Here is a 72,089-nt window from a genome sequence, read left to right on the forward strand (position 1 = left end):
GTCTTTGGGAACGAGGAGACACTCACTACCTTGGTGATTCTCACCCCCTCGCCCCCACTCCTCTCTGCACCCCCCACCCGCCAGTTCTTCCCCCTCTCCCCCTTCTCCAATCGCCCTTTCTTAACCTCACTGTGGGGGTTTCTTTTTCCCTCCCTTTGGTGGCCCTGCTGTTTGCTTGCTTGCTAAGTGATTGATACATTCCAGGCTGGATCCAAGACTGTGTGGGATGGAAATCCACTAGAAAGAAAGGCCAGAATAAACACAAACTTAATGACCTCCAACTAACAGCTTCCAAGGCTGTGCTCCCATGAGCTGTCCTCACCAAGGACATGCAGGGACCTGGGGAGAAAGTCTCTTTGCATTTCCTCTTGACCATGTGAAGGTCAATGCGATCTCAGGGCTTGACCTAGGAGCTTCCGCTGGACCAGCATTCCCTCTGCCTTTGAAGTCGCCTGCTCTTCCCTCCCCCACCTCCTCTGCGGGGGTCCTCCTGCCACTGCAGCAGCCCCATTTCCTAGCAGCTCTGTTCCTGCACACTTGGCCTCAGAGCCTCAGTTTTTGAAGACTTTGGGAAGCTATGACTCCCACCTGCACTGGGAGGGTGTGTCTGGTCCACACCAGCTCAGGCACTGTGGGAAGTTCCATGGGTTAATCAGTGTGAACTCATTCCGACTTTCTTCCTGTCTTCCTGGGACCCACAGCTCAGGGGATTGTATTAACATTCACTGCTTCCTCTTAGTCAGGCTTTATGGAGTCACCAGCCTGGGTTCAAATCCCCACTGTGTCACTAATATCATTTTGTAATTCTGGGAAGGCTCCCCTCTGGGTCCCCATTTCTTCAACAATTTGATAAATATTCATGTAGCAGCCTCTGTTCTAGGCACTGAGAATATAGAGGCAGACATGATTGATAAGATGGCTTAGAATTTAGTCTCGCCATGGAGATCATCAATAAGTGAGCTTAAAATACTGGCAGTGGGTGGGGGGACCCTTAGGAGAACAATTTATAATACCTAGTTGAAATATGAATGCCCTTTGACCCACTAATTCTATGCCTAGGTATCTACCTTAGGGAAAATCTCAAACATTTGCCCAACCAGAAAGAATGAACATGAAAGAATTTAAATGCCAATGCACAGGGTAATGAATAATGTGTGATGTATCCACAGTTGTGTATAGCGTGAAAACGAACAACGTGGCGATCTCACAAACAACACTGGTTTGAAGAAGTAGTTGCAGAAAAACATGTAAAATATGCCATCTATGCATCTATGCAACGTTAAGTGGTAATAGTATATTTTTAAATTTATGAGAATGAATAACTCCAAATTCAGGTTGGTGCTTTTCTTCCAAACGAGGGAAACTGCTGGCTTCGTGGGTGTCAGCAGAAGACACGAGACACCAGGGTCAGACCACAGATTTTATTATTCATGGCGGCAGGCAGTGTGAGCTCTGTGTTTACACTGGATCTCCCTGCTCCTTTCCCAAGGGCTCTGTTCAGAGGTGGAGTCCGCAAGTCATGCTGATGGATTTGGATGTACGGTATAAGAGAATAGTGGGAATTTAGGATGATTTCTAGATTTGGGGCTCCACCCAAAGGAGATAAACTGAGGGTCCAGGCAAGCAGGGATAAGGTTGTGTAAGTGCTACTTGGAGTGTGTAAACGTTGAGATGCTTAGTAGACAACCTAAGGAGAGGTGCATGGAAACCAGCTGGGGAAAAGCATTTAGGGTATAGGTCACGGCTGGAGGTGTAGACTGAGAGGCTACAGCAGATGGCAAGGACTTATAGCCCTGAGATAGAAGAGCCTGTGAGAGAATGTTCTCCATATTTACCTGACTCACTTGGTCAGCAGAATCATCTGGAGAGCTTGTTAAAAACACAAGTTCCCAGGTCCTGTTCAGATCTCATATTCTGAAATTGTATGATATATAGTTTCTATCATATATAAATTATATATATTGCATATATTCTGTTTCACTAATATCTACTGAGTGTCTATTTTGTTGCAAGCACTGTGCTGGTTGAGATGGGTAAAACTGTAACAGCATTACATGGTCATGGAGAAAGACCTGGAGAACCACCGGGATTTCACTGAACTGATGAGACTGCATCCAAACTTGTCATTATGAGAGAACAATAACCCCGCTTTATTTAAGCCACTCTAGTTGGGGTTTTGGCCCCAAACACCAAGTTAACATACTCCTTTTATTATTATATTTATAGATCTAGCAAGTGTAAATAAAACAAAACTAATCACTTTTGAAAGAGAGGCTTTGATTGATGTTTGATTCATTCAAGTTGAATAAACCAAACTCCCTTAAGCCATCAGTCTCATTTACAAGGAACATTTTGTTAAAATCTCTTAAGCATTTTAAATTCCTTGGATAGTCTTATCATACTTGATTATCTGTTTTAGCACTTCAAATCATTGACCTGGTAAGTTGACTACCAATTAAGTCAAATGTTCTCATATATTTAAGCATCTTTTCTTAATGTAATAATCTTATATATATGGCAAATTTGTTCTTTTAATGTATAGATAATTTTTAGAACGTTTTTATTAAAGTATAATTAACATACAGTGTTATGTTAGTTTCAGGTGTACAGTAGAGTGATTCAACAGTTCTATACATTTCTCAGTGCTCACCAGGGTAAATGTCCTCTTAATCTCCTCTATCGATTTCACCTGTCCCACCCAACTCCCCTCTGACAACCACCAGTTTGTTCTCTGTAGCTAGGAGTCTGGGTTTTTGTCTTTTTTTTTCCCCCCTTAAGATTTATTTATTTATTTGAAAGGGAGAGGGAGAAAGTACAAGTGGGAGAGGCAGAGAGAGATGGAGAGAGAATCTCAAGCAGACTCCATTCTGAGCTTAAAGCCTAACATGGGGTTCAAGTTCATGACCATGAGCTCATGATCTGAGCCAAAACCAAGAGTCAATGCTTAACTGACTGAGCTACCAGGCACTTCAAGAGTCTGGGTTTTTTGTTTTGTTTTGTTTTGTTTTTTGGTCTTTTTTCTTTGCTTATCTGTTTTTGTTTCTTAAATTCCACATATGAGTGAAATCATACAGACTTTGTCTTTCTCTGGATGATTTTTTTTTTTCACTCAGCATTATACCCTATAGGTCTATCCCTGTTTTTGCAAATGGTAAGATCATTCTTTTTTATGACTGAGTAATATTCCATTGTGTCTATTCACCACATCATCTTTATCTGTTCATCTGTTGATGGACACTTAGCTTGCTTCTGTATCTTGGCTATTGTAAATAATGTTGCAATAAACAAAGGGGTGCGTATATCTTTTTGAATTATCTTTTTGAATTTGAAAAACACTTTTTGAATTAGTGTTTTTGTTTGTTTTCTTTGAGTAAATACCCACTTGGGGAATTACTAGATCATATGGTAATTCTATTTTTAATTTTTGAGGGAATTCTGCTATTGTTTTATAGCAAATCTATGCTGGGGCACCTTGGGTGGCTCAGTTGATTAAGCATCCAACTCTTGATTTTGTCTCAGGTTATGATAGCAGGGTCATGAGATCAAGCCCCACATTGGGCTCCAAGCTCAGCAAAGTGTCTGCTTGAGATTCTCTCCCTCCCACCGCCCCTCCCCCTACTTGAACTCTCTCTCTCAAAATAAATAAATAAAATCTTAAAAAAATAATTTATAGTGAACCTGTGCTAATATTGCTAATGAGCAGTCAAATTTTCTTATACCTTTCAAAAGCACAAGTCTTAAATCAATTTCACATCATAAACTGGCATGGTGAATTCTGCAAACATTTAAATCACTTAAATAAGAAACATATACAAAATTATTTCTGAACTTAACATGAAAGTATCACTGTTTTGGGTTAGATTTATTTCATCATTTCCATATTTAATTCTAAACAGTCCCAGATGTGAAAAGTCACTTATTCAAGAAGAGAACAGAATTTCTACCTCAAGGGAGTCAAAGTTCCTGGGTCAAAACCTCATGACAACAGCACAGCGGATGTCTCAGAGAAGCTAAGTTATGTAGGAGCCAGAGTCAGAAGGAAAATGAGCATCTTGACCCTTTCTGTGGTCCCCATGACAACAAGGGATGCCCTTTAAGGGGTTAGAATTTAGAGCCTTCATTCCAGTTTCCTCGTAATTATTCTTTATTTTTAATCATTAGAGAAGAAGGAAGTTGGCAACTCTACCCTACTTGAGTTAGTGAACTTCCTATATCACTTCATTGGCTTCTCGGTTTATGCAGACATTGCTGGCATATTTTCATGTTGCTCTAAGGACATTTGAATGCTGTTGAGTTTAATCCTGAACCCTGGCTCTGTGCCATGACTTTAAAGTCATGATAATAACACAAACCATTCCCCTTCCTTGTGACTTTTTAGGAATTCCCGAAATGAGATTACAGCATCTCACATCGCACGGGATCTCTGCTTCGAGTTCTGTTCTCCCTGAAGTCTGTCGCTGAACATTCTCTAAATTAGCTGAGGCCACCCGAAGGGGACGTGTATCTGGTCTCAACCACAGATGTATTGGCCCATTCTCTCCTCTCCAGTGCAGGGAGTCTGCTCACCACCTCTGCCTCTCATTCTCTTCACTGACCTCTCTGTAGAAGTTAGATAAGTACCTCCTTTTTGAAAGTCCAATCTTTTTCGTGTGTGAAACTGTGGGCACCACAACAGCAGAGGGGGGTCGACAGTTGTTTTAGACGTTTATTGTTTATAGATATGTGTGGATGGAAACATTACAACTGTTACCATTTCACCGAATTACACCACTCCGCTGATACATGACATTTCTCATACCTCTCAGGCAAAACATTTGTTGATAACTAGGATTTACTTCAAGTTATAAATATTCCTAAAAGATACTTACAAAAATGTTTAAAAAGATTGTATCAGTGTGAATTCACTTTTGGAAAACTGAAATATTTATAGAAGTTCATTGGTTAATCATCTTCCTCAGGTGAATAACCCCCCCTAATTTGTACATGTAGCTTCCAGTGTACTTTTTTGGGTCTGAACACATACTATCATCTATTTTTCCCCCAATTTCACTGGCCAGAGAAGTCCCTTTTCCTTTCATAGGGATGAGCAAATAAGAAGTGAAAATAAGGACTTTCCCTCCGTGCTTTTGAGATAGAAGTTTACATTCTTTTGGCAGAGGCAGGCACATTTAGGAAAAGAGAATTTTAGTTCCTTTCTCTACATATTTGTATTGATTTTCTTGGCCCAAATTTAAAAGTTGCACATGGCAAATGTCAACTTTCTCAATACATACCTTTCAGGAGAGAATCTTCTCGCCTTTAGTCAATTTATTCAACTTCCCATTCCCACGATTTCTTTGTTACATCCACTTTTATTCCTCAAGTTCAAAGTTCCCTGTTCTTGGGGAAGAGACTGCTAATGTCTGTCCACCTCTGGATCTCCTCCCTAACCAGGCACAGAAGGACGACACTGCCCCGCCCTCTGGTGAGACCATGTGACTAGTCCTGGCCAATGGGCTGTGAGAGTGAGGAAGTCACTCCTGGGCCAAGGTATATGATTGTTGCTGCAATCATCTTTCTGGATAAGGAGGCAACATGCTGTGGGGGGTGTGGCCACAGGAGAGCTGAGTCACCTTATGGAGACTGATGGTCTTGGCAAGTTCCCAGGGCCTGCAGGGGACTTTGCTTGCCCCAGAAATATAATTTTATCATGTTTAGTCACTGAAGAGTTGGAGTTGTTAATTGCCACAGCTCCGTGGTTCTCAAAGTGTGGCACCCAAGTGACAGCATCATCACCTAGGAACCTGCTAGTCTCAGGCACCACCCAGCCCTACTAAATCAGACACCTTGGAGGTAGGACCCAGCCATCTGCGCCCAGTGGAGTGGTGATGCAGGTTGACATTCGAGGACCACTGCTCTGGCCCATCCTGGCTCAGATTTCCAAATTTCCTCCTGGCCAAGTGGGAGTCTTCAAGTGAGTCCTATCAATGAGACACAAGTCATTTTCTAAATTTTCTTCGTCAGTTATTCGTTTTTCACAGTGGTGAAATAATCCAATGATTTGCCCCTGTTGCAGGGTCTCAGAACTAAAAGGGGATCTATAAGCCTGCCAGGTCACTCTTTCTGCTTTGAACACAGTGGTTACAGGACTGCATTTAACGAACACATAGAAGAAAGAAGAAAAAAGCTTGAGGCTGCAGAGAGAAGAAAGAGAATTATCTTTATTTTTCCAGGCACAGCCACTGGCTGGGGGCTGTGCTGACCTGCCTAGATTAGGAAGCAACAGCCAAATTTAGTATGTGGTGTGCTTGGGGTGAGATATAACTGGTTTTCCTGGAAGGTATCCTATCCCAGGAGCAGACAGAATGAAATGTATTTTTACATTTTTTTCCCCAAGCTCCCCTCTCTTCCTTTAGTATCCAATGGGCTCCCTGTAAGCAAGTTAAACTTTTGACCTGATTCCCATCTTCTCACCTTAAACGCATCTCCCTGGGGACACTCCAAGATAATCCAATGAAATAAACGTGATCTCTGGTGCCCTCAGTAAATGTCTAAGCTTAACAATGGATTTAGGGGGCATGTTTAGACCAATTGTTACAATTACTCAAAGAAGTGCTTATTTATAGGTAGCATTTCCACTGAGATTTAATTCTAAGTGGTTTTATTCCTTTATCTTTTCACTTTGACAAATTCCAAGCACACAGAAAAATTAAAATAAAAGTATAATGAGGGAGTGACATCAGCAAAGTAGCCAAATAAGGGGTCTCTCGTTGTCTATGTCCCTCACAAAAACAATATGGCGCCCATCCACAAGCACTGGTACCTTGGCAGGAGCTGTGGGGGGCCACACTTTGAGTAGAAGGATATAAAAGTGACTTTTCCAGCTTCTTTCCCTTCATGACAGTGACTTGGGAAGTGCCCAGGCCTATTTCTTATAGAATGATCCGCATTCTTGCTTTTTCTGATTGTTTCATCGTATCAGTTAACTAGTTTCTCTAGCCTCTATATTTATAGGCATACCCTCATTTTATTGCACTTTACTTTTATGTTTTGCTGATACTTTTTTTTTTTAATGGAAGGTTTGTGGCAACCCTATGTCAAGAAAGTCTATCAGTTGCCATTTTTTCCAACATTTGCTCACACCATGTCTCTGTGTTACATTTTGGTTGTTCTCAGTATTTCAAACATTTTCATTATTATTGTATTTGTTATACGGATTGGTGATCAGTGATTGTGACTCCCTGGAAGCTCAGGTGATGGTTAGCCTGTGTTAGCAAGAAACTACTTTTAGATTAAGGTATGTACATTGTTTTTTAGACATAATAGTATTGCATGCCTAATAGACTACAGTGTAGTATAAACAACATTTATGTGCACTGGAAACCCAAAACGTTCAATGATTTGCCTTCTTGCAATATTAGCCATCTGGCAATGGTCTGGAACCAGACCCACCCTATGCCTGAAGTATCCTGTACTGTCAATTGGAAGGTAGACGTACTGACTTAGTTAATTTCCCTTTGGATGTTTTGGTCTAAAATGTGATACAGAATCCTTCATGTTGTATCCCGATGGGAGACACATCATGTCAGTTACACTTCTGTTTAGTAGTGTGTAATCTTTGAGACGACTCACAAATGGGTCAAAGTAACAACCTCATCTTCCCATTGTAATTTTTAAGTAAAGAGGTGAAAAATACATGCAAACCGACAGCCTCACTTAACCACACAGAGAAAGAAAGCTCCCAGTGGTGAGACCTTCTGGGCCAACTTCAAATGGTCCAGCGTCTGCCACCTGGGCCACAGTGGGCTTCTCCTCCAAAGAGGGGGTGATCTCTGGCCCACCCTTCTTACCTTCACTCCCCTGGATCCCAAAGTAAGGTTGCCTTACGATGACAGCAGTGACCACCCCCACAATAAAGACACCAGCAGGTAGGAATGCTGAGTAGCAGGCATTGTGCCAAACTCTGCAAGGTAAGTCTGATGACTGCCATTTTACAAATATGAGAAGAGCCTCTATTAAGCAATGAACTCCAGGTCACCAGAGAAATAAGAATTTTTTTCTTTAGCTCTCTGGTAGGGCAGTGGTATAAACCCAGGCCGTGTGACTCCTAGGCTCCTGTGCTTAACTGTTATACCCATGGCCACCCTTGCTTCCTGGGCATGGCCATGAGGGTGATTGTGTCATACAAGGGTGCACCACTTCCTGCTTCCGGGAACGTTCCTGAGAGTCTAGGCACTTGGTATCTGGGGGGAAGACTCCAGGCCACACTGAGATTTGACTCTTTGTTCTGACATTGATTATTCTCATGGGGGCTTACTTCATGCCCCCTCTTTCCTCCCTGAAAATAGTCTTTTTATGATTCATTAAATAGACCCCTTCAGAAGTTTCCAGAAGCAATCAGATACAGCTAATGTCAAGCCTAGATCCTTAAAAAAGCCCAAGTTCAAGAGAAATAGCAGATACGTTGCTTCTACAGTTTAAAACTACATAGTGCATTAAAGATAAGATTCTTAAAAGATGTCATTATATTTTATTTTTTGCCAAACATGCATAGCACCTAGCCTTAATCATTGTGAGACCACTACTACCACTAACACCAGGCGCCAACAATACCAGCCAGCCCTCAGTGCTACGTAACACGTTAGGAACTACATGGGACCCATCAGATACAAGGTTTTAAGTGTAACTTTCACCTTCATTTTATAAAGGAAGAAAATGAGGTTTGGAGAGATCTCTGTTTTTTCATGGCCATCTAGCTGGTGAGTACCAGATGAGAAACCAGGTCATGTAGGCTGTGCTGTCGAGACCAACAATCACTGTTACGTTGCCCCTCAAACATCACCGGGGTTCAGGATGCTGACCACGCCCCCACCACCACACACTCCCAAATCCACCTATAACTTTGGATCCCTCCAAAACTTTATTCCGGACAGCCAGCCATTGGCAGGAAGCCTTACTGATAGCATAAATACCCGATTAACACATATTTTGTGTGTTCTGTGTTTTATACACTGTATTCTCCCAATAAGACAAGTTAGAGAAAAAAAAAATCATAAGAAATCACCAAAATACATTGAGAGCACTGTCCTGTACTTATCTTAAGAAAATAAAAAAATTCTCATTGCTCAAGAGTCACCTGTAACTCCATTCCCTAAAGAGAAGGATGGCTGTCGTGCTTCCTGAGTCTATGCCTTCGCACATTTGTTCACCGTCTTTGAGAAACCAGGGCGGTGTTTCTGGACGCAGCAATCCGGAAGGTGGACAGGCCTTGGCAATCTGTTGCTGGAGGGTTCCTATCTCACATGGCCGGGCTTTCCCTTTCCTGTCCGTGTCTCTACTTGAGCATGGTACTTGGACTCCCACCACCAGCCAGATTTCCTCTCCACCCTGCTCCCTGGAGGCAAGGTTCCCTTTTACGTGAGCCCCACTCAGCAGACCCAACTAAAACTAGCCCACAACGCTGGGCTCAACTAGTTTCAAAACATAAGAAATGTATCACTCTAACTCCAATTTCTTTGTATTTGTAACACCAAAGTGTGTTTATTATTCTGATACCTGGAACTCTCAGAATATCTTTTTTTCTACTAAAAACTGTCTGAAATACAATGGTTAGGCGCCCGTTCCATCCCGTGTAAGTCGAATAAGGCTTTAACAATGTAGCTAAAACGATGCTCATTTACAATAAAGAGCCCAGGACAAATACCTGTCACAATACTAATGATAGTAAAAAAAGAACAGAAACAAAATGTAAGAGAGTTGGCATTTATTAAAGTCTGTAGCCTTGGGGAAAAGCATGTTTAGAAAAAAAAAATGAAACCAGAGGTACAAGATTTTGGAGATTTTAAAGGAAGCTTCTAGAGCCTTCAAAGGACTTCAGAGGTGGTTGAGGGCACAGGTTCTTGTAATACCTAATTATATTTTAAAGGAAAATAAAAGTCCTTCTTTTCTCTAATACAGATTCATCACCAGCCTCCGACTCCTCAAAAACGCTCAGGGCTTTTCCTAGGTTTTATGACTCCCAAGAGGAATGAAAAGAGGCAGGAGAGGTTTTTCTTGAGGAAGCTGAGTAAGAAAATAGAAAAAGGGTGATAGAAGGGATAAAGAGACCAGTGGGGAGGCTGGATGAGAACTGATCTGAGCTAGGAGTGTGCCCGCGTGTATGGAGCCCAGGGAAGGGAAGACAGAGTGATGGGCCAAAGACGAGGTCTGGCATTCCCAACCTCACACCTCCTACCCCATCAGTCCCAAACTGCTCGACTGCCATCTGGAGAAAAGGAATATCTTTTGTGGGCTCGAGTAGAAAAGAAGGGAGACACTGTTTGTGCTGTGTATGGAAAACAGTTCCCTTTAGGAAAAAGGAAACAAAGTCTGATTTGTAGTATCAATCGATTGCGGTGTTGTAAACACTCCACCATGGGCGATTTCCAGTGACAAATGGTTTAATAACTGGCTCACAAAATTCCTGAATACTTAACAGCCTGCTTCCACAAGCTGGTGTGAACCAGCTCCAACACGCCCCTCCATGATTCAACAACCCTTTGCACGTTCGGAGGGCTGCCGGTCAGAGCCACCTGCTCAAGCTGTTCTGTTCTGTGACGGTGATGTTGGAATTATTTTGACAGTTACTTATTAAAAACTAGCAGGGTAGCCATGAAGTTCAGCAAAAGAGTAGATCTCAAAAGCACATCCTGGCCTTAAAGCCACCAGAAATCAGAGGGCAGAAGTCACTTGATGAGTCTAAATTTAAATTCAGGAATGATCACATAGCCGAGTTCTCTGGGCTATGTTCAACATTCTGGTGACTCTTTCCTGCCTATGGGCTTTTTAAATGTAAGAGGAAAAAAATCACCAGGACTTTTCTGGAAGAGTTTTAAAAACTTAAAAACCAGGGCCTGTTCTTAGTAAAAGCTTAATGCGCTTCCAGAGTGGATGAGACACAAAAGTACCTGTTGCCCTCTTACTATTTCTGGGGAGCAGGACTTCTCAGACTCCAAGGACCCAATGCGGTGGAAAGTTTCTTGAGTGGAGTGGGGGTGCTGGGGAGACCTAACCACCATGGAAAGAGCAGCCTTGTACACCCAAGAGGGACAAGAGAGGACCAAGCCATTGTCTGCCAGCATCCTGGATGGGCTCTTGACTACACGGTCACCATGATCTGATCTAGGGGTTTCCGTGTTAGGTCGGGCACCGTGGCCTCTCTGCTGGGGTACCCCACTGGGAGCAGCATCAGCAGCTTTTCATTTGTGGGGCGGTCCAGGAGCTCCCTCAGTCGGGGGCCACAGTTGAGAGGAGTGGTAGTGACAGTCACCAGTCCCGCATTCTGCAACAGGAGGGGAGAGAATACATGGGCAAGTGAGGGGGAAAAGAAGTCACAGCTTTGCCCTTAGCTTGGGGACATGGTGGTCCCTGTGATGCCTGCATGTCCCATCCTTTCCCAGAAGCCAGCCCGGGCAACTGCACCTTGAACTTCACCTGCTCTCCTCAATCTCCCAGTCCCCACATTGACCCAACGGTGAGAGGCTTCTTGAAGAATTAAAACACTAGTCTTATTTTTCACTGATAGTTAAGAAATAGGAATGGTTATTTCATGGAAGGAAATGTGAGGAATCTTTTTTTTTTTTAAAAGAATTTTAAAAAATACTTTATTTATTTATTTGACAGACAGAGATCCCAAGTAGGCTGAGAGGCAAGCGGGGGCTGGGGCAGGCTCCCTGCTGAGCAGAGAGCCCGATGCGGGGCTTGATCTTAGGACCCTGAGCCGAAGGCAGTGGCTTACCCACTGAGCCACCCAGGTGCCCCAAGGAATTTTAATACACCAAAGGAACACCCCCAGAAGCAGAGAGTTCCTATGTTTACATAATCAACATTGAAGAAGAGCATCATCCTCAGCTAAAAATACCTATGTCCGATCACAGAAGACCCAGGGACCCAGGGATCCGTTGGAGGTAGAGGAATTACTCCATCAACTTCTCCATCAACTCCATCAACTTCTCCCCAAGCCTCTCCAGATAATAAACACTTAAAAAATTCATGTGCAGCTTTGAGATGTCTCCCAAGCTAACTATCTCCATCCCCCCTACTTTGCCAACCAGAGGGACACTGGAGAGAGTGTCCAGAGCCAGACAGAAGTTCTGGAACTGACTTGGACTGTCTTGCAGGAGAGGCTCTTTGGTCAGATCATTATGGGATCTGTGCAGATCGGGGTTTCCGGAAGATTCCTCTTGCCTCCCTCACAACTAGAACCTACACTCAGAATTAGGCCTGAGGAGCCGCTAGAGGGCAGCAAACTCAACACTAACGGGACGCGGCTGCCTACTGGAGCTTGAGAAAACCTCTGAACTAAGCACTTTTTTTTTTTTTTTTTTAAACATGTACTTTAAGGAGGGCATGTATTGCATGGAGCCCTGGGCGTTATACGCAAACTATGAATCTTGCAACACTACCTCCAAAACTAATGATGTACTGCCTGGTGACTAACATAACTAACAAACAAAAAAATAAACATATACTTTCCAGGTAAGTGTTTTCATACGCATTACTTTTTTCACCCTACAACATCTCTGTGAGGATATTCAGTCCCCAGTTTCTTTTCTCGTCTTTTTTTTTTTTTTTCTTGGAGGATTAGTTTTACGTGTTTCTGTTTTTGTTTTCCTCCCAACACGCTAAGATGAATGAACCGTGGGGCCATATGGTCTGACCTCACACGTCATTTCCTCTATTTTATCCAGTCACAGATTCAGGAAGGAAATAAGGGGTCACTTGCTTGAGGCTGACTTCTCAAGGAATCTAAAAGTGAGTGTCTCTTTGATGTAACAATGATTATATCTTGTGAGGTGTTTTTGGCATATGCATTTTTCTTGAAGAAGCGTGTAGGTTTGGGGAACTGTTTGTCTCTTGATGGTTCGATCACTTGTCCTAATAATCTTGTTTGCTTCTCTTGCTTTCTGTGTTTTCTGTCTCTCTCCACCAGTGGACCCTGGTTTCCACTAGAAAGCGCACACAGCTCACACACGAGGCAGTTACCCCTGGGACCTCCCCTACCCCTGCCTGGGGCCTGTCCAGTAGAAGGCGCTCGGAAGCTATGGGTTTAGGGAATGAATAGCATCATGTAAAAAGTGTATGTCAATTCCTGCTCTATTTCATGCTGAACAGTGTCTAGCTCCTACAGAGCTGGATTTTTTTTTTTTTTTTTAAAGCACATAGAGACATCTTTCTCATGCAATACAGTGTCATCTCGACTTTCCAGGAAGAGCTCTAGGACAGAGCCCTCTTCGGAGCGCTGTCATCATTCCACTGGCTCTGACAGCTGCGAGCACAGCTAGGCGGTGTGTCCGCTGAAACCCTTGAAGCTTCCTGTTGTTATGGTTGCAGGCAAACACAGTGTGTTCCTGAGCCTGATGTCGTACATAAGTGAATTTCTGGAGGAATCCCAGCTTGTGGCAACATTATACTCACCAATCCAGCTTTCTAGGGTGACTTTTTTTTTTAGTACATCAGAGTCGCCTTACTTAGAAATCCAGCTCTAGATAAACAACTTCCAAATGTCTCTAGGCTAGAAACTTGGCTGAAATGTGTGAATAAGGCCACTGTTTGGCCCTGGAGCCGGGCTTCTGTCTTTGGGGCGGGCTGGGCAGGGGAACATACCTGCAGGGCAGCCAGGAGGAGACCGCAAGCAATGGAGACACTGATCTCGTTGTAGTAGTGGACTTTCCTTTTGCCGTTTGCAGCAAAACCATGAACTTGCTTGAAAATCAGAATCAGAACGGGAGCTGTGTCCAAGTATTCCTTAATCCAATTGGTTCTGAAGGGAAAGAAAGATAATTCAGAGACTATTTGCTCATAATGATTTTTTTTTCCCAACTTGGCTTATTTCTGTCTAAAATAAAAGCATTTTCTCGGGGCACCTGGGTGGCTCAGTTGGTTGAGCGATGACTCTTGGTTTCAGCTCAGGTCTTGATCTCAGGGTCCTGGGATCGAGACCCATGATGGGTTCTGTGCTCAGCGGGGAGTCTGCTTGAGGTTTTCTCTCCCTCTCCCCCTGCCCCCCCCATGCACTTTCTCCTCCTTCTCTTAAATAAATAAATAAATAAATAAATATTTACAAAAAATAAAATCAAAGCATTTTCTTGTCTTTCATATTTCAATTTCTACCAGAACAGAATTTTTGTGTGTGTCTTATTTTTCTGTCCAGGGTCATTCAATCCAGTAAACATGTGTTCGTAAGGATATAGCATGGCAAGGCTCAAGAAATGCTGAAAGAGATGAAGATGGTCCTATAACCCAGAGGGCACTATGGAAAACTTGGCAAACTGAAACCTGGTAAGTGGAATTAAAGAAAAGTAAGTCAAGTACTTCAGGAGTTCTCCAAATGAAGGGTTGATCATTTTAAATAGGCAGATCAGAACTTTTCCAGAGTTTCCAGTGAGGTGGGGCGCTGAAGACCAGATGGAAAGGGGGCACAGGGAAGGGCATCCTACTAAGTCGACGAGTAAAGGCAGAGTCAGGACAGAGGATGATTGGCAGGCTGGAATTTTCAAAAGCCTGGTCGCCCAGAGAAAGAGGTACACGGTGGAGCACAGGGGGGCTGTTACTTACTTCATTTGGTAGATAATGGAAAGTGACCACAAGCTCCTGAGCAGAAGCTTCATGTGATCGGGTTTATTTCTGAAAGAGGCAGATTGCTATGGCCAATGGACTAGGAGAATTTGGGGAGGCATAGAGGCTGGAGTTGATCCGTCTGGTATAGGAGCAAAGGAAAAGAAAAAGATCATGGTGAGGTTTAACCAAAATCACTGGGTCAGAGAGTGTAATGTTGTCCATCCTGTTGTGGAGAAAAAGAAGGGAACTTTGTGGGAGTGGGAGATAATTCATGTGAGATATTAATATTAAGTTTCAATTTTTGATTTCCAGCTAAGGAGCCTCTATTCTATTACTGTATCTGATACATTTGGCAAAAGTTTTATTCCAACACAGATATTCAAAGTAATACTCATGCAATGCTATATATTAGAAAATTTTTTTTTTGTTTTTTTAGGATACAGACACATTAGGTCATAAATTAACAAAGGATGATTTCATTTTAAGCCTAGTTATGCTTCACTGTTTTAAAACATACTAAACTCACTTGTGCAGTTTTCTATGGTTCCTCTTACACTCTTAACTTCTACAGTTTACATTTCCAAAACTACCTTCCCATGCTTCTACCAGCTTACATGCTTCTTGGCCTTTTGGCTAAGATCAAGTGTAGTACCACACACTTTAGTCAGCTTAGTCACATTGAGTTATTATCAATCCTTTTCTCCTTACAAACATGGAGAATGGTCATCATTTACAAAGAGCATAAACTCTGGAGCTGACGGATGTTGTCATTTTGGGTAATTTCTTGAATGTCCCAGGGCTCCACTCCTGTATATGTAAAGAGCACTATCAGACACTCACCCCATACAGCTATTGTGTGGGTGAGATCAGTCAAATAGATAAAATACCTAGAAATATACCTAATCTAGCACACACTGATATGTGAGTGTAAGCATTACTACTATTACTATTATTTTAAAATGGATAATTCAAAAAAAATTAATGCAAGATGAAGATTAAGCAGTTAAACTTGGTTCAAAGGCAAATTAATAATTTCAATGATTTTTATACTTTTTTTTACCTGGACATACATTAGTATCCTCATATTTCTGGTTTGTTAAATTTTACAGGAATTTATTATGACATCACATTAAAGCTAATAAAAACATAGCAACAAGACGTATTAGGAGAAGGAAAAATAGGACCTCCTGCCTGGGGTGAGGGCTTAGACCCACAAACAGAAAAACAGAAGGTTTGACAGGTAGGTTGGACCCAGGTTGTATATTGAATCTTTAATGACAGCTATGGGCTTCAAAACTGACTCAAACAGGATGTCAGGATATATGCTCATTTGCAATTCAATTCAACAAACATTTATTCAGTTACCCACTATGCATCAGTACTATGCTAGATGGTTTAATGTAAGACACCTTAAATATGGACTCCTAGAGTTTTTATGTATACATGTGTGTGTACATACTGCCTGCAGAGAAAGTCTATAATCTTTCTGAAATACGGCCTATAACACAAGAAGAAAAGTAAACCAATAATTAAAATGCTATGTGATAAAATGGCCATATTAGATGCACAGAAAGTGTATGTTAGGTTTTTGGAGCACAGGGACGAAAGAGTGACTAATTTTGCCTTTGCTGGGGAGAGGACCAGGGGCTAGCGGCATTCTGTACGCACTGTGCATGCAAAGAGCAGGCCATCCCAGGTAAGAACTCAATTTGACCCATCCCATTTTTTCCCCCATGAATATGCAATAAGGTTCTTATATTTATTATTAATATCCTGTGCTAGTTCCAGAGCATGGCAATAAGTTAAAACTCTATAAGACATCAATTTCTTAGGGTTTAAATATCTTAGGAAAAATATGTCCTCTGGGGCCAAATAAATGAAACAGGAGCAGAGCCAAGAGGCCCTCTTCCCCTCCCCCAGCCAGCCCTGAATACTGGATGAGAGGTCCCTCCTCTTCTCCCCAGGGCTGCAATCTCATTGCCCTTCCTTGTCTTACAGGCTTGGGTCACATTGGGGTGTTGGATAACACCCCAGGACTGGCCACGGAATGCCCACAACTGAAAGCCACAGGTATGAAGACCTCTGTATTCCAAGTACCAAATCTCGTTCCATTGTCCCTCCTCAGCCTCAGGGCACCCTGGAGGGGAAAGGAAATGGCCTTTGTGGGGAAGGCAGAGTTTATAAAGAGGACTCGGCAAATGACAAAGCAGAGTCTAAACAATTGAAAGTGACCGTTTTGATGACAAAAGTGACTGAGAAGTTATGAAATGCATCTGAGCTCTTATGAAGGATGACTGGCCCTCAGTGGGGAAAGAGGACTCCACAAGTCACTGTTAGTCACAGCGACCAGAGGAACAGACGACTTAGAGGACCTACCCTAATGCATTAAATCTAGTCACAATGAGTTTCACCACACTTCCTTCCTGGAGATAAGGAGGTCTGCGCAGTGACTAACGCCCAATAGATATTACACTTACACTAAATAGCTACTCTACTAACTGTACCCAAACTAAAGCCAGCTTAATAACATCACTTGGAAGATGGTATCACTTCCGCAAATGGAATTTACTTCAGTCAAGGTCCTGAGAAATACCTCACAATCTTACATTCCAGAAAGGAGAAAAGTAAGTCCCCAGTGTTTTATTTACTATTGCTTGGGTCAAAGCCCATTTATTTCCCGAAGACGTGGATGGCAAACATGCAAACATTTAATTTTCATAATGAAGTAAATCCTAGACATTCCCATTTTACAGATGAGAAAACCAAGCACAGAGAGGTTAATAACTCCATCAACTTTTGTACCTCAGCTTCTTCAGGTCCGTGACCCATTGGCGTCCCATCCGTTTCAAGTAGTTTATTTCCTCCTCCTCCTCAATGATCTGTCGAATCTTGTGCTTCATGTCCGGGTCCTTCACAACCACAAAGGTCCAGGGCTCTGTGTGGGCCCCACTTGGGGCGGTTCCTACCATCCATTAAATTAAAATTAGAAATTAAAACATAGGAAAATGTGAAAATGTTCATTAAGGATAGATAGGATAACTCATACTTGTTCAAAATGAAGTTAGATCACCTGGTGAATGAAGGGCTTGGCCACAGACACAGACACAGTCTGCATCCCTTTAGGGGCAGCAAACCAGCTAACTGAGTTCAAGACCAGTGGTTCTAGGGCTATGGGAATTTATCACCACTTCTCTAATTATGTGGAGGAAAACATCCCTAAATAACTGTGCCTGGACCACTAGGTGAAACCAGAGGGAAACTCTGACGGCCCAAATTCTCTGAGATGTTGTTTGTTTTGATATTCTTGAAACAGGATAAAGTCATGAAGCTTACTGAAAATGATAAAAATTCAAATAGCAAAATGACTTTTAAACACTTATGAAATGGGCACCTGGGTGGCTCAGTCAGTTAAGCATTTGACTCTTGATTTCAGCTCTGGTCATGATCTCAGGGTCGTGAGATCGAGTCCTACCTCCAGCTCCATGCTAAGCTTGAGATTTTCTCTCTCCCTCCGCTCCTCTCCCCACTTACACTCTCTCTCAAAATAAAAACAAAACTTGCCTTTAAAAAAAATAATAATAAGGGGCACCTGGGTGGCTCAGTGGGTTAAGCCTCTGCCTTCAGCTCAGGTCATGATCTCAGAGTCCTGGGAATGAGACCGGCATCGGGCTGTCTGCTCGGTGGTGAGCCTGCTTCCCCCTCTCTCTCTGCCTGCCTCTCTGCCTACTTGTGATCTCTGCCTGCCAAATAAATAAATAAAATCTTTAAAAATAATGATAATAATAATAATAATAAATAAATGAAATACTCATGAAAGGGAACTGAACTACAAATTGTTTGGTACCTATATCAGAACCCTGAATGTGGTACTGTGCAGTTTGTGGTCTTGGGGACACATGAGATCTCCTGGCCCTCAGTGCTTAGTACACATAAGTCTGTCTTCAGGTCTCATGGGCTATGGGAACCCTCAGCCCACACTTGGGTCAGTCCCAGGATCCTGAGTCAAAGCTTCTTAGTGTATCTCAGCATCCAAGGAGCTTGAATTCTTTTTCAGATTCCAACCAGGGCCATCTTCTGCTGTGAGTCACCCTGCTGTCCCAGAGATGGCCTGCTGTTCCAAGTGAGAGAATGTGACCCATAGGTAGGCTATTTCAGAAGGAAGTATTCCTTTCTCCCTAGTGAGTAATTTAATGACATAATCTCTGCATGGGGGGTGGGGGGGGTGGAGGGCTAGGTGGGTGGGGTGGGGCCAGGGGGGCGGTTAGAACTGCCTGCTTGATGGGGATCTTTGCCTCCAAACACTCCCTGTGGTTGAGAGGGCATGACTGGATTGTGAAATGCAAGTCAAAAGCTACACACAAAGCCCATATTTCTGAAAAGAGTGATTCCAGTTTCCGTTGTACTCAGGTTTTTCCACTAAATATTGTCATCGCTACACATAAGAAATAAATTGTTCCCTAACGTTTCTGATTATGCCAAATTCATCTGCGCATCATATGTATAAACACACAAATATAGGTAAAGGTAAATATGTGGAAAGAACTCAAGGACCGTTATTGTTAAATAAAAAACTAGCCAGTACATTTGTATTCTTAGTTTAAATGAATGCTTTATTCTTGCTTCCTTTCATTTTGAGCAATGGATCACAATAGCCATGTAATATTTCTGCAAATGAGCTTAAATGTGACTTATATAGGAATAATACACAATACTCCAGTAGTATTCAAATAAGAAGATTTCTCTTATGTCTCTTTCCCCTTCTTCTGTAATTCCTTTATTCTCCTCCACGGAGATATCAATTTATGTTGAAAATGGGGTTGCCTTGCTGCAGATTACTCTGCAAATTCACATAGTGAATGTTGCTAGTTCATTAGAGAACAGTATGAGAGCATGATGCTGTATAATATAAAAAATTTGGTTCCAAAAAGAGAAATGCATAAATGTGAGGGTGTGTGTATATGTGTGCATCCATGTGTTTCAAGAGGAGGGGAAAGAAAGGGCATGTTTCTCTTCCAGTATGTAATAGTATGTTCAAAATTTTTAATTTTTGATAAAAGATCATAATATTCAGTAATTTCAGAAGCTTTACACTGTTGTTACATCTGCTCCCAGGAAGTTTGTAATAGTCAATAGTTTGTAGAAAGTGGAAATCATTATGTTTCTGGCAGCCAGTCAATACCTGGGTAAGCCTTTAGAGATAAATGCATTGCTCTGGGCTTTGTTCACTGTGTTTGAGCTTTATTGCCCCAGTATTATCACTTGCAGCTGACATTCTCAAGGACGCAATGTGCCATTACAGACCTGCTGCTTTGATGACATTATCAATGACTTCCATGGGTACTTGCTCATTACTTATGAATCGGACAGACCGCCTTTTATTGAGAAGTTCATAAAATTCCTGGGACCGCTTAACCATTTCTTTTTCAGGATACCGGGTGTGGGAGAACGGGATATGTTCAACATTTTCCTCTGAGTCTTGCCAGTCATCAGCATCTGCAAATACAAGCAAGAAAAGCAGGAAATTCAATGACCTCTCTTGGTCATGAAGGGGAGCAGATTACGCCACCCCCAAATATGCCTTTTGACATAAGAACTATATTGAGCTGATTTTTTAAGAAACAACAGACACAAGAAAATTTCTGAAAACCAGAGTGAAAGTTACCTTTTTGTAAGGAACACTTACTTTTATAAAGGATATCTCCATTCATAAGCTTTTTCTGTACCAAGAAGAAAAGGACTCTCCCAAGAAATTTTTTATCAATGGAGAAGGTAGACTTAAATCTGCACAACAACCTTACTCTTTTTTTAAAGTTATTTTTATTTTTTAAAAATTTATTATGTTATGTCAGTCACCATGGAGTACATCATTAATTTTTGATGTAGTGTTCCAAGATTCATTGTTTGCATACAACACCCAGTGGTCCATGCATGTGTCCTCCTTAATACCTATCACCAGGCTCACCCATCCCTCCACCCCCTCTCCTCTAAAACCCTCAGTTTGTTTCCTAGAGTCTATAGTCTCTCCTGGCTCACCTCCCCCAAGGATTCCCCCTCCTTTCATTTTCCCCCTCCTTCTCCTAATATCCTCCCTGCTATTCCTTATGTTCTGCAAATAAGTGAAGCCATATGATAATTGTCTTTCTGTGTTTGACTTATTTCATTTAGCATAATCTCCTCCAGTTTCAACCATGTTGGTGCAAATGGTAGGTATTCATCCTTTCTGATGGCTGAGTAATTTTCCATTGTATATATGGACCCCATCTTCTTTATCCATTCATCTATTGAAGGGCATATCGGCTCCTTCTACAGTTTGGATATTGTGGACATTGCTGCTATGAACATTGGGGTGCATGTTCCCCTTCTTTTCACTACAGCTGTACCTTTGGGGTAAATACCCAGGAGTGCAATCGCAGGGTCATATTGTGCTCTTCTTGATAACTTCCCATAACTGGATCCTCCTCCCCCAACATCTTTCTTTCATTTTTTGTAGAAGATGGCAATTAAGGTGGTGGCTTGGGCCATTTCAGGGACTCAGTCAATTTTCCTGAATCTGTCCCATGTATACAGGAAGTATATGTGTTATTAAGATCCTATTTTTTTTCTCAGTGTGTCTTTTATTATGGGGGGGGGGTTTCCTCAGCCAAGAACCTAGAAGAGTAGAGAGGAAATTATTTTTTCTCCCCTACAGTCATAAGGTGGCCAACAGGGAGAAGGAAATAAAGTTCTCAAAAATGTCTCCCAGATTATCATTTCAAAAACATCAAGAAAAAATGAAAAGAATGAGTCCACAGAATCCTGAACTCTGATCTTGACTATTGGCTATCCAAATTCCATACTGGTTAGAAATCAAGAAAAAGAAAATTTTACCTACACAAAGATGAAGAATGAAAATTCCTATTAATGGCTAACTGGCGTATTTGAAACAATATCCCACGAACTGAAAACCACTAAGATCATGAAATAAAGTATCTTTAAAGTCTTAAAACAACAACAACGATGAATTGCTGACAATGTAGTAAGAAATTCCTAAGCCAAAGCTGAAGGGAAATATGAGCCTGCAGAGGCAAGTAAGCACAGAAGCCACTTTTCCTTTGATAGTATTTGCCAATCTCTACATATTTGAATTTTTATTTTTATATTTTCAGGGGTTGTGGGGGGCAGGAATCAAAGCTCAGACCCATACACAGTGAGAAGGTGAATAAGCTGTGACCCCAAGATTACATTCTTAAAGCAAGCATGGATAATAAATATAATAGCCCCCAAGGGGTTATACCATTTGGTGGGTCCTGCCTAAAACTTGAACTTTGAAATAGGTGCCCTTGCCTATAAATGTCTCCATTGTCTAACAGAAGCAAATGCTAATATACAGGTAATTTTAACTACAATTACCCACCATATTCAATCAAGCATAAAAAGAAAACATTTTGAGCAAGAAACAACAGAATTGTTATTTAAAAAGTCTCCAAATATTAGAATGACCAGACTCAAAAGATACAACTACTATGATTACTAGGTTTAGAGAGGTAAAAGCACAAATCTGTAGGGTACAGAAAAAGATAAAAGGTGACTTAGAAAATATGAAAAAAATAAACTTCCAAACTGAAAAGGTAATAGAATTAAGAACTTAATGGATGGATTTAAAGCAGGATATACATACCTAAAGAAAAAATTAGTGAACTGGAAGAAAACTCAGAAGAAAATATCTGGAATGGAGCAAGGAGAATCCAACCGATAGAAAGCATAAACGAAGCAGGGTGAGGTGTATATTGGAGGGAGACAAAAGTGAAGGAGAAAGAACCATTGAGAAACCACTACAATAGCCAGGGTAGGATGATGTTGGCCCAGGCTAGTTGTGCAACAAAAGAATGACAAATTCTTGGAGCATCTTGGAGATACAAACGATGAGATCTGTGGAACTGTGTGGTTGGGAGTGGAGAGAGAGAGGGACTAAGGATGAAACCCAGGTGGCAGGCTTTAGCACCTGGGAAGACAGTGGGGCCATCTACTGAGATAGAAGATGAGCGATCTGGGGGAACCATCTGGGGGAAGTAGAAGTAGGAATCACCAGTCCATCACATTTGAGATGCCTGTGAGTTGTTCAAGCAGAGATTCCTAGTGTGAAACTAGAAGTCTGAGTCCAGAAGGCTGGATGTCACTTTGGGAACCTCCCCATAAAGATGAGAATGACAACAGGAAAAGAAGGAAGAGAACAAGAGGATCCAGTGCCCGGCCCTGAGGGTCTGGAACATTCCAGGTGGAATTCAGGTAAAGGATTAACTTTCCCCTTCAATCATATGCGCATACTTTACTCCTAGGCCTTTGAGGACTGACTGGGGAGAGAGAAGGCAAGAGAGGATGACTTCAAAGACACTGAAAACCTCAACGACAATACAAGGTCAGCACGAACAATAGTTTGCACATTGCTGTTAGTGAGAAAATTCCTTATATATTTTACTAGCCAGGGAAGTTTGGACCCAAACTATACACATTTAATGAAAATGCCCAGTTACTCAGTTAAAAGGAAGTAGATGTGATTGGGGAATAGCAGCAGACACCTATCAGCTCTCTAGTGATCAATTCTCAACTAAACCCAAGTGTCATCAGTATCAACCTTGAACTTATCAAATGTGTTAATAAAGACTTTCAACACCAGTGATAACTTCTATATCATTTGTTATGAAGTCTGACAACCTCTGTTCTTAGTAGGTGGTAAATGAGCAAATGCATGAAATGCCTCATTACCTGTTTGAAAAGTAGGTTACCAACTCTTACTATCCATTCAGAATTTGTATAAACTAAAGGCAGTCTAGGTGCATGATTTGGCAGTTTCTGCAGCTTCTAAAGTCCAAGGTAAGAGTTCCCACTGTAGCAGAATGAAGCGACTGCTGCCTAAACCTTATCAGTGAGCTGGGCCGACAAATGGCCTGATCAGTGCTGGGTTAGATTGTCCTGAAAGGCTTGGTCTTCCTGGAGCTTCTCCCAGAGCAGAAGGGCAGGGCAGTGAACCGATACCAAAGGTACTTTTCTCCTTCCCCTTGACCTCCTGACTGCTCTAAGAGGAAAGAGAACAGCCACTGTAACCTAGTCGTTTTGTTTCCATGCTAGACCAGCCAAGCCACTCTGGGGGATTCACTCAGGCATAAAACCCATGTATTTCAAAACAAATGTGTGCAATTAGGGTCCACTTTTTGCTATAAGTCTGTGCTGCTACACTTGGGGTTTGCACACTTGGGGTTGACACCAAGAACTACTCACCTTTTATCATTGCTTTAATGCCAAGGAACCCCAAACTCCACTGTAATAAGGTTTAACAGCCAAGAAGTTCTAGGCCACATGTATTCTCTAGTGCTTAGCACAAAGGTGGTTTGTGGTGGTTTTTTTGGCTGCATGTCTACATAAGTTGCTTTTGTGTTTTTGCAGTTCTATTTCAAAACCTTTGCAAATGAGCCAAATTTTCTAGCTAGGAAGCTAAAAGGCCAATTTGTGTCATGTCATCCTTGTTCCCTCCTTCGAATTTTGGAGAACATTGAGAAGCAATATTAATAAGGGTGAGAGTAATGCAGCTTTTGCAGGAGACTGATAATGAAGGTGGGGATGTAGCAAGGTAAGGGCTCAACCCCCGCCCTGAGAGCCCTGAGAACACCTCCTTCCCGACTGCCTCAGCCCTCAGGGTTTCCACACCGGCCTGTCAGTCATTCAGCACCCTACAGTATGTATTTCACTAGCAGCTCCTGAGGAGTATGGCAGCTGGAGACTCTGGGAGATGTTCAGATGGAAAGTTCTCGAATAGAGCAATGTTATTGTAGGGGCTCAGGGCAGGCGGCCCCCAAAGCTGCCACAATGGCATATTGATTATTCTGAATTGAAGCTACTTGGGAAATAGCTGGTATAAGAAGGAACCTTTGACCCTCCTCTGCCCCCTTAAAAGCAGAAAATAAATCTCTCATGAAACGTACTCCACCTATACTAGAAAGTAGTGTATATATATATATAGAGAGAGAGACCCTCATCACCAGAGACAAGGACTTTAGAGCCAAGAAACCTGTATAAACAAATCTTTTTACTTTTTACCAATCTACTACCTCAGCCCAAATTCTGTTTAGAATTCCTTCCTAATTGAAGCCTTCAAGCATTTGTTTTCTTTGTCCTATCAACTCCTCACAAAGTTATTGTCTCTGTCTAGAATGTATAAAATCTGCCTGGCTTGGTCATTTTTTGGGGTCTCAATTTTATTATTGGGTCTCTGTGCACACATAATTAATTGTGTTTTTTTTTTCTTCTATTAACCTGTCTCGTGTGAATTTAATTCTTAGATGAGCTTGAAGAACCTTGAAGGGTAGAGAGTAATTTTTCTTCCCCGTGCTATCCTAAATGAATTTGACAAACTTCTTTCTGAGCCCCATCATCTCTTGAGGTATGTCAGTGCCTCCTTCTACCTCTGTGCTGGTCCTTACCTTCCCCTAGGGCCCACCCAGACTTGATCTCAAAGACAATGTCTCCATGCAAGTCCTTTCCCTTTGCTAATCTTCTCCCACCTGAGTTTACCTGTCTTTGCCCTAAAGTTTTAAGGTCTTATAAAAGTCTTGGTAAATCAACCTTTTAAAGCTAACCATGTAAAAGTATTAATGACTGTGTGTATGTGTGTGTGTGTGTGTGTGTGTGTGTGTGTGTGTCCAAGGATAATGAAAAGTAAAGACAAAGCCAGATTTATTGCTTCCTATAGCAAAAGAGTCTCTGTGAACACAGTAAATACTGCTGACCTTTTACAGTATTTTGGACAGTGATGTGCTAGTAAACCAGCTCTAGGAGGGGGGAGGGGAGCCTGACTTACAACACTTGCCAATTTCCGCTGTGTAAATACTTTCATCCAGTCCTCAATTCAAGCTGATAATTCAAAAATGGTGCACAAAATTCCTGAATATTTAACAATTGGTTCTTGCTTCTCCCAGAGGCTACCTATAGCATACCACTGGTTGGGAAGCTTGGAGTTCAGGGATTGGTGACTCCCAGAAATGTAATAGGATTAATATCATCTCTAGGGACAGTGTTACTTGTTTGATACTGTTGTTGATTGGTTGGTACTGAAGTGAATTCATCCCTGATTGGCTGGCTTTCAGAAGCAAGAAACTGTCACTGACTGGTCCGCTGGCTAAGTTTTTACTGAAGTGAGTTGTCATTGAGCTATTGAACAGATCTGAAACTGGTTCTGACAGCTGCTTATTACCTCAATTACCTAAATTTTAATTCTTAGGGGCTACCCACATTAGATAATTTTAACACAGGCCTTTTTTTTAATGACCACGCACAAACCTTGAAGATGCATATTGTCTCTACATATACATATACGTATATGTCATATATATGTATATACATATATTTCGTATGTATATATATCATGTATATACACACAGAGATGCATTAATTTGTGTGTGAAATTTATAAGATCATATACACACACATATGCGCATATCTATGGACATATATCTACCCTTACCACTGAGCATTTTTCCAACACATTTTTTCCCCTTGGTTCTGTCTCCCATTGCCTTTCCTGCCTTCCATTGGTGTGACTGATTTTTTTTTTGTTTTACCTTTTCTCACCTGGAAGTTACACAGTGTATTAGGTTGAACTAAATGAAATTGCTAACGCAAGCCTTTCTCAGTAGTGACTGGACAATCTGGGACAACCAAAATTTCAACTAGGACAGTAGCTTTTGGATGGTCAGTAAAGCTAACTGGAGACAAATTCCTACCAACATTAAAGCAAACATATCCTGGGGCACCTGGGTGGCTCAGTTGGTTAAGCAACTGCCTACAGCTCAGGTCATGATCCTAGGATCCTGGGATCGAGCCCCATGTTAGGATCCTTACTCAGCAGGGAGCCTGCTTCTCCTTCTTACTCTGCCTGCTACTCTGCTTCTGTGCTCTCTCTCGCTCGCTATCAAATAACTAATAAAAATTTTAAAAATAAATAAAACAAACATATCCTGATGAGATGTGTTCCCTCTATCTTTTTCTTTTATTTCCATTTCCATGCACTTCCATGAATCAGGCCTGACTAGAGTATGTTTGTGCAGGATTTTTGCCTTGTTTTAGGGAGACAATCTAAGGTTTTCTCTTTGTCACTTGTCCTCCTAAGACTGCTGCTACAGTTAAGCAGGAAACTGAAAATATTAACAGAACTCATGTTTGGCCATCCCCAAAGGAAGTCTGTGACTGATGTCTAGTAAGCATGGCCATTCTGCACCCTTCCCCCATTCCCCAAGCCACCCACACACATGCTGATTCTCTGGTCTATGAACCTGGAGTAGGAATTCTTTGTGAGAAAGATTGTATTGTTACCCATTATTTTCCTTAACTCACACTAGGATAGCCTAAATACTTATTTTACTGTATTGTCTCCTATAATTAACTTTCAGCAGAGTTTGAATCTGGTATCCATTTGCTGTCATCAAAAGCACCTCCATGTTTCTTTAGAAATGGAATCCTTTCTCTTGTATCTCTTCTACCCCCTGCTCAATCTCCTCTAAACCTACACCTGGTACTGGTGCCATGAGTCCTTTCTTGGACTGTGTACACCCATCCAGGGCTTAAGAGTAGGGACCTGGGGGTGGCAGAGAAGCCTGGGTTCAAATGTTGCTTCTCACTGATCACCTGTGAGACCTCAGTAGGCGTCACTTCAGCGAACAACAAAAATTCCAACAATAGACTGAACTCCACATTCAGAGCAGAGGGCCCCATGGCTGCTGAGATGCCCCTAAAATTCAACCTATTCTTCTGTGTGAGGAACAGAGAATAAAGAAGCAGAGGATTTTGGAAAAAAAAAAAAAAAAAAAAGAGTAAGTAGGAAGAGAACAGAACCAGACAGGGCCATACAGTTTGCTCTGTGTTGCCAAACTTCAGACCCAGCCCCCTACCCCTGGTTCCCCACCAGCCTTACCAATTCCTCTCGTATCCTCCAAACTCTTCAAATTCAGGGGCTTTTCCTCAAAGCATACTACCTCTGATGTCTTGGGGTGATGGTCTTCTCCCGCCCTCTCTGTTCTAGGTTATTCTTCTGTTAGAAAGACAGCCTAGCAACTGGCTGTGTGTCCAGAATCCAGAACACATTGCCTGGGTCCTGGCTCTACCAGGATCTGCTTAAGCTGGTTGCTTAGCATAGTTGAGCCCCAGTTTCTTTCTCTCTAATGTGGGACAGTAACAGTGTCCACCTTGTGTTGACATGAAGACTGAGTGGTTTACTCTACATCAGCTGGGATGCCAAGTGAACAGAGCCAGTGTTCTCAAAGAGCCTGCTGTCATCATTATCCTGAGCTGCTCTCCCAGATGGTCTTGTCTGTGGTCGCTTCTCCCACCACCACCCACAGCCCCTCTTAACTGCAGGTGCCCCAGATCCATCCTCCGTCTTCTTGCCAGCAGCGTCTCTTTAGGGAATTCACCAGTTTTCCAAGTTTCAAGTATCCCCCTGTGCTGGTGAGCGTCCAGTCAGTGTCTCTAGACCCCTCACCTGGACTGCCTTTCCCTGTCTGCTTAGATGTGTCATCTTCTCAAATCCAACATGTCCCTGTGTATGTTTAACATCTTCTCTGTGCGTCCTCTCCCCTCCCCCATGTGGGATAGTGTCCGTTCCGCTTCTTCCAGCCTCCAGCTCTCATCCTCCCCTTCTCCCCCTACCCAAGGTATTACCAAACCCTGTTGTTCTTCCTGTAACTTTTTGACCAGGGCAGACTATCACGCGGCTTCACAGTGGATCTCCCTTTGCTTAAGAAAAGTGCTTCTCGACTGGGCCGAATTGCCATATGGGTGGGATGTCGTTCAGTGAAAGGAAGAGTGAGAGGCAGGTCTGCTCAGAGGCTGCCTGACCTTGAACTCTATGCACTACATTCAGCATGGCTGGCTCCCAGAACTGAGTGCCAGCTGTATACACCAGCCCCCAATCCTGAGATTACGGCAGCTCACATGCGCACATACGTGCACATAGGCACATCAATACACCCCCAACCATATCCCGGTGGCCTCTTCCCAGGGTGGGGTATCACTAGCCCAGCTGAGAATCACTGAGTCTCTTCCAAATTGAATCCATCCTACAAACCCACCTCAGATGAACCTCAAATCCTGATTGCTTAAGGCTCAAGAGCCTCTCCCTCCTGCTTGCTCCCTTACCACCTCGAGTCAGCCATGACCGGGCCCATGCTCACCATCACAATTCACTCTCACCCATCTCCTCCCCCCACCCAACTCCAGTGCGGTCCTCCCATCTTCTCAGCATCTTTCCCAAGGGCTCCATCCCTGCTTTTATGCTCTTTCTGCTCCTTTTGCTTCAGATGCCTCCTAACCATAGCTATTCGTGTCCTAGTAATCGGCCAGGCCTGACTGTCCTTTCCCTGTGGCCCCACCATGCCCCTCTGCCTCCTTGAAACCCCTGATGATCACTTTAGCCCCTCACTCCTCCCTCATTTTACCTGTTTATTGCCTTGTCTGCTAAACTGGACACCCAGCTTTGAGGACACAGCCGAGTGGTCTCTAAGCCACGCAACCTGGCCCAAGGAAAAGTAGTGAGCCCCCCAACCGATGTCACTTTTTACATTTCCAAGACCTTGTTTCAAACCTGACCATTTCCCCCATCAGCAGACTGGGGTGTACCCCTTCAGAAAGATTTCAACAGCCAGAACAGGATTGGGGCCAGGGAAAATGTCAGCCCCTCAGCGGCTCTTTGACTCTTTTTCCAGAAAACAAGGGGGGTTGGTGCCAGCAGGTGCTAAGCTGACCACCTGAGAAAAATGACCTGTCCCTGTCACATAGTACTGTAATCTGTACAGTAGACGCTGCCGATGAAAGTTCCCCGTGTGTGTTTCCTCCTCTCCATAAGCCCAGGTTTCAATGGGCGCCCAGCAAAGCAACACAGAAGGTGGAAGCGAGGCAGCTGTGCCTGTATCCTTACCTTCTTCCACTGGGTGCAGGTCAGAGCTGTCTTTTAGGTCCTCATCCACCCAAGGACGGGCCTGGGCCCTGGCTCGAGTCTCCCCCTTTCTTCTCTCCATGTTTCCATCAGCATTTTTAAAGATCCAGGCAATCAAAATGCAGACAACTGCTACCAAGAGTGGAGTCAGTAAAAACATGGTCATAAGACTGACTCTGAACGGTGCCCACGCTTCCCACACGGCATTTAAACAAACAGAGCCGGAACGAGAAATGCTGGGGGATGGGGTGAAGGAAGAGAGAGGTGTGCGGCTGTGGGAGGGACCTGCTGAACTCTCGGACTCTGGGAGGACTTTGCCAAGGAGCAAAGATCATGGCGTGTGCCTCCAGGGTGTGTTGTCGGGTTGGAAATCCACAGGTGCATCCCCCTTGTAAAACTGTGCTCTATCAATATATTCCTCAACAATAATTGCCGGGATCTGAGGAAACACTTGAATGCACCAGATCTTGCTAACAGTGGTGTAAGGGGTTTGGTTTTCCTCCTGTATAACTTTTCTCTGAGAGCCCTGTGTCTTCAACTTGCCAGAAGCCAGGAACCACCTGGGGGTCTTGTTTTTAAAAGAGATTTCCAGGCACCAACTCAGGTCTAGTGAAAGAAAATGTCTGGAGGGAGAAAGGTAATCTGCACTTTAAAAACAGCACATTTATGGGGGCACCTGGGTGGCTCAGTGGGTTAAGCTGCTGCCTTCGGCTCAGGTCATGATCTCGGGGTCCCGGGATCGAGTCCCGCATCGGGCTCTCTGCTCGGCGGGGAGCCTGCTTCCTCCTCTCTCTCTCTCTCTGCCTCTCTGCCTACTTGTGATCTCTGTCTGTCAAATAAATAAATAAAATCTTTAAAAAAAAAAAAACAGCATATTTATGAAACGCTGCCCTGAGGCTTTGAACTTTTTTAAAGGACGCTCCTGAGACAACAGAGAAAGCAAAGAAATTATCACATTTCGCATTAGAGAAAAACTTTTTGATCCAGGAAAAGTGATCCCAAATCATTAAAAATGATGGTTTGGTTAATTATATAACTTAGATAGGGTTTGTTTGTTTGTTTCTATTTTTAAGAAACTGTCTTAGAATTTGCTGAGCAAATGTTGGTTTGGGTCCCTATAACAAAAATACCTTAGGCAAAGTGGCTTAAAAAGAAATTTTTTTCTTACCTGCCTTGAAGCTGGGAAGTCTAAGATCATGATGGGGCCCAATTTGGTTCTCTGTCAAGAGGGTGTCGTCCTGATTTGAAGGTGGATGATTTCTTTCTGTCTTCACATGGCGGAAAGGGGAGACCATATCTCTCATGTCTCTTTTTACAAGGGCACTAATGTCACTCATGAGAGCTCCACCCTCATGACCTCACAGAAACCTAAGCACCTCCCAAAGACCCTACCTCCTTATACCATCACATGGTGGTCTGTTGGGACTTCTCTGTACTAGTTTTGCAATTTCTTCTGAGTCTATACTTCAAAAAAAAACACAAAAGGTTAAGAAACAACTGTGTCTACTTCTTTTGGATGGGGTGTGGTATTGGATTGAGGGGACAAGAGAATTATTACTGTATACTATTCCATAATTTTAAAATTTAACTATTATGGTTCTATTACCTATTCAAAAATTAAACAAATGTTATTTAAATACCCCTTTTATGTTTTGTTTTGTTTTATTATACATTTTAACATTTCTTTTTATAAGAGACAACTATTCTTTTAATCGCTATTGCACTTGTCCTAACTCCAGAGAGCGGTGTAAGATTGTGGGCAAAGGTTACGATGGAAAACCTGGACTCCAGAAGAGACACTGTAGTTGGGATGGCACTGGCCGCCATGCCCACAGCTCTTTGAAGGGAAGTCCCCTCCAGAGCTCCTCTGAAAGGACATCAGAGGCGGCCATGTATCGTCCAAGTAGATCCAACCCCACACCTGACCCAAGGCAGCTGGTCTGTGTGATGTGTGGCAAACCCACGCTGGGGCCAACTCACCTTTTCATCCCACCAAAAGTACAGAATAAATAAACCACTCAGTCGCAAGGGAGGTACAGACCAAACATGCAAGGAGAGAAATAAACTGGAAGGAAGAAGCACCCTATAGGTCATGAGGAAAGACAGACGGAGGGGTCACTGGTGGCGCAGGCTTCAGTTCCTGGCAGATCCCATGTCTTAGCTTTGCTTCAGCCCATATGGCTCTTTATCCGCAAAGGATAAGAGCGATTCTCTGTTTCTGCCATCACAGAGCCCAACTCTGATAGTGCCAGGACGAGATGGAGCCAGGGAGATGGGGGATGGGAGAATGGGAATTTATTACAGCACGGTGGTCAGTGCGGAGCATGTGCAGTCCCCCCCACCCCCCATCTCACAACAGAATCGGAATAGCACAGGGTGTGCAGCGGCTGGTTGGCTCATTTAGGTGTGGCTTACCTCTCTTTGGTTTCAGACCATTGTCCAGCAAAACAAGTCTTTAGAAGAATTTTGAAACCATCGATAACCTAAAAGGATAAAAAAAATGCTGAATAGATGTTTTTCATCATATTTGTCAACTTGCAGTGGGAAAAGAAGACTCTTACGCTGGATTGCTTGGCCGAAGGCAGTAGGATGATCATTTGTTCCTTCCTTCCTTCCCTCCTCCAACATATTTTTGAGGATCAACATGAAAGGTATTGCATTAGGTGCTAGCAATGAAATGGTGGATAGAACGGAGGGTATATGCCATGGTGGAGCCATGGGCTAAGGGAGAGGCAGACAGGATCAAATGTCACAGATGTCACAGCTCAATTTCCGTAAGAACTATTAGGGGGCAGAATAGAGCATGGTTTGGCCAAGACAGTGAGATCAAAGGTTTTCCAGAGGAAGGAACAGTTGAGTTGAGGTTGGAACCCTGAGTGGGAGACAATTTGGTGGTGAGAGGAGAAAAGAACCTTCCAGTCAGAGGGTGGGCAAGGCCTGTGTTTTGGAAGGAGATGGCACCCTTGGCACAGGGGATGCAGGCATCAGCTGATGCTAGATGATGCTGGGTTTTGTGCATCACATAAACAAATTGTATTCTTTACCCTAAATGGAATGGGGACTGGGGTGGGGGACAGGTCAGTGGAAATTTACTGAGTGCTTACCAGCCACTCTTATCACTTTTTATGTATTAACTCACATACGCTTCGCCACAACCTGTGCAATAATTCCCATCGTTCAAATGAAGAAAAGGAAGCACAAGGAGGTCAAGTAATGTGCCCAAGGTCAGTGTTATACAAATGGGTCAGTAATAATCCCTGTCTGTTGGCCTAAAATCTCTCCATGTCATTTACTTTTCCATAGCAAGCTAGGATCATTAACCCAAAATGCACTGGAGCCAAACTGACTTGACTGGGGAAGGGAAGGTGGAATTTTAGAAACTGAATGTTTGTATCCATCCTCCCTCCCTCCCATTCGTATGTTGAAACCCTGATACCAGTGTGATGGTATTGGGAGGTAGGGCCTTTGAAAGTAATTAGATCATGAGGGTACAGGCCTCATTGTGAGATCGGTGCTCTTAGAAGAGACCACAGAGCTAGCTAGCTCTGTCTACCACGTGAGCACACAGCATGAAAGTGGTCATCTATGAATCAGGAAGCAGGTCCTCACCAGACACCACCTCCACCAGCTTCTTGATCTAGGACTTCCCAGCCTCTGCAACTGTGAGAACTTAATGTCGTTGGTTGAAGCCACTCCTTCTGTGGTATTTTTTGTTACAGCAGCCTGAGCCGACTAAGAAATGGCTTTCCATGGCTCATGCTTAGCTGAGGAGAAACACAAACAAGAAGTTTAAAAATATGTATAGCACAGAATAAAGGAATGAAACAGGTGTGTTCAGGTAAAGAGTGAGATGGAGAAAGAACGCAGAGGAGCCAAGGCAGTGAATGGTGGTGTCTGGCGGGAAGCAACCCAGCTCCCAAGCCTCAGTACCCAAGCCACCTCTTATCCCCAAGCACCTTGTGGTGCTGATCTCAGCAAAGGGTAGCCTACCTGAGGTTCTTGTTCTTAGATTCCTACGGCCTATCTCCGTTCACCCCGTGTGAATCCCTACAATACTTACCTGAGCTAGGCTGCGTGGGTCTTCACTGTTCTTTACAACCAACACAATCCCATGACCAGGCTTCCCATTCATGATAAAGCCAGCACAGTAAAATTCTCCGTAATCACTACCTAGCTTTATATTAAAGGTTTCTGATAATATCACAGTTTCAAATCAGTTTTACTTTAGAAACAGAGCTTGATGTGCTACGAGACAGAGATGACATATGGCTGATTTGGGGGCGGCCCCATTCACCTCTTTACTTTGAGTAGCCCTAAACCATCCTAGGGGATAATTGTTGTCTCCATGCTTTGCCTTATCAAGGTAGGAGCAGGGAGTGCGTCCTGAGGGTAGAGGCCTTGCCGCGTGGTGTGGGACACTTCACACTGTTTAGGATGCTTATTTTGTATTACTCACTTCAGACTCATTTTCCGTTTTAATTATTTCCTTTCCACAGTGGGGCCAAAAACTGAGTTTTGCTATCTAGACAATTCAACCTATATCATTTTAAAATGGAGACGATTAGAAATGTCGCATGTCCTTCCTTTCCCTGGATACCCTCAGTGTGTCCTGATACTGGAGGAGAGGCATCTCGACCTTGGTGTGGGCCTTTTTCTTACTGGATTTCACCAAAAGGTACGGTCTTGAGCAACAGGCACGGTATGGGTGAGCCTCCACAGAAACATTCTATCTCCCTACTTCTGCCCTTGCTTTTCCAAGCCCAGATCATGCAGCCGTTCTGCTTGGACCGTTCTCAACCTCTCTCCATGCCCCTTTGAGTAGTTCCAAAATCTCCTGGGATGTTCTTTTGTGGTTTTAGGGACTGGGGGAAGGATTACCTCTCTCATTCACTGTTTCCCTTATATATGTGTACATTATTTGCATTTTTTTCAACTGATACGTACAATTTTATATTTTTTTTGGATAAAATATAATAACATAAAACTTACTATTTTAGCCCTTTTTAAATGTACAGTTCAGTAGTGTCAAGTACATTCACAATGTTGTACACTCATCACCATGATTTCCAGAACTGTTTCATCATCCCAAACAAAAACCCCCACCATGCCAAACAGAAACAATTAGGCAATAACCGCCCACTTCTCCTTTCCTGGCCCCCAGTAACCTCTACTCCGTTTCTCATCTCTATGATTCTGACTACTCAACCTCGTATAGGTGGACTTGTACAATATTTTTCCTTTTATGACCATGTCTTTTACTTAGCATAAGGTTCAAGGTCCATCCATGTGTTAACATGCATCAGAATATCATTCCTTTTTATGGCTTACATGGGCTATGTTTATAACTAACAAATAGATACTAAATTGATACTACATAAATCCTTTGTGGGGTTTTAAAAAGACCATTACTGTACCATAGGATGAAGACCATGATAACTGTGAGTTGTGAACTCAGGGACCCTTGTTCAGTTTGACACAAGATTCCCAGAAAACATAAAGCTTTTCCTGAGAAGACTCAACCTCTTCTGTGACAGTGTTACTTGAGGAACTTGTGACGGAATGATGTAATCAACTTGTTCTCTTTCTTTAGAAAGTCGTACTACCAAAACAAACAAAGAAACAAACAAAAAAAAACCAGTTGGCCCAAACAGTGTGTGTAGTCACTTGGTTGGTTTATCAGAATTTACATTCCAGTGCATGCCATATATTCTCTTTTATGACTGGTAATGAAGAGCAGATGGGCTGGCCAGTCTGCAGACCATCCAACGAATCGCACTATTCTAGAAAACACGTTTTCCCAAAACATGATTTTAACTTCCAGTGCTGTTGCTAAATCTGATTGACTCTGTCCCCACTTACTTCCTATTTCTAAAGTCCACAAGTGTATTTGCAGAAATCACATGAAACGAAAGAGAACTTTCTAGGAAAGTGACTTCTTGGGGTATTGAGTGAGGTAACACGGTTCTAATGATTCACACAGCAAACAGTTAGAAACATTTCCATCATATACTCATTCAGCAAGTGTTCTAGCAAGTGTTCAAGTGAAAGGTTTAAAATAGGATATGCGTGTGTCCGCACTGTTATCATATCTCAGTTTAAGTGTGAAGTTGGGAGGAAAAAAAAAGAGGTTTCAACAATGTTTTATTTACTTGTTATTTTTTTTAAATAAGCTCCTAACTCTCTATATCATGCAAAGCATTGTAAACATCAAATGTTTATTGAAACTTTTTTTCAAACGTTTTTTGAAACTGTATGGTGTCTCAGTAAGGCACAGCGTCTTGCCCAACATAAGCTCCCAATAAATATTAATTCAAGGTTTCAAGAGTGGAAGGATGCTTTTAAAATGTTTTTAAGGAAGATGAATATGGCCACAAAATCAGGTGCTGATAAAAACCGTGCCCAGGAAGGCCAGCCAAGGAGGGACGGCAGCCTCCCCAGAGGAGGGCTCACAGGCCTCATCCAGGGGCCTTTGGGGGGTGAGAAGGGGAAACGGAGGCACATAGTTCAGAGGAGGTGGATGTGACAATGTCTAGACATGGGGGTTAGAGAATGGGAATCAAAATTGACAATCCCCCTTCGCTGAGCAACTCGCTTGTTCTCACCCATGCTTTGTTTCGCTCCTTCCTTGCCCTGGGGGAGAGAATGCGGGATTTCCTGGGCTTCCTGTGACATTTAACCCAGTGAGCATTGAAGTGGAGTCACTGATGATCTCCCTGGAAGAGAGACTCTCCACTAGAAAGAGCTCTCAAGAAAAGAGCTTGAAAGAAAAACTGGAGAATGTTCTGGAATGTGATTCATCAAGTGCGACTGTCTCTGCCCCTATCAAAACAGGACTTCTGAGTTGGGGATTTTCCAAGTGTTTCTTTTCCTCACCCAAGCAATATCCACACAATACTGGCAGGTCATGGGTTGGGGTTCACAGAAGAAAAAGGACAGGATTTCTCCAACCACTGCTATAGTATGTTTTCAAAACCAAGCCTTCATTTGAAAGAACTAGCCACAAACAAGATGCGTCCATTCCAGACAAGATGACAAAAACGTTGTGAAATTAGTCTCATTTTTTTAAATAGAAAATGGCATGTTCCAGAACAAAATTATGTAGCATTTGCCAATACTGAATTTGCTCTCCCAATTGAGACTTATTATCACTTTTCTGAAAAGTAAAAAAGAGGAAGTCAGAACTAGTGATTATTGCTCAACCTTACTTCTTTGAGAATAAATTATGAGGCATTATTTTGACAAAACAGGGTGGCTCTTGATAAAGGCATTGGTTGCTTGGCATTTAAGGTGATGCCTTATATATTGGTTTCCTGGGATTGTTGTAACTAAGTTCCTAAGGTGAGTGGCTTAAAACAACAGAAAGGTACTGTTTACAGTTTGGGAGGCTAGAAGTCTGAAATTAAGGTATCAGCAGGATGGTGCTCCCTCTGAGAGCTGTAGAGGAGAATCTGTTTTAGAACTTTCTCCTTACTCCTGGTGGTTGCCAGCAGTCCTTGATGCTCTTTGGTTTGTAGACACCTCATTCCAGTCTCTGCCAACAGAGACACCTGGGGTACTCCCTTTACATCATCTTCCTTCTATAGATGTCTGTGTCTGTGTTGTTTCTTCTCATCTTAAATGGACACCAGACATGGGGCGCCTGGGTGGCTCAGTCAGTTTAGCGTCTGCCTTTGGCTCAGGTTATGATCTCAAGGTCCTGGGATCCAGCCTCAAGTTTGCTCCCCACTCAGCAGGGAGTCTGCTTCTGCCTCTCCCTTCATCCCTCTCTCCACTCATACTCTCTCTCTCTCTGTGTCAAATAAATAAATAAAACCTTAAAAAAAAAAAAAACAACAAACACCAGTCCTTTTGGATTAAGGCCCACCCTAATGACCTCATCTTAACTCAATTATATCAGCAAAAACCCTATTTCCAAAAGAGGTCAATTCACAGGTTCCACGTAGACATGAACATATTCTCTTTTGGAATATATTTCAACCCATAAAACCTGGTAAAATGGAAGTAAAGATATTTCAGCCTGTTTCCTTTGAGATTAAGTTCATTATCCATGCAGACATAATTCAATATGGGGAAATTTTAATCTATTACAATAATTAGCCAAATTTTAAAATTGTGTAGTAGTCTTCAAAGATTTCCAAAAGCTATCTGAAATTACTCACTACCCAACATGATTTTTAGGAACTTCTTTAGAAACCATCAATTTAAAAATATTTGTTTAACGTGGTTTGAAAAAATCAACCTTAAAATGAATCAACATTCTTAATGATTAATACTAGAGGCAATGTTATTAAAATCACAAATCATGTATACAGTGGTATATTACTCAGCCATGAAAAAGAATGAAATCTTGCCATTTGCAATACATGGCTGGAACTACAGGGTATTATGGTAAGGGAAATAAACCAGTCAGAGAAAGACAAATACCATATGATTTCACTCATATGTGGAATTTAAGAAACAAAGCAGATGAACTTAGGGGAAGGGAAGAAAAAATAAAATAAGGTGACATCAGAGAGGCAGACAAACCATAAGAAGCTCTTCGCTCTAGGAGACAAACTGAGGGTGGCTGGAGGGGAGGTGGGCAGGGGGATGGGGTAACTGGGTGATGGGCATTAAGGAGGACACTTGATGGAATGAACACTGGGTGTTATATGCCACTGATGAATCACTAAATTCTACTTCTGAAACTAATAATACACTATGTGTTAATTAATTTATTTTAAATTAAAAAAAGAAATCAGCATGCAAAAAAAAAAAAAAAAAGGTAGGAAGGAAGGGACAGAGGGAGAAAGGGAGAGAAATGGGGGCTAAATTCCCCATTTGAGTTTTATCAATAATAAAACTAATACTTGTGTTCCCATCTGTCTAACTCCGGGGTCTATCTCTGAGTTCCAAGCAGCAGAGAGAAAGAGGTGAGCATTACACTCAAATCCCAACAATAGACATTTTTAAAAATCTTTATTTTATAGAAGAAGCAGGCTTGAAGAGGTCAAGCAACACATGTGAAGACAAGAGGGGCCACCATGTTCGCACCTGCTGGGAGCCCGTGGTGTGAATGACGCCTTCCTAGAATTGCCCTGTGCAGACCTCTGTCTCCCACTGTGGCTACAACAGTTCTGGTGCCTCTTAAAAAGAGCATCCTAGGAAGGGAACTTCTGGGCCACAAGGTAGAGAAACATTCAGCCTTCCAGAATAATGCCAAACAGGCTTCCTGGGATCCTAGTAGCAGAGTAGAATGTTAAAAATATTATTCCATTTTTTGCGGAAGACTTTATTAAGGGTCTGCTGCAGGGCGGTTTTGCACTAAGGGAGAGAGACTGGGCTCCTCTCTGAAGATGACAAGGAAAGTGGGGATTGATAGCCAAGATGTGGGGTGGGTCAGTAGATAGAAAATTATTAAGGGGACATATCAAGGCTAGAGAGATTCTTGATAGAGCCAACAGGATTCTTGCTGAAGGCAGGCCAGGGTTAGAAGATACCAAGGGTGGAATGAAGTATTGATCAGATAGCAGGCGTGGGGGATTTTTGCTAAACTGATCCAGAGGATTTTTACTACAAGTTGGACTAAGAGGACAAAGGATATAGCCCCAGGTCTGGACCTAGCAGAGAAGAAGGTTCAGGGAAGTCCAACTCAGTTTTGGTTAAGGAGAAAGTCTTTGTCCATAAGTTTCCTTTATGCACATCTTCATCAATGTGTGACATGTGACACTGTCCTTAGAGTAGCATACACTTGCCTAGATGAGTGAGTTTCTGACAGGTCAGGGAGGAATCTCAGAAGGTAGATAGGTTGGAGCCATCTTGCTTCTGGTCAAGAGCTTGCGTGGTAGGGGTTGAATCCCATTGGTCAAGAGGCTGCTGAGGGCACCATGGAAGACAGGACCTGGAGGGAACTGAAGGAGGTCAAGTTGGAGCTGGTTTCCTCCTTCATGAAATCGCTGTGGGCCCACCTCTCACCAGGGCACCTGGACCAAGAAGCACTTTTTCTGTAAAGGAGCCATAGAATAAATCAAAGGAAGATAGTTTGATTCAATGATCATAAAAAATTTAAAACCTCTGTATATCAAAGTAGCCCATACAAAATTAAAGGACAATTGAACCAGAACACAGCCATCAGGAATACAACCAAGAAAAAACAGACTTCTATTAAAAGAGTGAGCAAACTGATATAAGAAAATCATCAGATTCAAATAGGCAAAAAGACAACAGAAAAGTAGCACAAGAGAAATACATTAGTCTAGAAATATAAAGAATGTTCAAATTCAATAGGAAAGTAATATAAATTAACTATAAGACACCAGGTTTAATTTACCAACTCAGTACACCAATAGTCAGACTTTAGCCCCCTCATTTGAACCACATTAAAATACAATATTCAAGGTTGGCGAGACCAGGGTGAAAAGTCTTTCTTGTTTCAGACACATCTGAGGTATATAAGTTATACAGCTTTAATGAAAAGAACATTTCCAATATTTAGTAAATGTCTTTTGAAGAGTTGTTTTAAACCAGAAATTTCTCTTTTAGGAATCAATCTTAAATAATCTGAAACACAGAAATAACTGTTTACCCAAAATGTTCATTTCACTACTATATATAATAAAGGATTAAAAACAATAATAAACAACAAAGATATACACATGATGAAGCAAGTCGTGATAGACTATTAAAAAACAGATTAAGGGGCACCCAGGTGGCACAATAGGTTGAGTGTCTGACCCTTGGTTTCAGTGCAGGTCATGATCTCAGGGTGGTGCGGCTGAGCCCCATGTCTGTCTCTGTACTGAGGGCAGAGTCTGCTTGAGACTACCTCCCCCGTGCTCTCACTCTCTCATTCTCTAATAAATACATTAATTAATTAGTAGCAAATTAAAATTATGTTTTATGAGAATTTAATAATATAGGGAGATGAGTGGGAAAATATAAGAAAAAATACATTAAATAGAAAAGAGGATGAAGTGAAAAATATATGACAAAATTTTAAATATAAGCTAGAGCACAAGATCAAATTTTCAATTATATTCTAGGTTAATATTAGAAACCTGCATAGAAGAATATAGGACAGGCATCAGAACATTAATGCTGATGATTTCTGAGTGGTATTGGTTTTTAATGTTCTTAGTCATATTTTCAACATTTTCTATATTTTCAACCATCAAGATGTAATATTCCTATGAATTTTAAAGGCGATATACCACCTAAAATATAAGCTTGAATACATAAGAATTCCTTTCATGATGTTCTGGAACTAGAATTACTTAGAGAGCAGGTGTCACCTCATGGGCCAGTTTGCCCGAGTTTCAGTCCTGGACTTACCAGGTACCAGCAGTGTGACCTGAGCAAGTCATTTAACCTCTTTGTGCCTCAGTTTCCTCCTCTGCAAACTTGAGGCAACAAGAGTTCCCCCAACCCCCACATCGTGGGGCTGTGTGAGAGGCAAAAGAGTTAATATAGTGAGCTGTATAACACATGCCCTAGGAATGACAGCCATTATTCTGATTCAGGAAAAGAAGGAAGAGTTTCACCTTCTATGCTCCTTGAAAGTGAGGCCCATTTCTCTTAGTCCTTTTACATCTGTAACACCCTCTACCTGCTCCTAGACAAAAACCTTCATAATAAGTATAGAATCCATAGTGATGTTCTATACAAAGGTTAGTGACTTCTCGCCGTTCCTCTTACTCCTTTACTTGAGTATTGCGACCATCAGAAGTGACAGTCTGCCACGGGCAGTCAGTGTATGAACAGAGCTCTCCCACAATCACCATCACACCATCATCCTCCATTGCAAAGTGCTATTATTCAGCATATTCAATGAGATATTAATGAAGGCAAATCCCAAATCAGCCATTTAGCTTTTTGTCAGAAAGTTCTGCATTCCTTTTGCCTTTAGCTCAGCAACAATAGCTGCTGTGTCCACAAGGGCTGGTTGTCAAGGGCCTCTCCTTGCTGTTGTGAACAGAGAAGAGCTACTTGACCATGGGTGCTTGGCTTTGACCTAAAGAAGGCGGTTGGAACATGTATTCTGGATTTCCAAAGTTGGCCAACGGTATGTGAATAGGATCGCATTCAAGGGGAGCTGTTGATGTCTGGGAGAGAATCAAGTTCTCCAAGCAAAGTGACATGGAGGATGGTGATGGGAATCTGAGTAGGGAGATGAAGAGGGGGAGGGGAGGTCTGAGAACAACAGCCAACCAATGAGAGACGACTATCGAGCAATGGGACTGGATACTGTCCTCCATGCTGGGACTGTGGTCATGGCAAACAGGTGGCATGACATGTGGGTTCCCCTTTGAGAGTCCTGCGGGTGCTACCAGCACTTAGCCCAGCTGTCAGCCCTGGTGAGTCTTGCCTCATGTCACACAGCCCTCATCAATGGTCAGTTGGGTAGAGATCCAAAGGCTTGGGCATCCAATTCAATCTGGTCAGTTTGGGAGAGTCGTCTCATCTTGATTTCCTGTGGGGCATCTGTTGAGATGGCACCATGGCCCCATGGCCCTTCTTCCTGGTGAAATCTCCCCCCTTCCCTTCCACAGTGTTGATCCCAGAGCTCCCTGATAAAGGTCTACGGGAAATCTCTACCTAAGAGTTTGTGACAGTCCGCAATCCCCTCCCACAGAGGGGGATTTCTATCTCCCAGTGGGAGATAGAAAAAGTGAACAAGCAAGCAAACCAGTAACTTTAGAAGAAAAGAAGAACTAGAAGGAGCATGAAATAGGGAGAATTTGTAAGCAGGGACAGGATAGGACTAAGGGAACCAGAGAAGGCCTCTGAGGAAGGGATTTTGGGTTGAGACAAAGAGCATCGGAGAAGTCAAAGGCCAGGATTAGCCAGTGTTTGCGAAGCAGGAAGAAGTCGCTGACCATGGAGAGATCCAGGGTGAGCCGGAGAACACAGAGTTGGAAAGAACCTTTCCACATAGGAGCTCACAGGCATAACAAGGAGTGTGGGTTTCATCCTGGCAGAATGAAAAGACCCAGGAGGGTTTTAAGTGCTCAGAGACCTGATCTAATTTAGGTTTTTAAAAGATTATTCTTGCTGCTGGGTGGAAAATAGATTGCAGAGAAGTAAGAATAGAAATAGGGAGACTATTCAAGAAATTTCTCCTTAATCCGGGTCACTGCTTCTCCAAATACAAGCCGCAGCCCATTAATGGGTAATGCAATCAATTCAGTGGTTATGAATGACATTTTTAAATGAAATAGCCCAGGCTAGATTTGAAGAGAATAAAATAGAGGAGAAAATTGAGTGTGTGACATTTAGGAAGAATAAATATCATTTTATCATACTTAATGGGCTTATAAAGAGTTTTATATATCTGTATTGGTTCAAGATTGATTGCTTGTTATCTACAGGTTGTGTTAATTAACCAAGACCAGGAAAAAAAAAAAGACTTAAAAAGGAAGAAGAGTTCACAAACGATGGAGCGGATGTGATGGTCAGTGGGGTCAGAGAGGCCTGTGAGAAGCAGCAGGGAAAACAGCACATGGCCTAGAGGTACGCAGACCAGAGTAAAGCCCAGAACAAGACAAGGCTGTCCAGGAGGGGAGGGGGCAGCTGGAGTGAGCTGCTGCCTCCAGTACATTGGCCTTTGATGCAGTATCAATTCCAGTAGAGGCAAAATATTCTGTTTTATTTGAAAAAGAAAAGGGGTGGGGGGCGGGCTCCTGCAGGGGGATGGCTGACCCAACCACAAGATGGCAGACACGCGCTTAGGGAAGGTCTCCTTTCCAGCCCAGACCCACTGCACAGTCTCATTCAAAATGCAGGAGCAGCTCCTCTGCGGGTGGCAAGTTCCATGGTTCCCCCGGAAACGGAAGTGGAAGAACAGTGGCGTCTGAGCAGCAAGACCTGAAAGAGATGCTGACAGTAGTATTTGAGGGAAACTGAAGAACTCCGTGAGTTGGCATTCCAGACGCTGAAGAACATTGTTTCATACACAGGTTCCACAAGTCATTCATTCCACAGTATTCTCTTCCATGAAAAAGGGCTCTGGACACATAATTTGGGGAAATTTGGATCCTGTATCCTTTCTCGTTGTGGGTTCAGTTGTATCCCCCTAAAAGATATGCTGAAGTCCTAATCCCAGTACCTCGACACCTGACCGGACTTTTTAAATAAAGTCATTCATCTCAGATGGAATTAGGTAACTGACGACAAGGTCATTCTAGAGTAGAGTGGGTCTCAAACCCAGTATGACTGGTATCCTCAGAAGAGGAGGCGAGACACAGAGACAAAGGAAGACAATCAGGTGATGACAGAGGCAGAGATTAGAGTGACGTGTCTTCAGGCCACGGGAGGCCATGGATTGCTGGGAAGCACCGGGAGCTAGAAGACACAAGGAAGGATCCTTTCCTCCAAGCTTCTGAGGGAACATGGCCCTGCCAACACCTTGCTTTCAGACTTCTAGCCTCCAGGGAGACAATAAATCTCTGTAGTTTTTAGTTCAGCACTTGGTGAAAGCAGCCCTCAGAAACTAACGCACTAGGCATCACGTTCGATGCAAAGCAACCTGTGCCCTTTGGAAGGAATGTATCTCTCAATGTGCCCTTTGGAAGGAATGCATTACGTAATGCATCCTGAAGCCCTACAAAGTCCATGGCTTGAGACCCACAGATCTAGAATATTCCTTAAAATAAACTGTTCTTTTTTTTTTTTTTTTTTTTTAGTGGTTTAAAACAATAATAAATACTATTTCAGACACTTTCTTTGGATCAGGAAGCTAGGAGTGGTGTAGCGGTGTCTTTACGTCCAGGGAAGTGTCTCTCAGGAGGCCACACAAAGCCGCTTGCCTGGAGCTACCGTCTGCAGCAGTGTCCCTGGCGTGAGAGGGTCTTTTCATAAGAGGCTCACTCACCGGGCTTAGGGAGGAGGTCTCAGTTCTCTGCCATGTGGATCTCTCCAAAAGGTTGCTAGAGTATGCTCTTTGCAAAGCCACAGCCTGTTTTTTTGTTCATTTTTCAGTTTTTAATTAGCCTGTGTTCCTGAGGCCTTTGCTCCTTGATCCACTGCACCTATTTTTTCCATCTGCCCGTTACCCTTCCCTCTGGTAACCACCAGTTTGTTCTCTGTAGTCAAGAGTCTGTCTCTTGGTTTGCATCTCTCTCTGCTTTTTCCCCTTTGCTCATTTGTTTTGTTTCTTAAATACCACATAGGAGTGGAATCGTACTTGTCTTTTTCTGATTGATTTATTTCACTTAGTAGTATACTCTCTAGCTCCATGCATGTCATTGCAAGTGGCAAGATTGTATTCTTTTTTATGGCTGAGTAATTGAAGATAGAAAGATAGATGATAGATAGATAGATATAGATATAGATACAGATATAGATATAGATATAGTATATGCTACATCATCTTTATCCATTCATCAGTTGATGGACACTTGGGCTGCTTCCATATCTTAGCTATTGGAGATAATGTTGCCATAAACATAAGGGTACATGTATCCCTTTGAATTAGTGCTTTTGTTTTCTTTGAGTCAATACCCAGTAGTGTGATTGCTGGATCATAGGGTAGTTCTATTTTTAACTTTTTGAGGAACCTCCACACTGTTTTCCAGAATGACTACCCCTGTTGGCATTCCCACCAACAGTGCATGAGGTTTCCCTTTTCACCACATCCTCGTCAACACCTGTCGCTTCTGTGTTTTTTTATTTTAACCATTCTGACAGGTGTGAGCTGACATCTCATTGTAGTTTTTTTTTTTTTTTAAAGATTTTATTTATTTGTCAGAGACAGAGGGAGAGAAAGCGAGCGAGCACAGGCAGACAGAGAGGCAGGCAGAGGCAGAGGGAGAAGCAGGCTCTCTGCCGAGCAAGGAGCCTGGTGTGGGACTCGATCCCAGGACCCTGGGATCATGACCTGAGCCGAAGAGAGCTGCTTAACCAACTGAGCCACCCAGGCGTCCCTCATTGTAGTTTTGATTTGCATTTTACTGATGATGAGTGATGATGAGCATCTTTTCCGTGTGTCTCTTGGTCACCTGAATGTCTACTTTGGAGAAATGTCTGTTCATGTCTCCTGACCATCTTTAAATTGGATTATTTTTGGGGGGGTGAGTTTTATAAGGTCTTTGTATATTTTGGATACTACCCTTTTATCAGATATGTCATTTGCAAATATCTTCTCCCATTCTGTAGGTTGCCTTTTAGTTTTGTTGATTATTTCCTTTGTTGTACCGAAGCTTTTTATTTTGATGTAGTCCCAATAGTTTATTTTTGCTTTTGTTTCCCTCACTTTAGGGGGCCTATCTTGGAAAAACTTGCTATGGCCAATGTCAGGCAAATTACTGCCTGTGCTTTTTTCTAGGATTTTATGGTTTCAGGTCTCACAATTAGGTCTTTAACCCATTTTGAATCTTTTTTTTTTTTAATTTTATTTGACAGAGAGACACATAGCAAGAAAGGGAACACAAGCAGGGGGAGAGGGAGAGGGAGAAGCAGGCTTCCCGATGATCAGAAGCAGGTTAGCCCATGTGGGGCTCAATCCTAGGACCCTGGGATCATGACCTAAGCTGAAGGCAGACACTTAATGGCTGAGCCACCCAGGCTCCCCTTTAACTCATTTTGTATTTATTTTTGTGTATGGTGTAAAAAAGTGGTCCACTTTCTTTCTTTTGCTTGTAGCTGTTCAGTTTTTCCAACATCATTTGTTGAAGAGACTGTCCTTTTCTGATTGGGTATTCTTTCCTGCTTTGTCAAAGATTAGTTGACCATGTAATTGTGGGTTATTTCTGGGTTTTCTATTCTGTCCTATTAATCTAGCTGTCTGTTTTTGTGCCAATGTCCTACTGTCCTGATCACTATAGCTCTACAATATAACTTTAAGTCCAGAATTGTGATGCCTCCAGCTTTGCTTTTCTTTTTCAAGATTGCTTTGTCTATTTGGGGTATTTTGTAGTTCCATACAAATTTTAGGGTTGTTTATTCTAGTTCTGTGTAAAATGCCATTGGTATTTTGATAGGTATTACATTAAATGTATAGATTGCTTTGGGTGGTACAGACATTTAATGATATTTATTGTTCTAGTCCATGAGCATGGGATGTCTTTCCATTTCTTTGTGTCATCTTGAATTTCTTTCATCAGTTTTTATAATTTTCAGGTCTTTTACTTATTTGGTTAGGTTTATTCCTGGTATCTTATTATTTTTGGTGCCATTGTAAGTGGAATTGTTTTCTTAATTTCTCTTTCTGCTGCTTCATTATTGGTGTAGAGAAATGCAACAGATTTCTATACATTGATTTTGTATCTGTGACTTTACTGAATTTATCAGTTCTAGAAGTTTTTTGATGGAGTCTTTTGTGGTTTCTATATAGTATCCTGTCACCTACAAATAGGAAAGTTTTATTTCTTCACTACCCACTTGGATCCCTTTTATTTCTTTTTCTTACTAGATACTGTAGCTAGGACTTCCAGTACTATCTTGAATAAAAGTGGTGACAGTGGACATTGTCTTGTTCCTGATGTTAGGGGAAAGCTCTCAGTCTTTTCCCCACTGAAGATGATGTTAGCTGTGGGTTTTTCATGTATGGGCTTTATTATGTTGAGGTATGATCCCTGCTTTGTAGAAAGTCTTTATCATGAAAGGATGTATGAATGTACTTTGTCAAATGCTTTATCTACATCTATTGAAATGATCATATGGTTCTTATCTTTTCTCTTATTGATATAATGTATCATATTGATTGATTTGCAAATATTGAACCACCTTTATAACCCAGGAACAAATCCTACTTGATCATGGTGAATGGTTTTTTAAATGTACTTTTCAATTCCATTTGCTAGCATTTTGTTGCAGATTTTTTGCATTTATCAGAGATATTATCCTGTAGTTCTCTTTTTTGTGATGTCTATCCGGTTTTGGTGTCAGGGTAATTCTGGCCTCATAGAATGAATTTGAAAGTTATCTTCCTTTTCTATTTTTTGGAATAATTTGAGGAGAGTAGGTATTACCTGTTCCTTAAACGTTTGGTAGAATTCACCTGTGAAGCCACCTGGTTCTGGACTTTGGTTTGTTGGGAGTTTTTTTGATTACTGATTCAATTTCATTTCTAGTGATCAGTCTGTTCAGATTTTCTGTTTCTTCCTGCTTTAGTTTTCATAGGTTGTATGCTTCTAGGAGTCAATTCATTTCTTCCACGTTGTCCAATTTGTTCGTGTTTCATAATATTCTCTTATAATTATTTGTATTTCTGTGGTGTGGTCTTTCACTTGTGATTTTATTTATTTGTATTCTTTCTCTTTTTTTCTTGTTAAGTCTGGCTAGAGGTTTATCAATTATAGTGAATTTTTTTCCCAAAGAGTCAGCTCCTGATTTCATTGATCGGATGTATTTTTTTTTTAAGTTTCTATGCCATTTATTAGTTCAAATTTTTATTATTTTCTTTCTTCTGCTGGTTTTAGTTTTTTTTTTTCTTCTTTCCTTAGCTCCTTTAGGTGTGAGGGTATGCTGTTTATTTGAGATGTTTCTTGCTTCTTGAGATAGACCTCTATTGCTATAAACTTTCCTCTTAGAACCACTTTTGCTGCATCCCAAAAGTTTTGAACTTTTGTGCTTTCATTGTCATTTGTTTCCATGTAATTTTTTTATTTCCCGGTTGACCCATTCATTGTTTAGAAGCATGTTATTTAACCTCCATATATATCTGTGCTCTTTCCAGATTTTTTTCTGTGGTTAACTTCTAGTTTCATAGCATCATGCTGAGGAAAGATGGATGGTCCGACGCCAATCTTTTTAAATTTGTTGAGGCTTGTTTTGTGGCCCAATATATGATCTATTCTGGAGAATGTTCCATGTGCACTTCAAAAGAATGTGTATTCTGCTGTTTCAGGAGAGAATGTTCTGACCGTATCTGTTAAATCCATCTGGTCCAGTGTGTCATTCAAATCTATTGTTCCCTAGTTGATTTTCTGTTTAGATGATCTGTCGATGGATATAAGTGAGGGGTTAAAGTCCCTAACTATTATTATATTATTATCCATTAGTTCCTTTATGTTTGTTATTAACTGTTTCATGTATTTAGATGCCCCCATGCCTGGTTCATAAATATTTACAATTATTATATCTTCTTGTTGGATGGTTCCCTTTATTATTATATAGCATCCTTAAAAGAAACTATTCCTTAAAAACATGTTCTAATCCCAATGTATATTATCTTTTCAGTTTGAATACTTTATTTGTTATACCATTTATATGATTCTATCTAGTACTCTCTATTACTTAACCAGAAGGGAAGAAGTTAAATACTCAGATCATATTTCAGAGACAGTCCTGTCAAAGGTTTGGATTCATGGCCTCAGACCAAGCTTCCACACCATTTCAAGGTTCACTAGGCAGTAATGATTTCTTCCCTGCTCCCTTGTCACCTGCCAGTGAGGCTGCCTGCCCCATTTGCCTGTTGGCAGCAGAGAACTCACAAAAGAAGGCCCTTCAATGGATGGTGTTTATGTCTTCACTTCACACCCTTAACTTGGGTGGGAAGAAGGGCAGAAAAGAGATCTTTTTTTCTAGAATGTACACCAGAAGCCATCACCCAGCGGATCCCAGTAGAATAAAATTAAATCAAAGGGTAAAGTGTTCAACAGCCTGATAGAATCGAGCTGTCTTTTAACTAAGATGCTTCCGGCTCATCTCTCCATTTGTTTAATAGAGCGATAACATCATTACCACTGCACTGCAGTAAAACAGGATACTGAAAGCAGGACTGCCCCAGGAGATGGGTACTATGTTGCTGAGCAGGCGGGCAGGACCAGGACTCCCACCAGCCAACAGTGGTGGCTGCTTCACCCAAAAAAATCCATTTCCTCACAGGGATTCGAGATAGAGCTCAAAATATGAGTGTACTTTTTTCTTTGTTTCTCCCTTCTGGGGAGTGAGGGTCTGATTACCAGGGAGATCAAGACTATTTAGGAATGATTGCCTGGGTGGCTCAGTTGGTTAAGTGTCTGCCTTCAGCTTAGGTCATAATCTCAGGGTCCTGGCATTGAGCCCTATGTTGGGCTCCTTGTTCAGTGGGGAGTCTGCTTCTCCCTCTGCCTGCTGCTCCTCCTGCTTATGTTCTCTCTTCTCTCTCTCTCTCTCTCTCATGCACATTCTCTCTCTCAAATAAATAAATGAACAAAATCTTAAAAAAAAAAAGTAATCTCTGAGTATCCAGTGTGAGGCTTGAACCCACATCCCTGAGATCAAGAGTTGCACACTCCACCTTGGGTGTAGAGATTACTTAAATAAATAGAACTTAAAAAAAAAAAAAAAGACTATTCAGGAACCCGGAACACATTATGGGTGGTTAAAAAAAAAAAAAAAGTTAGTTTTTAGGGTCAGAAACACTGGCAGGAAGGTGAGTGAAGGAAATGTAGAGGCAACATTTCAGGGGATGACCTAAAGTCCAAAGTAACCACAGTATCCAGAACTCAGGCTACGGCTCACACTCTAAAATGACAACTTTCCTTTTTTTTTTTCTTTTAAAGATTTTATTTATTTATTTGACAGACAGAGATCACAAGTAGGCAGAGAGGCAGGCAGAAGCAGGCTCCCGGCTGAGCAAAGAGCCCAATGCAGGGCTTGATCCCAGGACCCTGGGATCATGCCTTGAGCTAAAGGCAGAGGCTCAATCCACTGAGCCACCAAGGGACCCCATAAAATGACAGCTTTCCTGAGGAAGAATCACCTGGTAAAGTTAATGTAGCTCCGGGAGACCCGCAGCATTTTCCCGTCCTGCTGGGATGAGGCAGCTTGTCCACAGCTCAGAACAGAGTTGTTCTGAGCTGTGTTCCTCCACCTCACTTCAGATTCAGGCAGCACAAATTACTTAAAGAGGTTTGGAGCCCTGAGGGGCTTTGCTGATTCCCCAGTGATTTTTCAGCAAGTCTGTACTTACAGGAAAAAAGGAACTCTTGTTGGGAAGTATTACCTGTATCCCTAATTTCCATACCTGACACCTACTGGGAATCAGCGGGAGAGGAGAGTGGATGGATCCATGTCCCCCCCACCACAGAGTCACAGAATCTCGGAGGACTTGGGTAAACCTAGCCTCTCACTTTACCATGGACAAGGGGCTTAGGAGGGTTGTACCGTCTGGCCTGTAGACCCAACACCTCAATCAGGTCTCCCGAATGTTCTCCCCACTCAGCCCCTGAGTCAGATGATCTGAGATAAAATTCCTGCTCAGCCACTTCCAAGCTAGGCAGATTACCTAACTGCTCCAATCTTCTTTAATGAGGACAACAAAACCTGGTCTTTCTTCCTGACTCACAGATGATTGTGACACTCAAAGGATGCACGCGAAGAAAATGCTCTTAGTTGACGGACATGTTCTCAAAGGGAAGACATTGTCAGGACTTCCTGTCTTTGGGCAGGACTTCTTATCACTGATGGTGAATGAGGGGAAGGCAGGCCCCAGGGCTCTAGAGTTCCTGTCAGGCAGATGCTAACGAAAATATCCATATACTTTGGTCCTTTTTTTCTTTTTAGTAACTTAACATGCAGAGTTTGATTTGAGTTAAGAATGTTACGCTGTGCTCTGGAAAACATATGGAGGTTCCTCAAAAAGTTGAAAATAGAGCTACCTTATGACCCAGCAATTGCAGTCTACAGGGTATTTACCCTAAAGATACAAATGTAGTGATCCAAAGGGGCAACCGCACCCCAATATTTATAGCAGCAATGTCCACAATAACCAAACTTTGGAAAGAGCCCAGATGTCCATCAATAGATGAGTGGATAAAGATGTATTTATATATTATAAACATATATTATTTATTTAATATTTATCCTATATTGTCCTGTATTATAATATATAATATACATATTATATATTATAACATATATTATAAATATTCCATCATATACATATATATGATGGAATATATATGTATATGATGGAATAATATGCAGTCTCCAAAAAATAAAATCTTGCCATTTGCAATGATGTGGATGGAACTAGAGGGCATTATGCTAAGCAAAATAAGTCAATCAAAGACAATTATCATATGAGCTCACTGATATGAGGAATTTGAGAAGTAAGACAGAGGATCATAGGGGAAGGGAGGGAAAAAAATGAAACAAGACAAACCATGAGAGACTCTTAATCTCAGGAAACAAACTGAGGGTTGCTGGAGGGGAGCGGGGTGGGAAGGATGGGGCGTCTGGGTGATGGACACTGGGGAGGGTATGTGTTATGGTGAGCGCTGTGAATTGTGTAAGACTGATGAATCACAGACCTGTACCCCTGAAACAAATAATACATTATATGCTAATTAAAAAAAAAGAATATTAGAACTAAGAAGAGTGTTCCAACAGCCCATCTCCTTCCTTTCAAGGTTTTGTGTCACCACCATCATTAATCATATATTTAATAATCAAGATAAATTCTAAAAAAAAAAAAAGAATGTTAGACTGCAAGAACAACAGACATATTGGAGTTGGTTCCAACGGACTTGTTGCCAACCCTCCTAAAAAGAAACATGGAACCACCTCCCTTTTCCTACTTCCTCTGAGCCCCACAGGCTCTTCTTATCAGTGTCCCCACTCCCCCACTAGCACCTGCCAAAGGGTAAAAGGGAACGGGGGCAGGACACAGATCTCCTGTACCATCATTCCTGTTGCTTGTCCTTTTAGTCAGACTTGCACCTTCACCTAAAATGGATGGGAAAGGACAGTTACTATAAGACATTCAGAGTCTTCCTTTGATTTCCATCTGCTCTCTGTAACATAGTGCCAACAGTGTATCCATTTTTAAAAACATGTTGTAAAATGATAAGGAAGCCTTGTTATCTTTGTCATTTTTTACACCAATACCTGAGTAAGTATATGTTCAAAGGCAGAGGTAGGTGGTGATCTAGCATAATGCCTGCCATAATGGGCACTCAATATTTATTAAAGAAAGAAATGAATGAATGGAGAACTTTCATGACTTTAGCAATATTTATTTGCTTTTTCCTTTTAAATTAACATATAATGTATTCTTTGTCCCAGGATAGGTCTGTGATTCATCAGTCTTACACAATTCACATCACTCACCATAGCACACAACCTCCCTGGTGTCAATCAGCCAGCCACCCTATCCCTCCCCCTCCCACCCCAGCACCCCTCAGTTTGTTTCCTGAGGTCAAGAGTCTCTTATGTTTTGTCTCCCTCCCTGGTCCCATCTTGTTTCGTTTTTCCCTCCCTTCTCCCCACGCACCACCGCACTGCCTCTCAAATCCCTTATATCAGAGAGATCATATGGTAATTGTCTTTCTCTGATTGACGTATTTTGTTAGGCATAACACCCTCTATAATTTTTATCTGAAACTCCAATCTTTTGCTCAGTCCAATTCAGCCTCTCATTTCCCTACAAAAATTCCTTAGGTCCCTCCTAGGTGCCTCAGAACAGATAGAAACCTAGAACCTTATAGAACCATTAACATTTTTATTCTTATACTTTGGCCTTCCCTCCATGAAGAGGTATCTATTTTTAGATCTAAAAATTTGTTAATTGGACTCGTTCAAAGAATACTATTTTGTTTGTACCTCACATATTCTCATCAAATTAGACTCTGAATTCTCCAATAACAAGTATCATATTACTGCCCACAAATTGTATGTTCTGTTTGACATTCCTTGAAGCCATTCCATTTCACTGAGCTTGTTAGCAGAAATGACTGTCAGAAAAACCAAAAAGCAAAAAGATCCTGTCATGTGTCTGGTTTCACCAAGATTCTACAATCTGATACTGATCTAAACCAGAAGCAACCCTATTCCAGATTCCAGATGCAGCTAGGACATTTAAGTACAATTTCTTAAACTGGGCGGAATCATTTATAGTTTTTGTGGATCTTGGTAGGAAGCTGAAATGTGTTCTTGCGCTATTCACTGCAAGGAGGATTTTTACAATAAAAGAAATTTTTAGCTGGAAGAGAGTTCAAGGGGACCCTTCGTCCAATTCTGATTCAAAGGCACAACAGTAGACCCTTGGCATTTGAGGAATTCCAAATAACAAATTCCACTACCGACAATGATTTTCTTCACAGAAGTATTTTAGTTCAATGGAAAAGAGCAAAGTGATCTCTTTGGACACTTCCAGATGGCTCTTGCAAGCTAGGAGATAGAGAACAGTTAAGTCCAGTAGAAATGGAGATGCTGGAAGTTGGCTAGGCTCACTTAGTAGCTCTGAAATTTTTTCCTACATTCCAGCTTTAAAGCACACCGATTCCCATCTCAGCAAATCTAACACTTACTACATACCATGGGCTTTTCAGATCACTTGCAAATAATTTAAGCTCTGGATGTTACATCTCAGATACAGGTCCACTTTATTCTAAAAAAAGAAATCATCTGAGATCGCATCCAAGGGAGGTCGATCCTACTAATCTCCTCATAGGGCACCATCCATTAGTCGGTCAGTAACTATCTACTTAGCAATTCCAACATGACTGTTGCTAATTCTGGAGCAAGTCAAGCGTCCCTTCCAGAATGTGGTTCCAAAATTCTAGCACCTTCTTTAAAGGTCAGTGGTACAAAATTCTGCTCCTGATGCCACAGATGTTTATTTGTATTTTCCATCAATATTTGTTTTTTAGTGTTCTATTTTAACTGGAGAATTTGAAAATTACACAATTATATAACTATAAAAAACATACACTGTAGACAAAGAGGTTTCAATTAAGAAATATATAGGAGAGGGGCACCTGGGTGGTTCAGTGGGTTAAAGCCTCTGCCTTCGGCTCAGGTCATGATCTCAGGGTCTTGGGATAGAGCCCCACATCCAGCTCTCTGCTCAGCAGGGAGCCTGCTTCCCCCCCCCCCTCTTCCTGCCTCTCTGCCTACTTGTGATCTCTGTCTGTTAAATAAATAAATAAAATAAAATAAAATATATAGGAGAATCTCTAACCACTTTTTAAGGATTTGAGACAAACTCTGGCATCAGGAGAGAAAATACCATCATCATTGGAGAAGGAATTACACGCAAGCCAATAAGTATCCAACATCCCCATTATTACCAGGAATATAAACACATTCACTCATCTGAACTGATTCAGGAAAACCTCTGTTTTTGAACTTTTTAAATAAGATGTTTAAATAATATTCTCTTAACAGGTTATTTGGAAAGAGTTTGAGACAATGTACATATCAACATAAATCAAAACATAAGATATTGGACAGAGAGAGAAAAAAGACCAGATTGTACTTAAGGTAATAGGCACTTGTGGTTCCCATAATGAAGCAACTTGGTGCCCGTTGGTAAAAACAAAACAAAACAAAACAAAAAAAACCAGGTTTCGTATCTGCTAATGCAAATTAAAAAGCCCACAAACAATAAAGAAGCCAACATTAAAAAAATCCATTTTTCTCTAGAGGTAAGGTTTTATACATTCATCACATTTTGAAAATAAGAGGTTTTGTTTTGTTTTGTTTTAATTCAAAAGAACAGAGAGTCTAGCAAAGAACAGTCCCTTCCCACAGCCAACCAGGCATCTTGGGACGACACAAGCATGTGAATAACACTTCCTGCTCTCCCAACCTCCTTTCCTCTCGATTTTAGTAGCATTTGCAGCAACCAAATCCCAGTTAACTTGCAGATTTCACATACCCCACTCTATCTTTCCTGGAACTGGGTCCAGAGTCCAGAGCCTCCCATAGTACATGCTGGGAGGGGTCCAGACAAGAGGTTGACATCCCCATGGTTCCCCCAGGTCAGGGCTGGGCACTCCCTCCCCTTACCCACGTGGGACCACACAGGCCTGCAGGCCTTACTGCGAGTCTGCCCAAGGCCCCACCTGCCTGATTCCCAAGGGCTCCCTACCTCCCATGCCTGGCAGGAAAATTCTGTCCCTCTGTCCGTCTAGCAGGGCCCTCAATGCCCATCATCTTGTCCCTTTCCTCATCTAAGAAATTTTTTTCTAGTTTGAGGGAAGTAGACCTTCTTCATCCTTTGATATCCTCTAAACATTTTACCAGAGCTCAAAGCCCCTTACATCCTCCTAATATTTTTAGGGGAACCAAAGCCAGGAAGTCTTGCCAGCTATTTCCTGTTTTCTTCTTTGTCCCATTCTTCTCTTGAAGGATGAGCAGGAGATCTCCTTGACAATTAGAAGAGGGCAGGGGAGCATAGAAAATTACCCATGCACTCCTCAACGTGGTTCTCACAGCCCGGCATCCTCCAGGTTTTCCCCACCTCCACCAGCCAGTGCCACCCGTCCCCTTCCGGCCCTCCAACCACGGAGGTCTTTCCACGGTCCTTTGTATTCACTGTGCCCTTGATACTACAGGGCCTTTGCACATGCTGTTCATATTATCTGAAAGACTCTTTCCCTCTTCTCTAGTAATTAAGCCTTATAAGCTCAGATGCCACTTCCTCAGGAGCCTTTCTGTGCCCCTGTGTCCCTTTTTAAAACATTCCATAGCACAGTAATCCCCTCCTAGTGTCTCATGGGATACTTAATTATTTATGTACCCCCCTCTCTTTCTAGGCTGTAAGTGCCATAAAGTCAGAATATCTGGCTTTGAGATTACTCTAGCTTTGTATAGAATCTGGCATTTAATAAATGCTGAACTGAATGACTAAACAGAAGGAAGGAAAGAAAATTTTCAGCTAAAGAAAACTAACTTTTGGGTTGTCTTGCAAACCAGGCAGTTAAGCACAATGAATGGCCTACTTTGTTTAATGACTGGCAACCCTGTGAGTCACATCAGTATAATTACCCAATTGACACACCCAGCTGATGTGCACCTTGTCAAAAACAGTAGCCATAGTCACCTGCCAGAAAGTTCTGCACTCCTCCAATCACATAACTGATTGATACACATCAACACTCTTCAAAGACAAAATTACGTCAGTGAACTAGAACTTAGGAGATCTTTGGCTAACTTCTGGAAGTAGCATGAGGCTGGATATTAGAGGTGGTGGCCCCAAAATTAATACAGGAGAGAATTTGGGGAGGAGTCTTCTTGGAAGATGAGAATTGAAGTGGATTTTGTGTAGAAAATGTCAAATGTCCACATCAGATAAGGGGAAGCTGGGTTGACAAAGATTATGAGAGTAGAGGGAAAGCTAAAGAGTCTACATTCCTCGCCTCTTGACTCCAGCTGGCTTTTGACTTTTTTTCTGCCCCCTACCCTAGGTCCCTCCTGGAATTATGGGAGATTTTAATAATGGTATTGCCCTTTGAAACTTCAGAGTCCATAATCTGCTTAACTCACTTTACAGTGCCTAGCACCAGAAACAAAAGGTGCTTAATAAATATATCTTGATCAGGAGAAATAAAGTATGGTTAAAAATAGGGTATCCATATATATCTCTTCCACATATATCAAGAAATACATTTTACTCTGGGCACCATTTAAGATTTAACACTTGCAGAAATAGTTCTCTTTTTGTTGTTTATATTTCAGTAGGTTCTGCCTGGCTGGCTGGCTCTCTTTCTCTCTTTCTCTGGTTATTTTGGTGCACCAAAAATTATTGAAAAACTTTTTTTAAAGATTCGTCTCTCCTCGGTAGACATCAACTCACTGAAACCTTCAAAACCAGAAGGTGGTATTTTCCACAAATTCAAAAGGACCTGCAGGCACAGTGCCAGCGATAAGTTACCAGGGTTCCAATGTGGTAGAGATGGTTTCGAGATCCTTCTCAGAGACAGGTACTAACATGTCATGCAGTTCGGGTTTCTAAGAGGCACAAGGAACTGGCCCTGCAATTTAGGTAAACAGCCATTAGGTGGGGCGAGCGGTACAATCAACCTTGGTACAATCAAGGCTGCCATTCAGTTTCCCTGTAATGCTGAAAAGCACTTTTCATTTGTCCACTGCGGAGCTTCCCGTTAAGACGGTTGGCCCTGCATGATCTTATTAGATGCTATGTAATGACGCTTCATATCCCAAAGTTTACATAGAATTTTACACACACACACATACCTTGAAAGCGTGATTGTTTGTGTATCCATCTTCGAGGGAACCATCTCTTGTCATCCTTCTGTTCCCAATGGCAACGAGGGCTCTGAGAGGACCGTCTGCCCTAGAAGGCACTCTGTAATGCTTGTAGAATTGAGGTCATCATCACTGAGAGGAATCATATCGTAGTCACCACATTCTGACTTGATCATGTCTCGCCTGTGTACCTTTTCTCCTGGGTCCTTTTCTGGGGGCCCTGCCTTTCCAGAACAATGAGTGGGGCACTTTGGACATGCAGAAAGAACATCTGAGAGTTTTCTTAATTTCGTCTGCAAACTCACTGTCCTCCTGAGGCTCTATCACTACTTTTATTACTACCATTTAAACTCTAGCTCATTTCAGGATCTGATCTCTTACACAGAGTCTTGCTACTCAGAGTGTGGGCTGAGTCCAGGGACACTGGCCTCACCCTGGAGCTCGTTCAAGTTTCAGATCCCACCCCAGGCCTCCTGAGTCAGAATATACATTTTATAGGATCCAAGGCAACCTACCTGCCCATTACCTTTTGAGAGACAAGCCCTTTGGGCACAGAGCTCAGCCTCTTTGAGACACAAATGCTAGTCACCTCAGTAGCCTTCCCCTCCCCTGCCTCTCTCCCTTGGGTGCCTCTGGCCAGGGAGTCCTCAGGGATGAATGAAGTCTGTTACAGGCGTGCCCCCGACCTGCCAGGCCTAACCCCACATCACAGTGCTGTAGGACCTCCTCAAAGCCTGGCAAGACTCTTGCTTGGCCCAGTTCATGGTACCCCCCCAACCCTAACAGAGGCCTCCTTGGCTTCAGTCATCGAACCTTTCTCTGACAGGACCCACAGGTGACTCACAGCTACTTTTGGGTTCTGCCTGGACCACTTCAGAACCTTAAGGCAGCTTGGTGAAACCCTTCCTGAAAGCCTTCACCTACCTGACTACAACTGGTTACTACTCTGGCTTCCCTCCACCTGGTATCAAGGAAAGTCTCTGACCCTGCAAGTCAGCCTCTCTGAGACCCCAAATTAATCAGAGGAAAGGCTCATCTGACTTCCCCATGCTCCTCAGTTCGTCCAGAATATCTTCCCCATGGCCAATGCACAGAGAAGGGAAATCAGGAGATAGACATAGAAGGTGTCCCCTTTGCTCTCTTGGATCCTCTGGGATTAGAGAGGCATTAGGTAAGAGGAAAGTGGATGCCTCAGGAAGATGAGGGCCCCACTCAGATGTTCCGGAAGCTTCAGAGGCATGCACATTCACCATTTTATTTGGGGTCACACAGAGCCCTCACACAATGGATGCCTGCCGCCTCATGCTGAATGGGCACCTCATTTCTCCCGGTTCTTCTTCCTTGTACTAGGAATGTGAACAGCAAAGAACCAACTCACCTTGCATGGCAGGGAGGTGGGGGAGATGGGCTGCCATCACCGATGTCCAGAAACTTCCTCTACTCTCAGCTGCTGAATAAGCGTGACCACCTCTCACTGGCGCTTATAGCGTAGAAAGCAGTGTTATATTTGGTATTTCAGTTTATCCTTGCAACCATCTTTTGTGCTGGGTAGAACGAGTATGACTGATTCTTGTTACTGCAGGTAGTTAAGTTTTAGAGAGTCTCCACAAACACGGAATTGGCAAATGTGGAACCATTGCTCCTAGCAGAAAGACTGGTTTAGGTTCCTGCTGGCCCCCGGTCACATCATTTTCATTAGTCGATCCTTACGTCAACATGCTTCACGCATGCTTCAGTTGAGAGGCACCTTTTAAACACATCCCGCTGATTTATTGGCATCAAACTCTCAGCCAACAGCTCAATAACTAGAGCTTGGATGAAGATTATCTAAGACAATGCACTTTTTCCCATAAGGCCCATCACAGCCTTCCTGAGCTTAGGAGCACCTCACGGCATCAGTGCTAGGCTCAGGGCTGTTTTAAACAACAAAATCAAAATGCTCAATTTAAAAAAAAATGTAGCATGAAGCAAATGCTGCAAAAAGGACACTTGTTCACAGCATGGGGACAGGAACAAAAAGGCAGCATGCTACCTTGTCTGACATCATTTAAGAATGGGTGGCTGCTCTAGGCAACTCAAATTTTTCTCTGCTCTGCATGAAGCCTCCCATGATCACAAAAGTGCCATGAGCAATGATGGGGGGGATTCAAATACGTCTCAGAAGTAGGCAGACTCACAATACAGAACCCATGAATGGTGAGGTTCCACTGAAAGGTAATCCCCATTTCACAGGAACAAAAGCTAAAATGTTAAGTGACTTGTCTGAGGCCATGCTACTGGCAAGCAGCACAACTAGGGTGTGAACCAAGGTCCAGCTGCAGCTTTTCTCCCCTGACTGCTGGACTCACCTTCCCTTCCGCGGCCAGCGGCCAGCGGCCACTCGCCACATCAGCTGCTGTAAGTTCAAATCTCCATGCAAGCTTCCAGGAGAGGAACCTCTGGGGTCACCTGATTTCCAGACGTGGTAGGCGGAAACAAGCCAGAAAAAACCTCAGAGACATTTTGGTTTCCTCTCGCACATTTTGGTTTCCTCTCGCACCACGACACAGAACTAGAGGCTGAGGTTATTCGACTTAATCTGTGCAAAGAGAAGAAATAATCTAATTTTGTGTTGGTTCTGATTGTCTTCTCTCCTCTTCACCACGATTCCTACTGGAACGAAATAGAAATATTCTAAGACACTGCTGTGAGGGACAGCAGGAATACAAAAATGAATAAAGGAGTTTAAACACAGAAAGAAGAAAGAAAAAGCCTACAGAGAGAACCTTCCCCTAGTTCTCAGGTTTGCGCATTCCTACTCCGGTATCTTCTTTATGCTATTTAAAGTGTTACCCCCAGTCACATTTCAAACTGAGGACAGGTGCTCACATATCCAGTGGCTTAGAGACCAACACACGCTGGCCACTGTCTGTATCTGCTTGAACTCCAAACTGTCCGGCCAGGCCTACTCAACCTCTCCAATCCCAACCACCCTCCATTCTTGGTTCTTTCCAAACCAGCCCTCTCTGTGGTCTTCCCCAAGAACACTTGATCCAAGTCATCATCCTCAAGCAATACCTTGCTAACTTCCCTTCCTTCCATCCCTGCTCTCTTGTCTATTCTCAGTACACCAACCAGTGTGATCCTTTAAAACATAAGTTAGATCATGACACTCTTGGATGTCAACTCTTGGATGACCCAAAAGCAAAAACCAGAATCCTAGAGGCACCACATTATTTCATCTGCCATTTACCCCCTAAATTGTTCCTCTCCTTGTCTCCCCTCACTCCTTCTGCTTAGTGCCTTCCCTGAAAATGACAGGACTCCTCCTACCTCAGGGCCTTTGCACTTGTAGTTCTCTGTTTGTAAGCTTACCTCTCCCTACCATACATTGCTGCAGGCTCACTTGCCAACCTTGTGGGTCCCTTCTCAATTGGTACCTGTCCAGCGGGGTAGTGCTTGGCCACTCTATTTAAAACCACAACCCCAAACATGGTCGGACTCTTTACCCCCTTTCTCTGCTTTCTTTTCTTTTTTTTATGACACTCATTACCATCTGACATTACTGTCAGTCCCTCCCACTGAGTCAAAGCTCTGTGAGGGCAAGCCATGTTTTTCTATTTTGTTGGTTCTTTTTTATTTATGGAAAAAGTTATTGGTTCATTGGAACCTGAACGCACAGATGGAGAAAGATGACTACATTTTGGGATCGGAAGGAATTTTTAAAATGGCAATATCCAGGGACGCCTGGGGGGCGGGCATAGTCAGTTAAGCATCCAGCTCTGGGTTTTGGTTCAGGTCATGATCTTGGGGTCCTGGGATTGAGCCCCCCACTGGGCTAGTGCTCAGCTTGGAGTCTGCTTGAGATTCTCCCTCACCCTCTTCCCCTCCCTCTCATGCTCTGTCTCACTCTCTAAAATAAATAAATCTTTTTTTAAAAAATGACAGTGCTTATATTTCTCCTTGCCCTGCTTTCCCACGGAGTAGATAGTTCCACCCCGGGCCGTCATTCTCATACTGCCAGGAATATCATCAGGCAGCCTGGCACCCCATTTTTGTGCAGAGGGGGCCCACGGCTATGTGAAAGGGAAACCAAAGGAAGGAACACACGATGCAGAGGAGGCTGGCTAGCTCTCCCTGCACCGCCCTTCCCTGTGGAGTGACACACAGCTTGTCTGAAATCATGCCTCTGCCACCTGCCAGCAGCCACTGGCCAGAGACTTAGGGGACTGTGGCCACTCCCAGGTTTCCAGGTGGTCATAGAAAGCCTTCCATATGCTCACACTGGGAGTTCTTCATCTCCACTTCATGCTTGACCCACAATGGAGATCAGGGATTATTGTCACGAACATCTTTTAAGCGTGACTCCAGGCTAAGTGCCCCTTGGCTGTGGTCTCCTGGCCCTGAGAGGTAAGCATCCTCAAGGACCCCCAGTGTTCAGGTGAGGAACTAAAGCTTAGGGAAGTCTGGAAACAGTGCCAAGGCACTGGGGCCGCTGCTGTCCTGGAATGCTATGCTGTCCCCTCCACATTCCCAGTTCTCCCTCAGCACGGTCTCCTTCAGGTCCTTCAGAACAGCTGGAAGGAAAATTAACAGACACTGAGTCCTAAGCAGCCCCAGGAAGGATTTGCAACACACAATGATCTGAAATGGGCAGGGGAGGTGGAAGTCAAAGATCTCCTTACTTGGAGATCTGTGGAAGTCAAGTAAGGAGATCTTTGACTTCCACAGAATCAAAGGATGGAGCCTCGGCTCTGAGAGGAAGGAACTTAAGCCCTTTCAGCAATAGTTTCCTTGCAGGGGAAAAGGGGGACGAGTACCATAGGTACTATTTTAATAACTTTAAAGTGCAATTTAAGAAAACACTTTTAAGCCCAGAGACCAGCAGCGTGAAGTAGAACTTTGCAAGGAGACGCCCCACCGTCAGTTGGAACTCAGCCAAGTGTAGAGGTGGGGACCTCGAGACCGCTGTGGGGGCTTCTTGCTCTGACCACAGTTCCCATGGCCTCCTGGTCACACTGCCACTGGAGGTTCAGGAACAGGGGGCAAGCTGGCCCTGGGGACCATTTAAGGAGATCCCACTAGTCCCAGAGCTTGTCAGCAGGAGTTCTCCGTGGCCGGCTTTGATTTTTGTTCAAAGGACAAGCTGGAGGAAACTGCCTCCCTCGGAACTCAGGGAGCTTTTCCTTCTTCCTGCTCAGTGGGCTTTCCCAGGCCCCAGGTTTGTGAGGCTTGTTGCCCCATACGCCTAATTAGCAGCCGCCTTCACGTTTTGCTGCAATGACCTATCCATTTATCTCCATTCCCTGCTGGACTTGAAAGTGTCTCAATGGCCCAAACTTCCATATCTTCTATTTTATTTATTTATTTATTTATTTATTTATTTATTTATTTATTTTTCAAGAGGAGGAAGGGTGGGGAGGAACAGAGGAAGAGGGGGAGAGAGAGAGAGAGAGAGAATCTTAAGTAGTCTCCATGCCCAGTGTGGAGCCTGATGCAGGGCTCAATCGCCAGAACACAGAGATCATGACTTGAGCCCCAAATCAAGTTTCAGACTTTTAAAACTGAGCCACCAGGTGCTCCACATATCTTCTGAGTCTCTCACACTGTGCCTGGCCCACCATGGTGTCATTAATGGGCCTCTGAGGACATCACAGAGGGGAACCAAAGTCCACATTGCTTGGGCAAACATGGAAGAGTTTCATGGAACCCGTCCTGGCCTGAGCGTTTAGGACAGAGACGAAGCAGGGAAAGAACAGGCGAGCCATCCTCATGAGACAGGAAGTAGGAAATGTGTGGAGAAATTGGAACGCACTTGTCTTCCCTTTCTTCATCCTGTCCAGAGCAGTTCCTACAATGGAGTAGGATCTCCCCTCGTGGGAGATGGGACGAATAAACCACAAGTGTTCGCCAATAGCCTGTGTCACTTCAGAGGATTCCCTCAATTCAGAGTGAATCAAGAAAGTTCCCTCAGGCTACATTGACTTTTTTGGTGGCCGCCTTAAGAGGTATATATTTTTTTAATGTAGCTCATGTTGCTGGCCTGCTGGCGTCAAGTCTTCAGTGAGTTTGTCTAAGTCAGGAGCACTCTATCCCCATATGTTTGGGACTAAACTTAAAAATTGGCATCATTCGAACCTAGATGTCCATCAACAGATGAATGGATCAAGAAGATGTGGTATATATACACAATGGAATACTATGCAGCCATCAAAAGAAATGAAATCATACCATTTGCGACAACATGGATGGAACTAGAGCATATCATGCTTAGTAAAATAAGTCAAGCAGAGAAAGACAACTATCATATGATCTCCCTGATATGAGGAAGTGATGATGCAACATGGGGGCTTAAGTGGGTAGGAGAAGAATCAATGAAACAAGATGGGATTGGGAGGGAGACAAACCATAAGTGACTCTTAATCTCACAAAACAAACTGAGGGTTGCTGGGGGGAGGGGGTTTGGGAGAAGGGGGTGGGATTATGGACATTGGGGAGGGTATGTGCTTTGGTGAGTGCTGTGAAGTGTGTAAACCTGGCGATTCACAGACCTGTACCCCTGGGGATAAAAATATATGTTTATAAAAAATTAAAAAATTATAAAAAAAAATTGGCATCATTCACAAAGTCATCCTGTGTGGCAGTGACTGAGGACACTGAGGCAAACATGCCAAGCTGTATTAACCAAGAACACACTTTTGCATTTAGTAAAACACTGTCCTATTTGGAAGGTTTACTCTTTATACATATATATAGGGAGAGAGATGGGTTTGATACTTTTCCTAAGGATACAAACTATAATGCAGAAAAAGAAACAGAACTATCTTAAACATTTACCAAAAAAGCAACTTGATCAAGAATAGAAAATACAACTTTTCTTTCAGTGCCTCAAAAATGTACTGGATACAGACTTTCAAAAAAAAAAATTTAAAAAGTCTCTACCTTCATGTTCTTAAAGTATTACTTATATTGAGTATAAGGCCATTATTCTGCTTAAAATACGATTTTCTCTACATATATAACTACACAGTGCTTTCCTATCAAATAATTGGGACCCTGAGTTACCCTGGATAATTCTGGACATGAGGGCGGACATCTGTCCCTGACCTTCTTCATTCCACCTGCTTACTGAGTGCCAGGCCTGGCAGGACATTTTGAAGAAATGACTGTTGACAAGATGCCTGTCCTTGGATAACTTATAACGAGGTAAGGAGGGCACGTGATGTGATGAGCACAGGATGTTATATGCAACTAATGAATCATTGAACACTGCATCAAAAACTATATGCTGGCTAACTGAACATAATAAAACAAGAGTAAAAAATAAACAAGTGTATGGAGTTGAGCCAAATCCGGGGTGCTGTGAGGGAGAGGAAGTGGTTAGAGAAGGTGACATGAATGGCGGCCCCTGAGAAGGAATAAGCCAACCAAGGGAGGAGTCAAGAGTAAAGCAAACCAGAGGGAAACAGCAGCAGTTTCCAGAGCTGGAGTGGGGGAGGGGGTGTGGGCGGGGCCAAGCCAGCAACAGGACCTGAGCGCTCTGGTCTGGCAGAAAGCAGAGAAGTTGCTTGGGCAGAAGTTTAAGTGTATTCTGGAAGGATGGGAAACCACTGAAAGAGTTTAGCAAGGAAGCCACATGACTGACACACAGGTTTTGAAGATTATTGTCTTTATCTTAGCTGTGGTTACATGAATCTACCACATGATATGATTGCATACACACAAACACACAGAGAGAAGCAGACAAGATCATAAAATCCCCTCTGTGGGTTGCATCAATTGCAGTATCCTGATTGGGCATGTATTTGTTGCTTTGACCATTATGTAAACTGTTGTTATTGGCAGAAACTGGGTGATGGGTACACAGGATCTCCTTGCCCATTATTTTTGGCACCTTCCTGTGAATCTATAATTATTTCAAAAGAAAAAAAAAAAAGTCATTCTGATTCCAGGATTGTGAACGGATGGAAGGCAGGTTTTGTGACAAATATGGCAGGACACGGTGGTGCGGCTTGGAACAGAAGTGGAGAGAGAAAGGAAAAGAAGGAATTAAATTTTAAAATAGAAACAGGAACTTTCAGCAGATTAGAAGTTGGGGCCCCAGGAATGGGGCAGTGGGGGAGGGGAGAGGATGACTCAGAGGATTTGGCTTCAGCAGCTGGCTGGCTGGTGGTCATACTCTAACTTTTCTCTGGGGTAGCGGGGAGGGAATTCTGGGGAGAAAAGTTCAAAATGGCTGTCACTACAAAGTAACAAACCTAAAGAGGTATCTTGGACACAATGTGTCATTAATAATACTGGGAATAAAATATTTAAAAGATAGTAGATTTTAGACAGTCCGGGAGCGAAATGAAGTTAGAAACTCTGGATTCTGATCAGGTTTTGCTCTGTATTGTGTGACCCTGGACAAGTCATTTTTTCCCCCTCAGAAAGTTTTTCTCACCAAAAAAAAAAAAAAAGACTAAACAGGTCTCTGAAATCCTGCTTTCAAAATTCTGAGAGGGGTGTCTGGGTGACTTCTCCATTAAGCATCTGCCTTCTGCTCAGGGCATGGTCCCAGAGTCCTGGAATCCAGCCCCATGTGGGACTCCCTGCTTCGAGGAGAAGCCTGCTTCTCCCTCTCCCGTTCCCCCTGCTTGTGTTCCCTCTCTCACTGTCTCTCTTTCTGTCAAGTAAATAAAATAAAATCTTTAAAAACAGTTCTAGGGAACAATATTGAAGTTGGAAGACCCTTTTTACATCCTTACTGACTCCAAGCATGGCAATGGCACAGTGGCATGTGTTTTCTCTGGACACCAATTCTTAGAACCCAAGTTGCTTTTAATTTCATATCTATGCCAACCTTGCATACAACCTTGCATTGTAGGAAGAGCTCCCTCTCCCCAGGGCAGGGGTCCTCGTCCACGAAAATCTGCACCGATGCAATGTCTCCTAGCCCACTTATGGGCAGTAACAAAATACACCGTGAACCCCAGAATGCTCTTCTGTTTTGTTTAATTTAAGCTCTCCATGGTCTGCCAGATTCGCCTCAGGACTCGGAGAAGCCACTGCTGACGGGGCTGAAACCGTATCTGGGTTTCATGGATATGGTAGGCGTCCATTCACTGCGCCTGGCTCACTGCCAGGACGTGCCGCCGCCTCCTGCCCTCTCTGCTGTGTATTACACTATGTTCCCTCTTTCCTGTCCTGAACTGTGAGCAGGGTCATTTCTCCTGAGGCTGTATTTTGAGTAAGATTCGCTTGCGATCCTGTGGTTATCAAGCTGCAGGTGTTGCCCGGCGGCATGACTATCTTTTACAAAGCCCAAGGAAAAGGGTCTTGGAAAAGGCCTCCAGAAGTCAGCAAGCATGAGCCACACTTGTGTATGAAAGCCAGATAGAAACCCAAACTCTGCTCCAGGGCAGGAGAGAGGCATCCATCTTGCCCTGGACTCAGTGGGCATTTATGTGGGGGTCTGCTAGGCGACGCACGTAGGAGAGAACCAGGGAGTAGAGGTCACTTCAGGGAGTCTTGCTGAGGCTATGTGGCCCAGACAGCGAGACACCCAGAGAAACTCAATCCTAGGAGCCCTCCCAGCCAGCAAATCACTTTTCAGATCACACACAGTTGGATTTCCCAGGTGAGGTCTCTGCATTGCGATGGAATGAGCAAGAGGATACGGAGAGATTCGTAGTCACCTGCCGGTAGCTGGGAGGGGGCCGAACGGGCATCTGGCTCCAGGGTCCTGTCCTAACCTGACCTGACCTGACCTAACCTAATCGTCCTAACCACCAGGCAGCGCTACCACGACCCCGCACAGCCTTGTAAGCTGCAGAGGGCAGTGCTGCTACAAGCAGCCCCGGACCTCTGACTGCAGCCCTTAGTTTCCTGGGCCTGAGGGTGCATGCAACGAATTGCTGAAGGCCTTTGGCATTTCAGTGCTGCTGGGACTTGTGAAAGCCCTGAGCATCTCGGATTGCTCTGCCGAGTTTAGCTGCAGAAACAGCATTCCGCTAGCTGGGGCGGGGTTGGGGACAGGTGTGTCCCACAAGCCAACTGCTGTGTGCCCCACTTTGTGAGGGCTGTGCGTCTAGCAAACCACCAAGGGCACCAGTCTTGCTTCCCATTTCCAGCCTCGAGTCTGTACAAGCAGTGTGAAGCACTCCCACCCGAGGTTTGGGCTATGTTGGGAATGGGCCCCCATGACAGCTCAGAAGTCGTTCACATGCGCACTGTCGCTGCCCACTCCCGACCCTCACCCCAGCCCTGCGCTACTTGCTGCTCGTTGCCAGTCATCTCCTGCCCCCACAGGACTGCGAAGACAGGGAGGTGGGAAGACCTGTCGAGTTTGTCATTTTGCAGCAAGGGGTTCTGGGCATTTTCAGAGGGCCCCCGGAAGAACAAACGTTAAGCACTGGGCAGGGGTACAGCTGTGTGCATAAGCAGGGGCCGGTGACAGACTGGCCACTTTTGTCCAGCCATCCTAACTGCCTTCTCTGAGGTTCCCAAGCGGTAGCCTCGCTGGCTAGGAAGCTTCTGTCGCTGGGGAGGGGCATTTGAGGATGCTTAGGCTTGCCCCACAGGACAGCTCTCCTGTGCTCCCAGCCCTGCCAGGTGGTGATAGGCTGTTCAACAATGAATTATCCCCAGATGTCCTCCGACAGAATGCAAGTCGGATAGACGCCCTTGTCAAAGGAGACAGCCTACATCAAGAAGGACTACATCAAGGGACATCAGAGTCGTGCTGCCTTCTGGAAACCAACATTTGTGACACTCAAAAATTGAACGTACCCGAGCTATGGGGTCATATACTTCTAAAAGCAACTTGGACATGGCAGTGGTTTGGTTGCCCAGAACAGGCAATAGATCCCCTGAGTCCATTTCACCTGAAACCATGAACCAGGGCGCAGGGGTCCCCTGTGCACCCTGGGCCAGGCTTCTCTCCTGGTACAGGAGACTCTACCAGCTGTCATTGTGCCTTGAGTAAAGCCCCGGGGGGCCTGGGGACAGCTGGGCCACAACAGTAGGGCTCAGCGACAAGGAATGGATTTGACAGATCGCCTCTGAGGACAGAGCAGTAAAAGGACCTCTGAATGTCCAGTGATCAGTCATTATCTTGAAAATGGTGTCTATCCCCTTCCTTCTACATTTCACTTCCTGATGGGGTCCCCGAAAGGCTAGCACTCACTCCAGCCAGTGCCCTGATTTTTGAAGCAAGAAAGGAGAGAAAGAGATAATGTTTCCGGAGCAACTTCCTGTGATTGTCTTATGAACTCGTTTGAGTTTCTATTTATAACTAGGCCATAAGTACCATCCAAAATGATAAGCATGTACACATTCTCCCCAGCTCGCACCCATGCATAACTTGTCTTCTAGGCTTTGATATCATCCCACATATCCTATTATTTACATAATTAGTAATTTTATATGTCATATTTTAAAAAATATTTTATTTATTTATTTGACAGAGATCACAAGTAGGCAGAGAGGCAGGCAGAGAGAGAGAGAGGGAAGAAGGCTCCCTGCCGAGCAGAGAGCCCAATGTGGGGCTCGATCCCAGGACCCTGGGATCATGACCTGAGCTGAAGGCAGAGGCTTAACCCACTGAGCCACCCAGGTGCCCCTATATAAGTCGTATTAATTAGGGATATTGCCTGTGTGTTCTTATCACTTTGCCTTAGGTACTTGTACCACAGGGGCTCACAAATCCTTGTTGAGTGATTGAATAAATGAATTAAAAGGCAAACACCAAGTCAACCATAAATCGACTCAGATTTTTCCGCCACTGGCTGGACATCAAGGCATTGCTTCTCTCTTTGGTCCCTTTTATGGACTGAATTATGTCTTCCCAAAATTCATATATTGAAGCACTAACTCAAGAGTGGCTGTATTTGGAGATGGGCCTAGAAAGAGGTCATTAATGTGTGATGAGTTCATAAGGATAGGGCCTTGATCTGAAAGGACTGCTGTCTGTAACACCAGAGGGTGGCCTCCCACCCCCTCATCCCCTGCTGCCACATGAAGGGACAAGGAGGTGACAGTCACCTACAAGCCAGGAAGAGAACCTTCACCAAAACCTAGCCATGCATCTGATCTCAGACCTCCAGCTTCCGGAAGTGTGAGAAATCAACGTCTGGTGGGGAAGTCCCCTAATCTGTGGTATTTTGTTACCATGTCTGAGCTAACTAAGTCCCCTCCCCATGTGCTGGCTCCGGGAGGCAGCTTTTCTGTTTTTAGCCACCACAGTCCTGGCCCTCCTCCCTTGCTGTCAACCTAGAGAGGCCTCGTTCTAAAGCAAAACATCTCTCCCGTCGCAGGACGTAAAGCGTGCGTTTGATGTGTTGTTCCTCCTACAGAGCGCCCATATTTTCTTTCCCTAAAACAAGCATTCAGAGCAAGGGGGAATCATCAGTGAAAAGATAAGACACCAGGCTGCCAACAAAGAGTTAAACTCACTCTGGTGGGGGGACACCTGGGTGGCTCAGTGGGTTAAGCCGCTGCCTCGGCTCAGGTCATGATCTCAGGGTCGGGCTCTCTGCTCAGCAGGGAGCCTGCTTCCCCCTCCCTCTCTCTCTGCCTGCCTCTCTGTGTGCTTGTGATCTTTCTCTCTCTGTCAAATGAATAAATAAAATCTTAAAAAAAAACCAAAACTCACTCTGGCGTCTAGGAATGAGGACTCCACCTTAAGGATACACATGTGTGGGGGCAAGGGAAATGCAGGGATCCCTGGAAAAGCTGGCCCAGCGACCACCTGGCCACGGGGATGCACAGCCCCCCAGGGGGCAGACCCCAGCCCTGGAACCAGAAGGAGCCCCATTCAAGGCTGTGCGGGTGGGCTGGTGTCCTGTCTGCAGGGACCAGAGAGTGTGGATGCCCACGTCAGGGTGAGCCAGGCCTCCCCCGTCCTCCCTGTCTGACTCCTGCCTGCCCTGTGACCCTTGGCTCTCGGCAGCCCTGCCTTCTGCTCTCTGGCCACCGCTGTGCCCTCACGGCCCCTCCCCCTCTGTGTCTGCAAGTCTTTCTGCAGGATCCACGGCCAACTAGCGGCTTCGACCTGGTTCTCCAATGCAAATTCCAAAAAGGGAGAGACTCTGGTTGATTTTTTTTGCTGCCCTTGAGTGAGGCTCTAACCCCAAACTGTCACAAGCTGCCAGGGAACCCAGGCTGCTTGCCCTTGGGGCAGGAGTGCTCCCCAAACCCAGTTGTCTCAGAGGGGTGGGATCCCTCAGGGTGGGTTGGGACTGGATGGGGGGTAGAGAGGGTGGAATTGGGGCGGGGGGGGTGGTCAGGGAGGGGGTGGTTCTTGGGATGCCAGGCACACAGCTAAGGACACATGGTGGGTGAGCTGTTTGCTAAGGAGGGGGTTGCATACAGTTGGCATGCAGAGAACCAGGCCATTCTGGAGCCAAGGAAGCATCTGGTGTGTCCCTTAAAAGACATTCTGACAAGAGGGAGCAGTGGACCCTGAAGACAAACCATCTCTCTCATAGCTTCACCTTGGGCTTGAGCTACATGGCGTGGCAATTTGCCCAATCCATGCCATCTTCCCTTCACTCTTTACATAGTCACTATGTGGATGTGAAATGTTTCATATTAAATAAGCAGAATTATTTGCTCTGGTTCTGGAGATACCTATTCTTAAAAAGAGCCAACGTCTGAAGGTCAGTGTACAAAGGAAACATGACCCCGAAATTCCAATAGCCACATCTCCATCCCCCGCCCCCAGCAAAGGCTAGACAAGTCAAACCAGTGAGTGCCATTAAGGGGAAACCTAAACACTCTCTAGGGACACAAACACTTTCCTAGCTTCTATCTTTCTGCCAGCATCACAGACAATAGGGCTGATCTGGCCTGAAACCACTTCAAGTTCTAAAAATGGCTCTTTTGAAAAAAAAAAAAAAATGCTATCATGGAAACCATCTAGGCTGGGCTTCCTTCATACATGTCACTCCAAAAAAAGAAAAGAACCACAGCACTGTCCTTCTTTTCCTCCCCCTCTCTTCCTCCTCCTCCCCTGAAATGTGAGGAGAAGTCTCTGGCTAGAACAGAGGGAACTAACAGGATTGCCCCCCACGTTAATGGATCGCACACTAGGCACAGCCAGGGATTTAAAGCTCTGTACGAATATTCTCTTCTGAGCCAGGAATTCCCCATTTGTCTACTGAGATCAGGTCTGTCATCAGCGTTCATGCCCATTTGAAAGATTTTGAAATGTTGTATTTAAGAAAAGCAACTTGTCCTTCATCAGTAAAGGTGAAGAGAGTTGGCTTTTCTCCAGCCATTTCAAAAAAATTAAATGGGCCAATAGCCTTGAAAGCACCCAGAAATGAGCTCTTACAGTACCGGCTGTTGAACAAAATTGGTCAAGAGACAAAAGAAGCCAATGGAATGTGGGGAGAATCTACTGTCACATCAACATCCTTTCATTCACTGGGTGCCTTCCCTTAGCTAGAGGTGGAGTGGATGCCAGACATGGCCACCGCTCCCAAGGGGCCTCCATACTACCATGGACAGTAACGGCCAGCTCTTATGAAGCACGTATTCTGTGATAACAACTTATGTACATTGTCCTTGGTCCTTAGAACAATCTTCTAAGGCAGGTGACAAACAATTTATTGAGGAACAGGCCATGCATATGAATGAAGTGGTGTTGGTATTGTGGAGGGCATGTATTGCATGGAGCACGGGTGTGGTGCAT

At 43.3% G+C, this 72,089-nt stretch overlaps 1 protein-coding gene across 2 annotated transcripts; it reads right to left on the bottom strand.

The window, feature by feature from the left end:
• Positions 1 to 9,727: 9,727 nt before the first annotated feature.
• On the bottom strand, positions 9,728 to 29,808 carry IYD (iodotyrosine deiodinase; the record flags this gene model as incomplete). 2 transcript variants are annotated; one of them, XM_082730111.1, is made up of 5 exons in its annotated part: positions 9,728 to 11,299; positions 13,624 to 13,780; positions 17,380 to 17,539; positions 19,879 to 20,070; positions 29,519 to 29,808. In XM_082730111.1, the coding sequence occupies 5 exons, from the start codon at positions 29,700 to 29,702 to the stop codon at positions 11,117 to 11,119; spliced, it is 876 nt and encodes a 291-aa protein (XP_082586237.1). In that variant the 3' UTR covers positions 9,728 to 11,116. The 2 variants fall into 2 exon arrangements, with proteins under 2 accessions (XP_082586237.1, XP_082586238.1); XM_082730112.1 differs by lacking the exon at positions 29,519 to 29,808 and having other exon boundaries at positions 19,947 to 20,070.
• Positions 29,809 to 72,089: the final 42,281 nt, after the last annotated feature.

This window comes from Mustela nivalis (assembly GCF_964662115.1).
Source record: "Mustela nivalis genome assembly, chromosome: 5".
Lineage (NCBI taxonomy): Eukaryota > Metazoa > Chordata > Mammalia > Carnivora > Mustelidae > Mustela > Mustela nivalis.